Here is a 72,089-nt window from a genome sequence, read left to right on the forward strand (position 1 = left end):
GCAGGAACGAAAAGGGCTAGAGACTTCCCCTTTGGTGGACGGATCCATCTTACCTTGGAGAGTCGTGCAGAAGTGTTTTCTCGTGGAAAGGACGCCAACAAGCCTTGCTAGTCACAAATCGTACGTTTGGCATTTTTGGACGCTGCTGGGGCCCAGGAGGGACCAGGAGGTCGCAAATTGGACCTGAAGAGAGAGGGGACGTCGAGCAAGACAAAGAGCCCTCACTGAAGCAGGTAGCACCCGGAGAAGTGCCAGAAACAGGCACTACGAGGATGCGTGAAATGGTGCTCGCCGAAGTTGCACAAAGGAGTCCCACGTCGCCGGAGACCAACTTTGAAAGTCGTGCAATGCAGGTTAGAGTGCCGTGGACCCAGGCTTGGCTGTGCACGAAGGATTTCCGCCGGAAGTGCACAGGGGCCGGAGTAGCTGCAAAGTCGCGGTTCCCAGCAATGCAGCCCAGCGAGGTGAGGCAAGGACTTACCTCCACCAAACTTGGGCTGAAGAGTCACTGGACTGTGGGGGTCACTTGGACAGAGTCGCTGGATTCAAGGGACCTCGCTCGTCGTGCTGAGAGGAGACCCAAGGGACCGGTAATGCAGCTTTTTGGTGCCTGCGGTTGCAGGGGGAAGATTCCATTGACCCACGGGAGATTTCTTCGGAGCTTCTGGTGCAGAGAGGAGGCAGGCTACCCCCACAGCATGCACAAGCAGGAAAACAGTCGAGAAGGCGGCAGGATCAGCGTTACAGAGTTGCAGTAGTCGTCTTTGCTACTATGTTGCAGGTTTGCAGGCTTCCAGCGCGGTCAGCGGTCGATTCCTTATCAGAAGGTGAATAGAGAGATGCAGAGGAACTCGGCTGAGCTCATGCATTCGTTATCTAAAGTTTCCCCAGAGACAGAGACCCTAAATAGCCAGAAAAGAGGGTTTGGCTACTTAGGAGAGAGGATAGGCTACTAACACCTGAAGGAGCCTATCAGCAGGAGTCTCTGACGTCACCTGGTGGCACTGGCCACTCAGAGCAGTCCAGTGTGCCAGCAGCACCTCTGTTTCCAAGATGGCAGAGGTCTGGAGCACACTGGAGGAGCTCTGGACACCTCCCAGGGGAGGTGCAGGTCAGGGGAGTGGTCACTCCCCTTTCCTTTGTCCAGTTTCGCGCCAGAGCAGGGGCTAAGGGGTCCCTGAACCGGTGTAGACTGGCTTATGCAGAATTGGGCACCTCTGTGCCCAACAAAGCATTTCCAGAGGCTGGGGGAGGCTACTCCTCCCCTGCCTTCACACCATTTTCCAAAGGGAGAGGGTGTCACACCCTCTCTCAGAGGAAGTTCTTTGTTCTGCCATCCTGGGCCAGGCCTGACTGGACCCCAGGAGGGCAGCTGCCTGTCTGAGGGGTTGGCAGCAGCAGCAGCTGCAGTGAAACCCCAGGAAGGGCAGTTTGGCAGTACCAGGGTCTGTGCTACAGACCACTGGGATCATGGGATTGTGCCAACTATGCCAGGATGGTATAGAGGGGGCAATTCCATGATCATAGACATGTTACATGGCCATATTCGGAGTTACCATGGTGAAGCTACATATAGGTAGTGACCTATATGTAGTGCACGTGTGTAATGGTGTCCCCACACTCACAAAGTTCAGGGAATTGGCTCTGAACAATGTGGGGGCACCTTGGCTAGTGCCAGGGTGCCCTCACACTAAGTAACTTTGCACCTAACCTTTACCAGGTAAAGGTTAGACATATAGGTGACTTATAAGTTACTTAAGTGCAGTGTAAAATGGCTGTGAAATAACGTGGACGTTATTTCACTCAGGCTGCAGTGGCAGGCCTGTGTAAGAATTGTCAGAGCTCCCTATGGGTGGCAAAAGAAATGCTGCAGCCCATAGGGATCTCCTGGAACCCCAATACCCTGGGTACCTCAGTACCATATACTAGGGAATTATAAGGGTGTTCCAGTAAGCCAATGTAAATTGGTAAAATTGGTCACTAGCCTGTTAGTGACAATTTGAAAGTAATGAGAGAGCATAACCACTGAGGTTCTGGTTAGCAGAGCCTCAGTGAGACAGTTAGGCACCACACAGGGAACATATACATGCACACCTATGAGCACTGGGGCCCTGTGTGACAGGGTCCCAGTGACACATACATATAGGCCACAAACCTATGAGCACTGGGGTCCTGACCAGCAGGATCCCAGTGACACATAACAAACATACTGAAAACATAGTGTTTTCACTATGAGCACTGAGGCCTGGCTATCAGGATCCCAGTGAGACAGTGAAAACAGTGACAAACACCCTGACATACACTCACAAACAGGCCAAAAGTGGGGGTAACAAGGCTAGAAAGAGGCTACCTTCTCACACATATGGGCCATCCCTAATTGTCAGGGGGAGCTGTTAGAACATACCTTATTCACTTGGTAAAGGGATAGGCAGGAATATGTTGTGTACTCACCCCCTTGTGGCTGCTGTGCTGCCCTCAAATGCCCATGTAGCTCTGGATAGGCCACTGCCAGAATGCAGGCCATCAGGGCGGTCATGGTCCGATAGGCACTCTACCCACATTGGGAGGACATCCTCACCTGGCCCTCAAAAGGTAAATCAAGAGATCATAATCATAAGATTCATCACAAAAGGTTGAGTCACATGCATGTCAGTAACATCAAGCTAGAACTATTTGTCAATACTCCAGAAGTGTGACACATACAAGCGAATTAATAGAGGGACATGATCACAAACATAAATGTATCCATAACCCACTACCCAGCTCAGGCCCTACTATGACTTACAAGCTTACTGACATCATTCAGGCCATACTCTAGCAACCTGTCTGAGATGTGAGTCACTATGAGACACATCACACCTATGTGGCTTCTGAAGGGTAAAACCCTTACGCATTAATAACCCTCTGTAAGAATGACTCTCTGCATACAGTCCCTACAGGCGGCTGATAGAGTACAAACTCAATCATTACACATGGGTAGCAATGAAGGGACTGCATAATGGATACAGAAAGTCTTCCCTGTCCATGTGAGGACATGTGGAATAACAAATGCAGACTCATGCCATTTCAGGAGGTAGGGTTCTGTGTCATGTACTTGTACCACAGAACACTCCTCTGGACATATGTGTCTATCCTCCAGTGATGGCACCCAACAAACAAAGGCATGCGTTGTACAGTTTCTGCTATGTGACCAAGCTATGGTGTCCCATAATATGGCCTCGCAGGAATCAACACACTGTCTGCATTGTGGGACTGTCAGTTATGCAATAAGTATTTACAAGACAAACATAACCTGTGGGAAGGTGACAAAAGGTCTGTGAGAGTAAGGGAGCTGTAATGAGTCAAAGACACACATTGACAATGATGTGAAGTGCATATATGGGTTAACTTACCTTTGTACCCATTCATAATCCAATCAAAGGAATAAGGCATTCCGGGCAGAATTTTACATGTGAGCATCATATTGGCTACATGATAGGATCTGCTGGGGTACAGGGAATGGGCACAGTCCCACAGCTGCATAACCACAGTGACTCCACCCCAGCCCAGGCTAGGCCCCACTCCATTCGCATCACTTCCATGCATGACAGTACATGATGTAGCCAACAGCAATTTTGCACGTGGGGTACCCCCGAAGGGAAGAATGAGTTAGTACATGCCTTTCAAACAATGGTTTAGCAAGGGCAGATGTCTTTAGAAATCTCTGTGGTGTATGGACACATTGCTTACATTTCTCTCAACTGACTCATACAACATGCATAATCATCTCATACTGTCATGCATATACATGTCGTCTGACATTTACACCAACCATAAAGAAGGAAATTGCAGTGAATGGCAGTAATGTCTCCACACCTACTTATGTGCATCCAACACAAGGAGGATCTTTGAATACAAAAACCTCACACAACACAATGTGACCAAACTTTACATATGGCACAGGCCACCAATACCTGCACAGTATACATCCCATTGATGCCACACAGACTGCAACAACAGGCAGATGGGTAGTCAACCTGGCACACATGTCTGTGAGGAGGGAAAGAATGATGAAGTACAGAGAAAACTGTGCATGTGAGCTACTTACCTGGTCCTCTGGTGCACCATTAAGCTGTCCATACAGCGGTAGGGCCTCATCTACTAGCCTCTCCAGCTCCTCTGGAGAGAAGGCATGAGCCCTATCACCTGCTGTATGTAGCATGATTGTTCCCAGAGGCGGTACAGAGCAGCTCATGTAGTGGAGGTCTTGCTGGCAGCAGTGTCAGGAGTCACATGAGTGAATCAGCAGAACATGGCAGCCATATCCACCACGTATGCGGTTGTCACTGCCAGCGAACACAGCAGTTGGTGTGCAACTGCCACTGGTAACAACCTTAGCCTATAGTCTACACTTGCCATGATGACTTCTGCTGGCGGTCACAGGTGGTTTTGTAATGTCCATTGGATTAGGTCAGGCAGCCACCATTTTAGAGGCCTCACATGCAGTATTGGGCTTCACAAACTGTGTCACACCTTCAAAAATGTTCCTACTACTCAAACAACAATGTAGTATGTTGAAGGGCACAGATAGCATTTAACAGTGGGGCACAGTCCTCCCCGCTGATGGTTATTTTGGTGGTTGGGATATCCAGTCATCTTTTGAGGGGCAATTGTGATGCACCTCTTCGAGTTTGGTCCAGATTCATGTTGTGGGCACATGTGGAAAACCATCGGTGTCACATGTGACCTTTGTGTTCTTTGCAGCTGTGATCTGTCCTGGTTACTCTGTCTATCCCTTCTGAAATGCCTTTTCACATGATATCATTGACATGCATCAAGTATGTTTCTGTGGACACAATGACTAACGTTAGAAATCATGTGATGTCATACATAGGTACCCAGGGAGAGGGAAAATACAACAACCACCTATCTACCGCTAACTGCTGGACCTTTAGACCATGGAAGGACACCACATAATCCTCCTTTACCTTCTGAATAGGCAAACCTTAGTGGACTTATGTCATCAGTTGAACCCAGACTTGATGCCAGCTATTAGTTATCCAGCAGCGTACCACCCATTGTACAAGTCATGTCAGTATTGCACTTCCTAGCCACAGGGTCCTTCCAACATGCAGTGGCCCTGTCAGCTGGCATGTCCCAACCTATGTTCAGTCTGGTGTTGAAGGATGTCGTCTCAACAATGTTCAAACACCTTGACAGCTGCATTCAGTTTCCCTGACATCAAGATTCAGCCCATGTGAAGGCTGATTTTGATGGTTTTGCATACGTCCCAGATATGGTGGGGGCCATTGATGGCACACATGTTGACTTGCCAATGCTGAAGTCGACCGCAATAGAAAGGACTTCCATTCCATCAATGTGCAAGTTGTCTGTTTGGAGAATCTCTACATTTCTCACGTCTGTGCCCAATATCCAGGATCAGCCCATGATTCCTTCATAATGCAAAACAGCACCATACCCCAACTGATGTCACTATTGTACCCCGAGAGGGCCTGGCTGGTTGGCAAGTGTTGTTTGTGCATGCCCATTGTCAGGTGCTACAATCATGAAAAGAGGGACTCATTGTTTCACATATGTTCCAGTCCTTAACAAGAGACACTGCACATCCAAACGTCCTTGGTTGGTGACGCCAATAAGGAACCCAACTACTCCAGGGGAAGTTTGCTTCAATGAGGCCCATGGAAGAACATGGCGGGAAGTGGAGCAGGCTTTTGGGCTCATGAAAGCTAGATTTAGGTGACTGGACCCGACTGGTGGAGTCCTCCTCTGTTCACTGGGGAAACAGTGGCATGCTGCATGCTCCACAACATTGCCCTGTGGAGGAATATCTTATACATTCCAGAGGAGGGGGAGTCTGCAGTGTCACCGGATGAGGCTCATGAAATGCCAAGTAAAGATGACAGTGGTGAAGAGGAAGAAGCTGATGTGCAGGAAGATCTCATCAATGGCTACTTTTTCATGAGTGTAAGTATGTTATGTGATATAACGACTGTGACTGTACGAAGAACAGTAGATATTAGAATGTGTGGAGTGGAGTATTTTGCCAACAGCTAGGGAGCTGATACTCTGCAATATTCAGCCAAAGGGTGCTTGAAGTGTTTGCCACTGACATATCCCCACCTTGATGTAGCTAGATTGTTTATGTCAGTTTCATTGTAATGTAATTTCCTTTCCAGATGTTTGCTATAGCATTTTTGCAATAGGTATGTTTTCAAGCCTATACTCCTTGTTTTTATCTTGTACAGGTACCTTCACCATGACATTCTCATGAGGGCATTTCAGAGTTCTGACATTGACAGGTATCTGATGCAGTTCTGACATACAAAGTGGACATGGATTGTTTCAGATAATCTAGGTCACAGATTTGGGATGTATGAGACCTGTGCCAAAGCTGTTTGAACAGTGTTTGGGTGAAAGGTCAGAGGTGCACATTGGACTTGTTTAGTGTACTGTGTTGTGAAGATTGCATCATGTGTGTGATTGTGTGGACATGAAATATGTTGTCATTGAGTGCAAGCAAGGCATTCACCCTTCACATAGGCTAAACACTATTCTTGTATGACCTGTGTGTAGCTGTAGATGTGTTTCATCAGTGCAGGCCTTGGTACCTGTGGCACAACACTGACATGTTTGTGTCATGTCACCAGATACATGGTCATTGGATTATGATGAGCCTGTGATCTGGGACTGTTGTACTGCCCTCTGTCTGTACCTTGGTTTATGTTATGTTGGGTTTCTTTGGTGTGGTATGTAATAAGGCTCAAATTGGTGACACCATCCACTTTTCTGTTTGACTATCCCACAGGACAATGGGGGTCATTAGTGGAGAAGTGTGGCTCAATGGTTAGAGCGGCAGACCCTGAAGCAGAGATCTGGCTCAAGACCAGGGTTCAAGTCCCGCTTCGTCAGGTCTTGGGCTCAATTCCCCTTGACCAGATAATTCTCGCCTCGGTGCCTAATCTAATTCATGGGTCCCACTCTGCAACTCTGGGCAATAGCTTGCTTAATCTCCACAACGGCCCCAACAGCGCTTTGATGCCTGGCTTCACACTGGGGGTGCTCAGGAGTGGGCACCTCACATGGAAAAGCCAGGAGGGGTTCCATAGCGGTATGAGTACAGCGCCTTGAGACCCTAACGGGTGAGTAGTGCGCTATACAAGTGCTAATTTACATTTACATTACAACATTGGCGGTATAAGGCGCTTACCGGCGTGCAGAAGACCGCCAACACACGGCCGCGGCCGCGGAATTCCGCCACAGCTATTATGACACACATCACGGAATCCGCCGAAATTCAGACACCCACACAATACCGCCACACCAAAGGTCAGCGATAAACATGAGGAAACAAATCCTCCACCTCCACACCAACAGAAACACGCCCATGCTATTACGACCCACGAATCCACGCGGCGGTCTTTCAACCGCGGTATTCCATTGGCGGTACACACAGCCGCACTCAAAATACACTCACATCTACAAAACACCGCCACATTGGACAATTACAAATACACACACCTGATACACATACAAACACCACTCCCACACACCCAACGCAATATAAAACACCCACCCACATCACACACAAACCCCTACAACCAGAATTTCTGAGAGAAGGCCAGAGAGAGACAGCACAGAATAGAGAACCCCATCACACAGAGGCACACTACACCATCACCCACACAACACCCACGCACAAAACACCACATACCACTACACTCACCACACTCATCAACACATACACCACCCAACACCTCACACACACCACCCCATGTCACGCCAAAGACACCCCTGCTTCTCCGAGGAGGAGCTCAGGGTCATGGTGGAGGAAATCATCCGGGTAGAGCCACAGCTATTTGGCTCACAGGTACAGCACACATCAATAGCCAGGAAGATGGAGCTATGGCAAAGAATAGTGGACAGGGTCAAAGCTGTGGACAGCACCCAAGAAATAGGGAGGACATCAGGAAGAGGTGGAACGACCTACGGGGGAAGGTGTGTTCCACGGTCTCCAGGCACCACATCGCGGTACAGCGGACTGGCGGCGGACCCCCACCTCCTCCCCCACAACTAACAACATGGGAGGAGCAAGTCTTGTCCATCTTGCATCCTGAGGGCTTCGCAGGAGTAGTTGGAGGAACGGACACTGGTAAGTCAAATCTTAACTATCATATCCCCCACCCTACCTGCATGCTATCACACACCCACACCCTCACACCCTCCCCTATCACCCCAAATCCTCAATAATTTACCCATGACACCAACCACCCATCCCAACCCCAAGACCTGCATGACATAACTAAGCATGGATACCCATCACTAAAGCATGCCCACTGCACAGACCCACAACACCCCCCAACCATCAACACACAAGCCCCCACACAGGAATGCCTGCACTGGTGTACACGCACACCCAACCATTGCACACCATGAAACACACACATGCAATAATCATGTACTCATACCCCCGCAGGAACCCGAAGGAACGTCACCACACCAGAGGGTCCAGACAACACCACTCCACCCCCAGAAGAGGCCCACAGTGACGACAGCAGCCCTTCCCTACTGGATCTTGATGACCAGCCCGGACCATTGTGGGCCTCAGGACAGTCGGTTCCCCTTGCCCAGCCACAGCCCAACACTGAGCTTACACCCTCTGGTAACACCAGCACAGCACCCACCCAGCGGGCCCAAACCTCCCTACCCAGGACAGGTCAATCAGTGGTGTGTCCACCACTACAGGGCACCCAGGCTAACCCACCACCCCAACAACAACAGGGACCTGGGGGCAGTGGTAGTGGGCACACGGTCCAGGGGATGGAGGCACAGGAACACAGGGGAACTGGGAGGGCTGCTGTGCGACAGAGGGAGGACAGGCCAAGGGAACCTACTCTCAACGAGGCCCTCTCCTCCATCATGGGAGCATACCACCACTCCCAGAGACGATGGCAACGGTACTGGGCAAGTTGCAGGAGACCCTGCTTCTGCAGGAGGAGCAGTATTTGGGGTTCAGGGAGGAACTCAGGACCATAGGCTCCGCCCTGGGCACCATTGTAGGGGTGCTGATGGACATTCAAAAGACCTTGAGGGACACCGTGGCACTCCAAGGGGCCCCTGACACTAGCCACGACGATGAAATGCCCACCACCTCCGCCGGCGCTAGTGGACAGGACGCCCTGCCACAGGACCAACACACCAGCACCCCACCCCCTGCAGACGGACAACCACCACGAAAGCGGTCCCTGAGATCCAGGAACAGGACAGAGTGAGTTGTAAATACAATTAAGATAGGGAATGCAGGTGGGCCTCGACGTGGTATGGACATAATGTGGGCCAGCGAGTACGTGTCAATATGTCCGGCCTGAGAGGTGCGTGATCACTGCGAGTGCTGTATGTGCATTGTCCTGATTGGCTGAGTGTACCTAATTACATGTGTTATCTAACTTTATGGTGTTTTAGGAATGCATGCGTCCCTCTGGCTATGTGTGCTTTATTGGGGCCAATCTGCCGGGAAAACTGTAGTGTTGCTGCCTATATGTAGGATGTGATCTAAGTTTCCCTGTTTGTGCATTTGGCTGTCAGATAAGTGTTACCCCACCTGTGACCTAAAACTCATTAACCTGCAGGCCTGGGTCACAGAGTCTGCCTGACCATGAACCTACATGCTCAGGTTGATGGAGAGTTAATGAAGGGGAAATCCAACAGAGGGAATGTGACTATGTTTGTGGATGAAAATGTATAATTTGTATCTAAAGGTGTCTTGTTGTCATGTACTTCATGTTTGATTAATCCAATATCAGCATTCCCCCCACTCGTTTAATTTTCAGCTACACCATTAAACTTATAAGTCATAATAGTCCAGCATTTACACTTTGTTATCCCACCTCCATCGCTGCTTATACCCTACTCAAGTTGGGGACCTCTTGAGTTGGTGCAATGTTTGAATGCCAAGTGAAAAAGTTCCACTGTCCACGTCATTGCCATGTCTGAAAGTAGGGCATGATGCATTGATCTTGGTGCACACCCCACCCTTCATTGCAGTTATTAAGTGCAAGACATTCCGATGTGGCATCACCATGAGGCAGATGGCTCTCAACTGTTCCTTGATTGCTTTAGGACCAACCTCAGACTGTTCATCATTTTGTGTATGCCACTCTGTAATTTGCAACCAGCAGGCATTTGCTTTTGTCTGCAAGGTAAAGAACGCTATGGACCCTCCCGCTGATACTTGGGCATCAGTGAACAGTCTAAACTCCTCAAAAACTTCTTTATATTGAGCCCAATGAAATAATCAGCATTTTTGTTCCCTCAAGCCTGATGTAACAGTGTTGTTTTCTTCCTCAGCGGTTGCTGGTACAGTTCAGAAAGATTTTCTCCAGGGATGACCAGGGTTGTGGGGAGTATGGTGACAAGGGAGCAGAGGCCACGCCATCCAGGGATGAGTTGGGTGTAAGCAAACTCATTACACTGCCAGTAGGTGTCCATCAGCATGGAGGTGCCTCATGTCTAGAATGTGCAATATTTTGCCACAACATTCGTTCATGTTACTTTCCTATAAAACATAAAAAATAGAATGTGAGTTTCCATCCAATTAGGGGTTGCCCCTGCCCAGTGTCTCAGAGATCTGCACTATTGTTTAACCCTTCCGTACAAGACCCATTTCCCTTCATGTTTCTAGGGTGGATGGCCCTGCACTGAATTTCCATGTCTGGGATCCATTCGTTGTTAATGTAGACACCATGCAAACATGTGTGCAAAGGGGCCACCCTGAGACACCCTGGGACTGCAGATGGAAACAGGAGCAGACGAGTTTGTGAACTGGTTAGGTGGATTAGCAGTCTCCAAGAATCTCTTCTCATGAAAATCTTGGGGCCAAACAGTATCCTCCCCTATAACTCCCTTCAGGCGCATTCTCTCTAGCTCAGATTGGATGTTGCTAGTCCTGATAAGGAGGTACAGTGCTGTAGAATTAGTCTCTTAGCTGGTCAGATTTACTACTACCCTTGGGGTTCCCCTCTATTTAGCTGTATTTTTACCCTAATTTTACACAGGTACAGATGGAGAAGGCATTTCACTTTTTCAGGGGACTACCTCTTGGGTTAAGTACAATCTATCTGTGTCTACTGTGTGTGCTATCAGCAAGAAGACATAACATGACTAGGCTGATGTCTTACAGCCCATGGTGGTCATGTGATGATACCACATTTTGTGTGAAATAGGGCTGTGTTATTCATGTAGAATGCTATTTTTGGGTGCAGTGTAATTAAAAGTGATTTAGGAACAGGTCCATGCCTGTCCCCCCTGCTGCCAGGCTTGAACTAGGCCTCTGCCTCTCCAGTGCCCCTCCCAGGACCTTTTCAATAGAGGCCTCAGTAAGTAAGTCAGCCCCTGCTCTCCCCTGCTGCCAGGCTCAAACTAGGCCTCTGCAAGCCCCTTTACCCAGCTTTTTCCTGAGCTCCTTCCAGATACCCAGACAGCGCCAAGGTCTCCTGCACAGGAGCCTTGACTGCTGGCCTGCCCTCACTGGTCCCCTGCCCCTGCACTGCACTCCCCTTTTGTTGCTCTTTTCTCCTGCTCCCACCTCCACAATGCACCTTGAGGTTGCAGTGAAGCACCAGTGAGTAGGTCCACCCCTGTGCTAGGCTGCCAGACTCAAATTAGGCCTCTGCCAGGCCATTTGCCCATCTTTTGCCCAGCTTCACCCAAATAGCCAGAAAGTGTCAGCACAGGACCATTGACTGCTGGTCTGCCCTCCCTGGTCCGACACACCCTGCACTGCGCTCCCCTCTTCCCACACTTTCTTCTGCCTGCGCAGTGCCTATCCCAGGACCTATTTAATAGAGGTCCCAGCGTGGCCACGTAGCAGCCGCGAAAAGTTGGTGCGCAATAGGTGCACCAAATGTAAGTCCATCTCCACCTGTTCATGCCTTGTCCCCGCCCAGTACCAGTAACCCTGGATCCACAGAACCCCTCAGATACTTTGCCACTCATCTCCACTCCCTGAACCCCGGATGCAACAAAAACTGTTGCCCCGCAACCCAACAGGACCTTTCATCTGTCGTCACTGCCGTCTCACCACCACACCAGCTCTGAACACCCCTGCAGTACCCCTTTCCCTGACATCACCAGCAACGAAAGTGAGAAAACTCAGCTGCATCCATCTCAACACCAAATTCCTCTGCATTCACGCTACAAGAATCTAGGACATCATCTACTCCCTGGTAATATTCAACACCGAAACCTGTATCACCCCAGCAACTGCTCTGGACATTGCCACTGCAACACCCTCAGGATACAAGGTGATACACCGTGACTGTCCCAAAAAACATGGAAGTGGCATTGCCATCACACACAAGGAGTCGATCCACTGCACCATAACCAATGATCACACCACGACAATCATGGAACACATGAATTTCCAGCTCTACATTGACAATTACACCACCATCAAAAGCACCTTGACCTTCAGACCACCTGGCACATGGACTGGAATCAGCAACATCATAGCAGATTTGATCACTCTTCTCACTCTAGAATCTGAACACTGCATCTCCCTGGGAGACCTCAAACTCCACCTGGAAGAAGCCACCAATACCATCTCCACCAACCTTTTGGAAAGACTGGGCAACATTGCCTCAAGCAGCTAGTCACCGACCCCAAGCACATAGCAGGACATACATTGGACCTAATTTTTTCACCCAGCAACAGAATCAGATACACCCATTCCTCGGACCTCACCTGGATGGACCACTCCATTGTACACTTCACCATCACTGGACATCACCGCTCCATCCCCAAACACCACAGTGCAACCTCCTGCAGCCGGAACAGGGTCACACAACAACAATGGACTGGCACCCTCAATACCACTTAGCACAACCACCCCCCCACCCTGGACCAAGCAGTCAGAATTTCAACAACTGGATCACCAATGCCACCGACCGAGTTGTTCCCACAAAATGGCAAAATGCACAGAAGATGGTGCTCCAGCAGGAACAAAATGGACAGAGTTGAATTTAAGCCAGCCCTCAACAACTACCACCAACAGATCAAAAAAGCAAAAAGGGAGGCCCTGACCATCAGAATCGAAACCAGCACCAACCAATCCAAGGAACTCTTCATCATTCTCAGACAATTCACCGACCCCACAGCCTCCTCGCCGACCATTTCCACAACAAAATTGAAACCATATAGAACTTTGACTCCCAGCCCTCCAGCACGTCCAGCCTCCAATCAACCACCACTACTGATCACCTGCTAAACACCTGGAAACATCTCAACAAAGATGACACAACAGCCCTTATGAGCACCATCCAATCTGGAGCCCCCACCGACCCCTGCCACCACCATCTCTTCAACCTTGGAAGAGACAAGGTCAGTCGGCAGCTCTCCGCCATCATCACTGCTTGGCTAACCACAGCCACCTTTCCCAATGCCTGGAAACTTGCCGAGGTCAGACCACTCCTCAAGAAATGCTCAGCAGACTCCAACAAAACTAAAAAACTACTGCCCAACTCCCTGCTCCCATTTCCCGCTAAAGCCCTTGAAGGCCGTCAACCTCAAACTCATCTAACTCACCGAATACCTAAAAGACGCAACATACTAGACTCCTCCCAGTCAGATTTCAGAACCAACCACAGCAGCGAGACAGCACTAATCACTGCTTCAGCTGACATTCACACCCTGCTCGACAGAGGAGAAACCACTGCCTTCATCCTCCAGGACCTGTCTGTTGCCTTCAACATGGTTTCCCACCACATGCTCATCCACCACCTGCACAAGATAGGAATAACCAGAGACATGCTTCGATGGATGGCATCCTTTGTCACAGGACTCACCCAGAAAGTTTGCCTCCCCTTTCACATCACACACTAAGCATAAAATCTGTCCCCCAGGGCTCATCGCTCAGCCCCACATACTTCAACATCTTCATGATGCCTCTAACCAACATTGTACGATCGCGCAGCATCAACATCATCTCCTACGCCGATAACACCCAACTCATCCTATCACTTTCCGTGAACCGAACAGAAACAGTTGAAGAATTTGACCAACTGCATGAAAAGCATCACAGCATTGATGAAGGACAACTGCCTGAAGTTGACCACAGACAAGACAGAAGTTCTCATCTTTGGCAAACACTCCTCCCCATAGAATGATTCCGAGTGGCCATCGGATTTCAGCCCTACCCTCACACTGAAAGACCATGCCCGCCACCTTAGCAATATCTTAGACAGCGAGTTTTCCATGAGAAATCAGGTCAACTCCTTTGCCTCAGCCGGCTTTCACACACTCCTCATGCTCAGAATTATTTTTAAGAGGCTTCCCATCAACACAAGAAAGAAAGTTACCTACGCTCTCATCACCAGCCGGATTGGCAATGGCCTCTATGCAGCCACTGTAGGAGGCTGGACTGGCTTGTAGTGAGTATCAAGGGGTACTTGCACCTTGCACCAGGCCCAGTTATCCCTTATTAGTGTATAGGGTGTCTAGCAGCTTAGGCTGATAGATAATGGTAGCTTAGCAGAGCAGCTTAGGCTGAACTAGGAGACGTGTGAAGCTACTACAGTACCACTTAGTGTCATATGCACAATATCATAAGAAAACACAATACACGGTTATACTAAAAATAAAGGTACTTTATTTTTATGACAATATGCCAAAGTATCTTAGAGTGTGCCCTCAGTGAGAGGATAGGAAATATACACAAGATATATATACACAATAGCAAAAATATGCAGTATAGTCTTAGAAAACAGTGCAAACAATGTATAGTTACAATAGGATGCAATGGGGAAACATAGGGATAGGGGCAACACAAACCATATACTCCAAAAGTGGAATGCGAACCACGAATGGACCCCAAACCTATGTGACCTTGTAGAGGGTCGCTGGGACTATTAGAAAATAGTGAGAGTTAGAAAAATAACCCTCCCCAAGACCCTGAAAAGTGAGTGCAAAGTGCACTAAAGTTCCCCTAAGGACAAAATAGTTGTGTTAGAGGAATAATGCAGGAAAGACACAAACCAGCAATGCAACAACTGTGGATTTCCAATCTAGGGTACCTGTGGAACAAGGGGACCAAGTCCAAAAGTCACAAGCAAGTCGGAGATGGGCAGATGCCCAGGAAATGCCAGCTGCGGGTGCAAAGAAGCTTTGACTGGACAGAAGAAGCTGAGGTTTCTGCAAGAACGAAAAAGGCTAGAGACTTCCCCTTTTGTGGACGGATCCCTCTCGTCGTGGAGAGTCGTGCAGAAGTGTTTTCCCGCTGAAGGAATGCCAACAAGCCTTTCTAGCTGCAAATCGTGCGTTTGGCGTTTTTGGACGCTGCTGGGGCCCAGGAGGGACCAGGAGGTCGCAAATTGAACCTGAAGAGAGAGGGGACGTCGAGCAAGACAAAGAGCCCTCACTGAAGCAGGTAGCACCCAGAGAAGTGCCAGAAACAGGCACTACAAGGATGCGTGAAACAGTGCTCGCCGAAGTTGCACAAAGGAGTCCCACGTCGCCGGAGACCAACTTAGAAAGTCGTGCAATGCAGGTTAGAGTGCCGTGGAATCAGGCTTGGCTGTGTACAAAGGATTTCCGCCGGAAGTGCACAGGGGCCGGAGTAGCTGCAAAGTCGCAGTTCCCAGCAATGCAGTCCAGCGAGGTGAGGCAAGGACTTACCTCCACCAAACTTGGGCTGAAGAGTCACTGGACTGTGGGGGTCACTTGGACAGAGTCGCTGGATTCGAGGGACCTCGCTCGTCGTGCTGAGAGGAGACCCAAGGGACCGGTAATGCAGCTTTTTGGTGCCTGCGGTTGCAGGGGGAAGATTCCGTCGACCCACGGGAGATTTCTTCAGAGTTTCTGGTGCAGAGAGGAGGCAGGCTACCCCCACAGCATGCACAAGCAGGAAAACAGTTGAGAAGGCGGCAGGATCAGCGTTACAGAGTTGCAGTAGTCGTCTTTGCTACTATGTTGCAGGGTTGCAGGCTTCCAGCGCGGTCAGCGGTCGATTCCTTATCAGAAGGTGAAGAGAGAGATGCAGAGGAACTCGGCTGAGCTCATGCATTCGTTATCTGAAGTTTCCCCAGAGACAGAGACCCTAAATAGCCAGAAAAGAGGGTTTGGCTACCTAGGAGAGAGGATAGGCTAGCAACACCTGAAGGAGCCTATCACAAGGAGTCTCTGACGTCACCTGGTGGCACTGGCCACTCAGAGCAGTCCAGTGTGCTAGCAGCACCTCTGTTTCCAAGATGGCAGAGGTCTGGAGCATACTGGAGGAGCTCTGGACACCTCCCAGGGGAGGTGCAGGTCAGGGGAGTGGTCACTCCCCTTTCCTTTGTCCAGTTTCGCGCCAGAGCAGGGGCTAAGGGGTCCCTGAACCGGTGTAGACTGGCTTATGCAGAATTGGGCACATCTGTGCCCAACAAAGCATTTCCAGAGGCTGGGGGAGGCTACTCCTCCCCTGCCTTCACACCATTTTCCAAAGGGAGAGGGTGTCACACCCTCTCTCAGAGGAAGTTCTTTGTTCTGCCATCCTGGGTCAGGCCTGGCTGGAACCCAGGAGGGCAGCTGCCTGTCTGAGGGGTTGGCAGTAGCAGCAGCTGCAGTGAAACCCCAGGAAGGGCAGTTTGGCAGTACCAGGGTCTGTGCTACAGACCACTGGGATCATGGGATTGTGCCAACTATGCCAGGATGGCATAGAGGGGGCAATTCCATGATCATAGACATGTTACATGGCCATATTCGGAGTTACCATTGTGAAGCTACATATAGGTAGTGACCTATATGTAGTGCACGCGTGTAATGGTGTCCCCGCACTCACAAAGTTCAGGGAATTGGCTCTGAACAATGTGGGGGCACCTTGGCTAGTGCCAGGGTGCCCTCACACTAAGTAACTTTGCACCTAACCTTTACCAGGTAAAGGTTAGACATATAGGTGACTTATAAGTTACTTAAGTGCAGTGAAAAATGGCTGTGAAATAACGTGGACGTTATTTCACTCAGGCTGCAGTGGCAGGCCTGTGTAAGATTTGTCAGAGCTCCCTATGGGTGGCAAAAGAAATGCTGCAGCCCATAGGGATCTCCTGGAACCCCAATACCCTGGGTACCTCAGTACCATATACTAGGGAATTATAAGGGTGTTCCAGTAAGCCAATGTAAATTGGTAAAAATGGTCACTAGCCTGTTAGTGACAATTTGGAAAGAAATGAGAGAGCATAACCACTGAGGTTCTGATTAGCAGAGCCTCAGTGAGACAGTTAGTCACTACACAGGTAACACATTCAGGCACACTTATGAGCACTGGGGCCCTGGGTTACCAGGGTCCCAGTGACACATACAACTAAAACAATATATATACAGTGAAAAATGGGGGTAACATGCCAGGCAAGATGGTACTTTCCTACACAACCCCCCCCCCAAACGAAGGACAATAAGACTAGCCATGACCTGATGAGTCTTCATTGTCTAAGTGGAAATATCTGGAGAGTCCATCTGCATTGGAGTGGCTACTCCCAGGTCTATGTTCCACTGTATAGTCCATTCCCTGTAGGGATATGGACCACCTCAACAATTTAGGATTTTCACCTTTCATTTGTTTTAGCCAAAGTAGAGGTTTGTGGTCTGTCTGAACAATGAAGTGAGTGCCAAACAGGTATGGCCTCAACTTCTTCAGAGCCCAGACCACAGCAAAGGCCTCCCTCTCAATGGCAGACCAACGCTTTTCTCTAGGGGTCAACCTCCTACTAATAAAAGCAACAGGTTGATCCTGGCCCTCAGAATTAAGTTGTGATAGGACTGCCCCTACTCCTAATTCAGATGCATCAGTTTGGACATAGAATTTTTTAGAGTAACAAGGGCTTTTCAGGACAGGTGCAGAGCACATGGCCTGCTTCAGCTCCTCAAAAGCTTTCTGACTGTTTGCTGTCCATAATACCTTTTTAGGCATTTTCTTGGATGTGAGGTCATTAAGAGGGGCTGCAATGGAGCCATAGTTCTTAATGAACCTCCTGTAGTACCCAGTGAGGCCTAGGAAGGCTCTCACCTGAGTCTGAGTGGTAGGGGGAACCCAATCAATAATTGTTTGGATTTTCCCCTGAAGTGGTGCAATCTGTTCCCCACCAACAAGGTGTCCCAGATAAACCACCTTACCCTGCCCTATCTGGCACTTTGAAGCCTTGATAGTGAGACCTGCCTTTTGCAGGGCCTCCAAAACTTTCCATAGGTGGACCAGGTGATCATCCCAGCTGGAGCTAAAGACAGCTATATCGTCCAAATATGCTGCACTGAAAGCTTCCAGCCCTTGCAGGACTGTGTTCACCAACCTCTGAAAAGTGGCAGGTGCATTTTTCAAACCAAAAGGCATTACAGTAAACTGGTAATGTCCTCCAATGGTAGAAAATGCAGTCTTAGATTTAGCATCTTCTGATAATTTGATCTGCCAATACCCTGCAGTCAAATCAAAAGTGCTTAGATACTTGGCAGATGCCAGTGTATCTATAAGCTCATCTGCCCTGGGTATAGGGTGAGCATCAGTTTTGGTTACCAAGTTGAGACCTCTATAGTCTACACAAAACCGCATTTCCTTCTTTCCATCTTTAGAATTGGGTTTTGGTACCAGTACCACAGGGGAAGCCCATGGACTGTCAGAGTGCTCAACCACTCCTAGTTCCAACATTTTCTGAACTTCTTGCTTTATGCAGTCCCTGACATGGTCAGGCTGCCTATAGATCTTACTTTTGACAGGTAAACTGTCTCCAGTATCTATAGTGTGCTCACACCAAGAAGTGGTACCTGGCACAGTAGAGAAGAGTTCTGAAAATTGTCCTAGGAGATTTATGCAATGGTCTTTCTGCTCAGCAGTAAGACAATCTGCCAAAACTACACCTTCCACAAGAGCATCTTGTTCTGTGGAAGAGAAGAGATCAGGTAGAGGATCACTGTCTTCTTCCTGTCCCTCGTCAGTTGCCATGAGCAGGGTGAGATCAGCCCTGTCATAGTAGGGTTTCAGGCGGTTGACATGGAGCACCCTAAGGGGACTCCTGGTAGTGCCTAAGTCAACCAAGTAGGTGACTTCACCCTTCTTTTCAACAATTGTGTGGGGTCCACTCCATTTATCTTGGAGTGCTCTTGGGGCCACAGGCTCCAAGACCCACACTTTCTGCCCTGGTTGGTACTGAACCAAAACAGCCTTCTGATCATGCCATTGCTTCTGGAGCTCTTGGCTGGCCTGAAGGTTTTTACTGGCCTTTTTCATGTACTCAGCCATCCTTGATCTGAGGCCAAGTACATAATCCACAATATCCTGCTTAGGAGCTTTTAAAGGTTGTTCCCAACCCTCCTTTACAAGTGTGAGTGTACCCCTAACAGGGTGTCCAAAAAGAAGTTCAAAGGGGCTGAAGCCCACTCCTTTCTGGGGTACCTCCCTGTAGGCAAAAAGGAGGCATGGTAGAAGGATATCCCATCTCCTGCGGAGTTTTTCAGGGAGTCCCATAATCATGCCTTTGAGAGTTTTATTAAATCTCTCCACCAGTCCATTTGTTTGTGGATGATAGGGTGTTGTGAACTTGTACGTTACACCACACTCCTTCCACATGGCCTTTAAGTATGCAGACATGAAATTGCTTCCTCTGTCTGATACTACTTCCTTTGGGAAGCCCACCCTGGAAAATATTCCCAGGAGGGCCTTTGCCACTGCAGGAGCTGTAGTGGTCCTTAAAGGAATTGCTTCAGGGTATCTTGTGGCATGGTCCACTACCACCAAGATAAACCTATTGCCTGAAGCAGTAGGAGGGTCAAGGGGGCCAACTATGTCAACCCCTACCCTTTCAAAGGGAACCCCAACCACAGGCAGTGGGATAAGGGGTGCCTTTGGAGTGCCACCTGTCTTGCCACTGGCTTGACAGGTTTCACAGGACTTACAAAATTCCTTTGTGTCCTCAGACATCCTAGGCCAATGAAACAATGGAACCAATCTGTCCCAAGTTTTCATTTGACCCAGGTGCCCAGTTAGGGGAATGTCATGTGCCAGTGTTAGGAGGAACTTTCTGTACTCCTGAGGAATCACTAATCTCCTGGCAGCTCCAGGTTTAGGATCCCTATGCTCAGTGTACAAGAGGTTGTCCTCCCAGTAAACTCTGTGAGAGTCACTGACATCCCCATTAGCCTGTTTGACAGCTTGCTGTCTGAGACCCTCTAATGTGGGACAGGTTTGCTGTGCCACACTCAGCTCCTCTCTGGCAGGCCCCCCTTCACCCAAAAGCTCAGCAGTGTCTGCTTCCAGCTCCTCTGGTGTAGGTTCTGCACAGGGAGGGAATTCTTCTTCCTCAGAAGTAGAATCCACTGTAGAGGGAGGGATAGTAGGAAGTGGTTTGCTTCTACTAGCCCTAGCTTTAGGGAGCACTTGGTCCATTGTTCCAGGATCCAAGCTTCCCTGTCCTTTTTGCTTTTTGGCCTGAGCCCTTGTCAAAGCAAAAATATGCCCTGGGATGCCCAGCATTGCTGCATGGGCCTCCAACTCCACATCTGACCAAGCTGATGTCTCCAAATCATTCCCTAATAGACAGTCTACAGGTAAATCTGAAGCTACCACAACTTTCTTTGGACCAGTTACCCCCCCCCAGTTGAGATTTACAACAGCCATGGGGTGGCTTTGTGTTATGTTGTGAGCATTGGTTACTTGGTACTGGTGTCCAAGTATGTGTTGTTCAGGGTGCACCAGTTTCTCAATCACCATTGTGACACTGGCACCTGTGTCCCTGTAGGCCTGGACCTCAACACCATTTATTAGGGTTAGTTGCTTGTACTTCTCCAAGTTATGGGGGCAAGCAACCAAAGTGGCTAAATCAATAGCCCCTTCGGAGACTAAAGTAGCCTCTGTGGTCTCCCTAATCAGACCAACCCCAACTAAGTTACCAAAAGTGAGCCCAGCTACTCCCTTGGATTGGCTATTAGTAGGTTTGCTCCCACCACCACTGCTATTAGTAGGGACACTAGGTGTAGCAGTAGGGGTTGTAGTGGTAGGAGCAGTGGTGCCTTTCTTTGGACAACTGGGATCTGTTGTCCAATGGCCTTTTATTTTACATAAATAGCACCATGGTTTCTTTTCCTTGTTCTGATTAAAGGAGGATTTGGACCCACCACCCCCACCAGAGTGTTTTTGTGGGCCTGATGAAGACTAATTTTTAGATTTGTCCCCACCCTTGTCAGAAGACTTACCATCCTTCTTTTTGTTGCCATCTTTGTCACCCCCTGTATGAACTTTTCTGTTCACTCTTGTTCTGACCCATTTGTCTGCCTTCTTTCCCAATTCTTGGGGAGAGGTCAGATCAGAGTCCACCAAGTACTGGTGCAACAAATCAGACACACAATTATTAAGAATATGCTCTCTCAGGATCAAGTTATACAGGCTGTCATAATCAGTAACTTTACTGCCATGTAACCACCCCTCCAAGGCCTTCACTGCCTGGTCAATGAAATCAACCCAGTCTTGTGAAGACTCCTTTTTGGTCTCTCTGAACTTTATCCTGTACTGTTCAGTGGTTAAGCCATAACCATCCAGGAGTGCATTCTTAAGAACTTGGAAATTATTAGCATCATTTTCTTTCACAGTAAGGAGCCTATCCCTACCTTTTCCACTAAATGATAGCCATAGGATAGCAGCCCACTGCCTTTGAGGGACATCCTGTACAACACAGGCCCTCTCAAGTGCAGCAAACCACTTGTTAATGTCATCCCCCTCCTTATAAGGGGGAACTATCTTGTGCAGATTCCTGGAATCATGCTCTTTTGCAGGATGACTATGGGGAATACTGCTGCTGCCACCATGGGTATCTAAACCCAACTTCTGTCTTTCCTTCTCTAATTCAAAAGACTGTCTATCCAAATCCAGCTGTTGCTTTTTAAGCTTCAGTCTGGTTTGTTCCACCCTCAACTTATTGAGTTCCCTCTCTAACATTCTGTCATCAGGGTTGGTGGGAGGTACATTTCTAGAAACAGAGCTATGATGGGAATGAACAGAAGGAGACCTGTCCCTTACAGAAGCCACCCTAACAGCTTGGTTTACAGAAACATTACTACCAGTATGGTGAGAATAAATGCTTTTGCTATGATGTGAGACAACACTATTTATTTGGTGTGGCTCATCATCATTACCATCTATGCTAGATTGTCTAGTAATGGGCAGGCTAGGAAGTTTATTTCCTGAATCTTTTCCTGGGGGAGTCCCTGAATCAGATTGGGAACTATTAGGTACTTTTTCAACAGATGGGGCACCTATGGCCTTATCCTGTTCTCTAAGCATGTTAAGTAACAGTTCCAAGGAAGGATTTTTCCCTACACTCAAACCTCTCTCTATACAGAGACTCCTTGCTCTTTTCCAGCTAAGGTTGTCATATGCAAGTTTGGACAGATCAACACTTTGGCCTGTGCCAGACATTTTTTAGAGAGAGTTAAAGTGATAGAAAAAGAGAAAAAAGTTTTCAGAACTTTTTGGAAAGACAGAAAAAAACTTTTTAAACTTTTAAGAACTTTTTGAAAGTTTAGAAGTACTTTTCAGCACTTAGAAAAGAGTGAAAAGAGGAAATGCAAAACTTTTTGGCTATGTGTATATACACTGACCTTGTTTTGTATATTTTTCTCTTATGAAAAGTACAATGACAAGAGTGGTAAGTAGTCTCAAGCACTTATCCCACCACTGCACAACCAATGTAGGAGGCTGGACTGGCTTGTAGTGAGTATCAAGGGGTACTTGCACCTTGCACCAGGCCCAGTTATCCCTTATTAGTGTATAGGGTGTCTAGCAGCTTAGGCTGATAGATAATGGTAGCTTAGCAGAGCAGCTTAGGCTGAACTAGGAGACGTGTGAAGCTACTACAGTACCACTTAGTGTCATATGCACAATATCATAAGAAAACACAATACACGGTTATACTAAAAATAAAGGTACTTTATTTTTATGACAATATGCCAAAGTATCTTAGAGTGTACCCTCAGTGAGAGGATAGGAAATATACACAAGATATATATACACAATAGCAAAAATATGCAGTATAGTCTTAGAAAACAGTGCAAACAATGTATAGTTACAATAGGATGCAATGGGGAAACTTAGGGAGGGGGGCAACACAAACCATATACTCCAAAAGTGGAATGCGAACCACGAATAGAGCCCAAACCTATGTGACCTTGTAGAGGGTCGCTGGGACTATTAGAAAATAGTGAGAGTTAGAAAAATAACCCTCCCCAAGACCCTGAAAAGTGAGTGCAAAGTGCACTAAAGTTCCCCTAAGGACAAAATAGTTGTGTTAGAGGAATAATGCAGGAAAGACACAAACCAGCAATGCAACAACTGTGGATTTCCAATCTAGGGTACCTGTGGAACAAGGGGACCAAGTCCAAAAGTCACAAGCAAGTCGGAGATGGGCAGATGCCCAGGAAATGCCAGCTGCGGGTGCAAAGAAGCTTCGACTGGACAGAAGAAGCTGAGGTTTCTGCAGGAACGAAAAGGGCTAGAGACTTCCCCTTTTGAGGACGGATCCCTCTCGTCGTGGAGAGTCGTGCAGAAGTGTTTTCCCGCTGAAAGAACGCCAACAAGCCTTGCTAGCTGCAAATCGTGCGTTTGTGGACGCTGCTGGGGCCCAGGAGGGACCAGGAGGTCGCAAATTGGACCTGAAGAGAGAGGGAACGTCGAGCAAGACAAAGAGCCCTCACTGAAGCAGGTAGCACCCAGAGAAGTGCCAGAAACAGGCACTACGAGGATGCGTGAAACGGTGCTCGCCGAAGTTGCACAAAGGAGTCCCACGTCGCCGGAGACCAACTTAGAAAGTCGTGCAATGCAGGTTAGAGTGCCGTGGACCCAGGCTTGGCTGTGCACAAAGGATTTCCGCCGGAAGTGCACAGGGGCCGGAGTAGCTGCAAAGTCGCGGTTCCCAGCAATGCAGCCCAGCGAGGTGAGGCAAGGACTTACCTCCACCAAACTTGGGCTGAAGAGTCACTGGACTGTGGGGGTCACTTGGACAGAGTCGCTGGATTCGAGGGACCTCGCTCGTTGTGCTGAGAGGAGACCCAAGGGACCGGTAATGCAGCTTTTTGGTGCCTGCGGTTGCAGGGGGAAGATTCCGTCGACCCACGGGAGATTTCTTCGGAGCTTCTGGTGCAGAGAGGAGGCAGGCTACCCCCACAGCATGCACAAGCAGGAAAACAGTCGAGAAGGCGGCAGGATCAGCGTTACAGAGTTGCAGTAGTCGTCTTTGCTACTATGTTGCAGGGTTGCAGGCTTCCAGCGCGGTCAGCGGTCGATTCCTTATCAGAAGGTGAAGAGAGAGATGCAGAGGAACTCGGCTGAGCTCATGCATTCGTTATCTGAAGTTTCCCCAGAGACAGAGACCCTAAATAGCCAGAAAAGAGGGTTTGGCTACCTAGGAGAGAGGATAGGCTAGCAACACCTGAAGGAGCCTATCACAAGGAGTCTCTGACGTCACCTGGTGGCACTGGCCACTCAGAGCAGTCCAGTGTGCTAGCAGCACCTCTGTTTCCAAGATGGCAGAGGTCTGGAGCATACTGGAGGAGCTCTGGACACCTCCCAGGGGAGGTGCAGGTCAGGGGAGTGGTCACTCCCCTTTCCTTTGTCCAGTTTCGCGCCAGAGCAGGGGTTAAGGGGTCCCTGAACCGGTGTAGACTGGCTTATGCAGAATTGGGCACATCTGTGCCCAACAAAGCATTTCCAGAGGCTGGGGGAGGCTACTCCTCCCCTGTCTTCACACCATTTTCCAAAGGGAGAGGGTGTCACACCCTCTCTCAGAGGAAGTTCTTTGTTCTGCCATCCTGGGTCAGGCCTGGCTGGACCCCAGGAGGGCAGCTGCCTGTCTGAGGGGTTGGCAGCAGCAGCAGCTGCAGTGAAACCCCAGGAAGGGCAGTTTGGCAGTACCAGGGTCTGTGCTACAGACCACTGGGATCATGGGATTGTGCCAACTATGCCAGGATGGCATAGAGGGGGCAATTCCATGATCATAGACATGTTACATGGCCATATTCGGAGTTACCATTGTGAAGCTACATATAGGTAGTGACCTATATGTAGTGCACGCGTGTAATGGTGATCCCGCACTCACAAAGTTCAGGGAATTGGCTCTGAACAATGTGGGGGCACCTTGGCTAGTGCCAGGGTGCCCTCACACTAAGTAACTTTGCACCTAACCTTTACCAGGTAAAGGTTAGACATATAGGTGACTTATAAGTTACTTAAGTGCAGTGAAAAATGGCTGTGAAATAACGTGGACGTTATTTCACTCAGGCTGCAGTGGCAGGCCTGTGTAAGATTTGTCAGAGCTCCCTATGGGTGGCAAAAGAAATGCTGCAGCCCATAGGGATCTCCTGGAACCCCAATACCCTGGGTACCTCAGTACCATATACTAGGGAATTATAAGGGTGTTCCAGTAAGCCAATGTAAATTGGTAAATATGGTCACTAGCCTGTTAGTGACAATTTGGAAAGAAATGAGAGAGCATAACCACTGAGGTTCTGATTAGCAGAGCCTCAGTGAGACAGTTAGTCACTACACAGGTAACACATTCAGGCACACTTATGAGCACTGGGGCCCTGGGTTACCAGGGTCCCAGTGACACATACAACTAAAACAACATATATACAGTGAAAAATGGGGGTAACATGCCAGGCAAGATGGTACTTTCCTACAGCCACCTCCACCAAACTCATGCCCCGGCTCCAAACAATACAGAACGCTTCTGCAAGTCTGATTCTCAAAGCTTGGAATGCCCTCCACCTCCGCATCACCCCTTCATTCAGAGATTTCAAGAAAGGGCTCAAAACCTGGCTTTTCAAATGAGACCATCCTCAGCACCTGGATACCCTTGCGGGTGACAAGTGGTGCTTCACAAATGATTGATTGATTGACATTTGTGAAGTCCCTATGAAAACGTGGTGACATTTTTCGAACAGACTCCAATAGATCAGACTGTTCTTTGGAAATACATGGATGCGGTAGCATCGCTAGCAACCAGAGAAAGTATAAATGCATGAAAACACATAACTTAAGTATCATTGTTGATCTTGAGGAGATTCAGGCTGAGGTGTTAACCATTTTCTAAGTGAAAGGAGTTTCTGAGTCAAGAAAGACAATTCAGAAAGTGTTTGTGGCAAGGTGTCACACCAGATCCCATTGAGGGTATGTGTTGTGGCTGCTGAGAAGGTGATGGTCCATTGTACAGGTGGGGTAGCTAACAGCTCGACTGCAGACCTGTTGGGCAAGAGCTAGGTTTGGTCATTATAAAAGAAAAAAAAAACATTGCATCTCTGTATGGCACTAATTAATCCTTAAGAATTTCTATGCTTTCCATTAATTTAGTGAGGCACACCAGAGGGTGCCTCCTGATCGGGATGCCTGGTTCTGGAATAAATAGGGTGTTTTTGTAAACATTTCATTTTTATAAGTCATCGGGTCTGCCCCCTCTCCGCGCTTGACCAAGTATACTTTTGAATGGTATGCTTTATGGGGTTTATTCTCGTGTATAAAGTATTTTTTAACTTTTAGTCGGTGCTATGTTGGCGTTGCCTGCCCATCGGCGTGTTGCCAGGGGTGGTGTTACCAGCATAGTACGGGTTTCTAGCCTACACATGTGAGAGGGATGTAAAAGAGAAGGAGTGTCGCACTGAAAGTTGGGCGGCGATTACAAGGTGCCCCCAAGGTTATATGTGCACCCCTCTGGTCTCTGCATGTGGTGCACAAGGTGACTCTCCCAAGTGGCGCCATGTGTCCTAACGACACCCTTTTTTTCAAGGCTTCCTTTGGGCTAGCTTTGGGCTTCTTTGTTTGGCTCTTCGGCCTTTTCCCAGATCTTTAATCTGTATTGTAGTGTATTGGTGGGGGTCGGGTCAGCGACTTGTTTCATGTCCCTGTCAGAACTAGTGGACAGTCAAGGGCCCACCCCAACCTGCTCTGTAGGAATCCTACTATTACTGAAGCCCACATGCGCTGACTTGGAGTGGCAAAGCACATGAAGCTGCACCTGCAGCACATGGCTGGTTACATTGTTGTTATATGTGCTAAAGCACATGAATCTGCGCCTGCAGCGTGATGGTAGATACATAGGGGGTCATTCTGACCCCGGCTGGCGGCGGGAGCCGCCTGCCTGGAGGGAACCGCCAGAATACCGCTGCGCGGTCAAAAGACCGCCGCGGGTATTCTGGGTTTCCCACTGGGCTGGCGGGCGACCGCCAAAAGGCCGCCCGCCAGCCCAGTGGGAAACACCCCTCCATGAGGATGCCGGCTCCGAATGGAGCCGGCGGAGTGGAGGATGTGCGACGGGTGCAGTAGCACCCGTCGCAAATTTCAGTGTCTGCTGAGCAGACACTGAAATTCAAAGTGGGGCCCTCTTACGGGGGCCCCTGCAGTGCCCATGCCATTGGCATGGGCACTGCAGGGGCCCCCAGGGGCCCCACGACACCCCTCACCGCCATCCTGTTCCTGGCGGGCGGAACCGCCAGGAACAGGATGGCGGTGAGGGGGTCGGAATCCCCATGGCGGCGCAGCAAGCTGCGCCGCCATGGCGGATTCCCATGGGCAGCGGAAAGTCGGCGGTACACCGCCGACTTTCCGCTTCTGGCCGCGGCTGTACCGCTGCAGTCAGAATGTCTGGCGGAGCACCGCCAGCCTGTTGGCGGTGCTACCGCCGACCCTGGCGGTCCTTGACCGCCGGGGTCAGAATGACCCCCATTGTTTTTATATGCCTTATATTGTCAGTAGATGTACAACTGTAATTACTTTTATAGCTGTATGTGCTAACCATGGTGACAGTAGTAGCACTTGTAAGACAGGGCATTTTGCTGTCTATTTATTTATGAAAAGCATGCTTGGCATGCTTACAAGTGTCTTTTTTCCTTTATCAGGCTCTTCTAGTTAAGTTGGACTATATTTCCTAGGTGTCCATATGGCAGCCATTTTGGATGGCTAGGTCTTAAAAAGCCTGCCAGGCCCTCCACTTGGTGCTCACTATTCTCCCATAAGCTTCCTGAGTTGGATCTGCTTTCAGTTTCCGCTCAGTGGATTTCCAGGGCAGCTTCTTCTGAGTTTCAGAACTCTCCCACTGATGAAGACAGATTCTTTGCATCTTACTCTAAGTGCTTTCCTGATCATATGAGCAGGTACAGAGCAGGTCGTGCTCTGCATCCTAGGAGGAAGATAGCCTGTGTTTACTTTAGAGAGAGAGCGAGAGTGCACAGCATATGGCGGTATGTGTGCAGTTTGCTGAAGTTGAAAAAGTGTGAAGGAATTCTTCATCTAAAGCACATTTGATGTTCAATTATGAACGCTGTGTTTTACGTTGGTGAATACCTTGTTTTATGTTTGAACTATGTTTCTTGTTTAATACTCATCAAGTGTCATGATTTGCCTTCGGCTTACCATCCAGGACAGAGGGAAATGTCTTGCGGCCTTCGTTCTTGCAAGTCCGGCTCTTGCCGAGGTAGGGGCGACCCCTTCCGGTAGCCACGGTGCTGCTGACAGTAATAAACGACCACAGTCCATGCCCTACTGAAGGAGTCCCAGAGAAAAAACCCCATGGGGAAAAAACCTCCAGGCAGGAACTCCCTGGAATAAAAGTAGGACACAAGAAAAATCAGAACTTCAATGCCAAGAATAACACAGGAAGGACAGAGGAAAAACAGGAGCAAACAACTGGATTCCAAATAGACCACCACAGGAGAAGTGTTGCAACGTAAAGAGAAGAAAAATCAATACCCTTTTATGCCCCTTGACAGGAAGTGACAAACAAGAAGATGAAAAACTGCCATCTTGGATTGGAAAAGGGCTATAGAACCAGATAGGAAAGACACCATAGTAAGAAGGGAATCAGATGCATGCAGGGAAGAAGAAAAGAGAAAGGTATGCTGGGAGAGAGAGAAATATGGCTTCACCAGAAAGAAAGAGGAGAAAGGAGAAGGCCCAGAAACGGGCACCAGATAAGCGGAAGGGCCGAGAGGGTGTCGCGGGCGCCCCACAACAACACCCACCCCACATCCAACGCGCAGCGAGGACCGAAACCCAATCCTGGGATCCTGACCCCGCCGCGGCAGAGAGGACAGCGCACGTTCGGAAAAAAACGTGGCTCGAGTGGGAGGTACCGAAGGCCCCAGCGGCATGACATCAAGACATTGAGCATATCGTTTGGGGGCACATCTTTGCTTCATTGCCATTTACTCTTACAGTGACTTGCATACGGAGCTCATGAAAGGAATGATCTCACTGCTATAAGATTGGGTTCCCCTAAAAGCTAGGTCTGAATCTAACGAAAAAGCCATTCATTCACTGGTATAAGACTAGCTATTTGAGATAATATGCTGATAAAAGCTAGATGCAATGTGGTTTTATTTGTTATCTTAATCTGTTGTTTTACAGGTCTCCTTCCCCACAATCCCCTTCCCACTCCCTGCCTCTTGCCTGATCACTGTAAGACTCTGCGCTGTTAAAGCATTCAGAGTCAGAGATGCCTGGTGGTTGGCATTGTTTGACATCTAATGCAGATACTAAGGAAAAGTAGCTCCACTGTGACAGGCCCCCATGTCTCTGATTGTGTGGAGCTTGATGATGGAAATGCAGCTCCCTCCAAATGATGTGTGTGAGTCCTTGCATGCTGCTTGATTGCTCGGCCTGCTGAGGGGGTGAGCATGTTCCTGCACTCTACCCTGCTCAGAACTACAATGGGTGCTTTGCGTTCCTCTCCCTGGTACCCCCCTTTTTTTCAGAGCTTATCTTTTTGGGCTTATGGTTTCCACTTGCTGTTGGGAAGCCCTGAGGATACGGAGGAGGAGGAGGCAAAAGACATTGCAGTGCGAAGAGTTTATAGCAAGGGCAGGAGCTTGTCAGAGTTTGCCCAGATTATAGGAGAGGTCTGGGTGGTTGGATATCCTGGTGAACCCCCTTTCCTACTACTCAATGTTGTGCGGTACCCTATTGGAGGCTCATGTGTGTGCTGTGAGCGTTAAGTGGTCTTTGCTATCCCGAGCGCACGGGAGGGCTGGCTCCTGACAATGGAGGACAGCTCCATTTTGGTACAAACTCTTGCTGTTGGGACAAAAAAATACTTCAGTCTCGGCTAGGGGCCTGAGAATGGGGACCTTTTAATTTGGTTATAGGAACTCATCCTATTCGTTTATGGGTTTGAGGTCCTAGTGTGCCTGCCTTTTAAGCAGGAATTGGGAAGCCACTCTAACCCTCTCTATCAGACAGCCCTCCCACTAGGGTGTGGCCACCTAGCCCCACCCTGGGGGGCCAGCAGCAGGGGTTGAGGCACCTTAAATGGCGTACTTTGGTGAGGATACCCAATCCGCAACCACATGGCAGTCCAAGATGGTGGACTCTAGCGCGGGCACCCGCTTGACAGCCACGCCATAATCATGAGTTTTACCTGAATGTAGGTAAAGATTTTCAATCCCTGATTTTCCTCATTTTTCTTTGAGTTTTACTGCAGTGAATTTGAAGGTATGTGTGAAATGTGTGTTTTGCATTGGGGTACTTAAGGCTTACTGCACACTTGGGCTCTGCGTCTGCTTGAAGGCATTGGTTTCCCTAAACTGCTACCCCTCCCTGCTGTGTCTGTGGCCTCAGCTCATGTTGGGCTGAGTTCCCTGGCTGAGGCTGCTGATGTCACGTGATGGTCCACCTATCTGACCCCTGCTGCTGTGGTGCAACAGTGGACTGATTTCCATGCGGCTGAATATAAGGTGCTGTTACGTTTCCCTGGGTCTGATTCTGCGGATGGGAGTTCTGCGGCCCTGACTTTGGCTCATTGACTTTTGTGTGTGGTGTGCCTTTAATCAGCACCTGTCAGCTATGTTGCCCATTCTGTGGCAATAGAAGCTTGGTATGGGGTTTGGCTGCTGTCAGATACCCTGTTTTCTGACACTGTATTCATTTTGATAGCCTCAGGGGTTCTGCAGTAGTTTTCCCTTCATAACTGGTGCAATGTGCATATTTTTGGCCAATGTAGCCCCCTCAAGGGCAGTCTTCCTTAGCATATGTTGGATCAACTTAGCAATGTCCCTCTGGGCCTGCTCCTATTTCTCCTTATAATTTTTCGGTTTCCTTTTGTGGAACTGCCATGTTTACACCTGTATCTCTCACCAGAGTTCAGTGACTAGCCCTATTACACTGTCCAATCAACTCTGTATGTTGGTGGTCAGCCCCTTCTTGAGGATGTTGTAAAAGAAGATGACTTGTGGGCCCATATCTGTCCATAGTTGTCCTGTCTCCTGTCCCCACCACTCTCTCATCCTGTCTAGTAAGTCTGCTATGGTCTCCCCAGGTTTCATGATTTCTGTCATCAACCACCTACATCTGGGCAGTCAGGAATCACTTCCCTCAGGGCCTGTCCAGATCTGGCGCCTGTAGGAATTAAATGAGGCTCCGTTGTGCTCTATGTTGGTCAATGTTACCGTTGGGATGCAGGGCGCGGTGAACACTGTATTGGTCTGCTCACCGATAAAACTAGAAGACTCTTGATGTTGTCAGTTGCTAGAGAGGTTCCCATGGTATTCTTCTCAAAGCATGAGATCCATTTCCCCGCCCCATCCAACAACAGCAGCAGCTTGGCTCTGAGCCCCTCTTTGACCATCTGAGCCCATGGCACATAGATAGTCCCTGATGTGCCCTTCTGTAACAACTGGTATATCCTTGTTTTGGACATCTTCACTGGTGTTCCCTCTACAGAGTGCTCCCATCTCCTCAAACACTCCTGCAATAGGGGAAGGACCACTTGGGATTCCCCCTTCTGTGCTGGATGCAGTCCGCTGCAGTTGCTATGTCCTCTGTTTTGAAGGATTCCTCCTCTGGCCACGGCCTCCCATACTGATCACTTCTCTCCGTCCAGTGGGCTAGCAGGTGGCAAAAAGGTTGGGAAAAGATTTTGCCTTCCTCCTGATCTGTTACACCCCTTGGGGTTGGTTTATCTGTCGTGTGAGTTCAGGGAAAGCAGCGAATGCCTTTTACGCTACTCTCCTCATTCACACGCAGAGCTGCCATCTTGGTCCTCTTGTATCTAAGCTGAGTTTTCACCAGGCTGCCTTGACCCCCAATTTCCTGGTCAGCCCCATCTCCTTCACTGGTGCTCGGGCGACGCACGGGCCTTAGTGAAAAGTTTCCCTATCTCAGATTCATCAGTGACTGGGGCTCTGTACCTACCGTTGCTCTCCTCAGGTGAAGGGCTTGCTACTCTACTTTCTCGTTGGGCATCCAAGACGTGAGCTCTGTCTCTCTCTCTCTCCTTAGTGGACAGCTTTCCTCCGACTCCCATCTAGATTGCCTCCTTCACTCGGATCTATGCGCTGTCCTTCCATGCTCATGCTCGCTCTCTGTGGTCTCCTCGACTACATGGGTGTACCCTGTGGCTCCCCCCTCACCATCAGATCCCAGAGATCTGGGACCTCTTTCCTCGCTACCTGCTCTTGCTGTCTAAGAGCACTATAAATATCCCTTCCATCCACGTTCACTCCTTGGGACCAGGAGGACTGGGTGTGCTCCGAGGCCCTGAGGCCAGGTCCAATGACCGCGACAGATTGGGGGGGTCGACCTTCAGGGCATTCTAGTCTGCTGAGCTGTCTGTCCGCCATGCCTGCACGTAACAGCCTACTGTTCGGTAGGGACCCCTTGAGCTCCCTGAACTGGTGGATTTGTGTTTCCTAACAGGGGGATTGCAGGCATCGGGGCGACCGCTTCCATTCCTACATGTAGTGGGGGAGGTACGAAGGCCTTGCTTGCTGACAGTGGGTTAAGGTTATCTGCCTCAATTTCCTCAGAAATGGCCCAGAGCTCTAATAATGCATCCTTTTTGTCCTTCCTTGCCCTGTATATTTTATTTGCACGTATGTTCTTGTGTGTGCAATTATATTAGTGTCAAAAGTTCCTTTTTCTGACCAAGGGAACCTGTGTGCTTTGGTGTGTGTCTGTAACTCCTGGAGCTTGCTAAGCTTTTTGGTGTGAATGGGGAACTTACTTTGCATGTGCTCTAAAGGAGATTCCCATAGTGATATTCGGGTAGCATTTTAAGGGGATAGTTACTCCTGTAGGTTTACATTTTTTAGGGGATTTTTAATTTAAACACGTTCTAACTCTCAATTTTTATAGGGTTTTCTTTTTCTAAGTTTCTACAAATTTCTTTTTATAGGTTTCTAAATTTTACTCTGGGGATGGGAAGTTTGTACAAGGCTATTACTGGATCTACTCAGGAAGTGGGAGTATATATTTATATACACACAGAGACTAATGAATCTAACCTGGTGGAGGAGGATATATACATGGGGATTCCTAGATCTAATGAGCTCAGTGTTATTCACAGATGCATCAAAATAAACATTCAACAAATAAATGCATGAAGAATCACAATTCTGGGAAATAGTGCAATTGTTAGTTCACGGAAGCTTGTACTTTGGCGACAAACAACAATTTGTGCGAATCAACAATATCTTCATTTACACTTTGAACATTGACAAAAACACAGCATTCAACACTTAAGACAAACACAGTCACATTGGTCTACCAACATCATAATATCAAGATGACACCATTCCAACTGGCAGGGGAGATGCTGACTAGGTCCCAAAAATCAGGGGAACGGCCCGCTCGCAATACGTTAACGCTGCCCACTCCCAGCACACATTATCCTGTGGCCAAGAGAAACTGTACGATGTGTGGGACTAGGGGAGCCTAATAATCTTGTTAAAGCTAGCTCTGGAGAAAAGATTGCAACAATTTATGTGGTGAAATAAAGGACTTACTTCAATGACTATAGACCCTTCTTGACAAAACACAAGCTATGGCTACTCTCCTGAATCCTAATTGTTCTAGTACCCTAATGCCTGAATCCCCCCTATGATACACCCAGTTGTCCTGCGTACCATCAGTGGCACGCCCAGCAGTCCAAGCACAGCACACCTCTCACTCCTTTCAATACCACCAGTGTTGAGAAACTGGTTCCACTGAGCAAACCCGGTTAGCCTAATATGATCGAGATGAGGGACCGATGTCACACCCAGAGCCTATGTGTACCTACTGCATCACGTCCCAGCGGTCCAACCAAAGGCACTTCTCAAAACAGAAGCTGGCATTATGTCACGCCAAAATCCTTATGCGTACCATCTGTGCCGCACCCAGGGGTCAAGCTTACCCTTTGAGTTATGCCCAGCGGCTTAAGCGATCACCCTTTCAGACGCTGACAATCAAGAAAGTAACTTCCACGAATTATGCTTTTTCCTAGTTTGCCACACACCAAACTCTAGGACTAAGGCTCTGATGTAGTCTCTTACCCCTTTGATGGCAGCTTAAGGACAGGCCACCACCCGAGGACTTAGCAGAACTTTCTGTCAATTGTGATGTCTCTTCACCTTTCTTGTTCGTGCAAATGTGAATCCGTCAGGGTGGGGTTCTCTTCCTTTGGTTCCAGTTGAGTTTGAAGAACCAATTAACTCTTGGCTGGCTTGGCAAAATGTTGCTCAAATGAGAATTTACCTTAAAAAATCAAGAGACAAAAGGAGTCTGGCAGAACAGGAAATGGTTTGTTTAATTAAACGTTACGGCTGGGAGAGCAGTTACAGCATTGGGATCTCTGGGAGAGCAGTTCCAGCACCGGGGTATTGGGACTGTCTCTCACTGTACACTGAGTTGAGGCGCATTTTACACATTTCTCCAGGTGCATAAAAACATTCCAACCTTGGTGGAAAATACAAACATTTGTCAAGGAGTCATAAATACAATTTCAGAGAGGGATAGCAGGTGGGCCTCGACCTGGCTTGGACACAATGTGGGCCAGCAAGCATGTGTTTAGATGTCCGGCCTGACGGGTGCATGGACACTGTTTGTGCGTTGTCCTGATTGGCTAAGTGTCCTTAGATACATGTGGCATCTAAATTTAAGGTGTTTTGGGAATGTACTCGTCCCTCTGACCATGTGTGCTTTTTTGGGGCAATCTCATTGTAGTGTTGCTGACTGTCTGTGGGATCTGATCTAAATTTCCCTGTTTATGCATTTGGTTGTCATTCAGTGTTACCCCACCTGTGAACTGTCAGTCCTTAACCTTCAGGCCTGGGTCGCAGAGCCTGCCTGACCATGTGCCTAAGTGCTGGGCTTGATGGAGAGTTCTTGATGGGGAAATCTAACAGAAGCGATGCAGCTTCATTTGGGTATAAAAATGTATTGTTTGTGTATAAAGGTGTATTGTTGCCATGCGCATCATCATTGATTAATCCAATATCGACATTATACTTTTTAAAAGAGACCAGAAGAAAGACAAGTCGAAGTTCTTTATGGTCCTGCCTTCTTAGCTGGCAAACAGTCTCATCTTTTCACTCATAATATCCAAAGGTGTGCATGTCCTTTTGGAAAGGTGTGACAGCATTTTCTGGTAGCAGTACCGAACAGGATCCAAAGTCCTAACCCTAAATTCTCTTCTCATTTATTACCATCTGTAGGAGGCTGGACTGGCTTGTAGTGAGTACCTAGGGGTACTTGCACCTTGCACCAGGCCCAGTTATCCCTTATTAGTGTATAGGGTGTCTAGCAGCATAGGCTGATAGATAATGGTAGCTTAGCAGAGCAGCTTAGGCTGAACTAGGAGACGAGTGAAGCTCCTACAGTACCACTTAGTGTCATATGCACAATATCATAAGAAAACACAATACACAGATATACTAAAAATAAAGGTACTTTATTTTTATGACAATATGCCAAAAGTATCTCAGTGAGTACCCTCAGTATGAGGATAGCAAATATACACAAGATATATGTACACAATACCAAAATATGCAGTAATAGTATTAGAAAACAGTGCAAACAATGTATAGTTACAATAGGATGCAATGGAGACACATAGGGAAAGGGGCAACACAAACCATATACTCCAAAAGTGGAATGCGAACCACGAATGGACCCCAAACCTATGTGACCTTGTAGAGGGTCGCTGGGACTATTAGAAAATAGTAAGGGTTAGAAAAATAGCCCACCCCAAGACCCTGAAAAGTGAGTGCAAAGTGCACTAAAGTTCCCCAAAGGACATAGAAGTCGTGATAGGGGAATTCTGCAGGAAAGACACAAACCAACAATGCAACAACAATGGATTTCCAGTCGAGGGTACCTGTGGAACAAGGGGACCAAGTCCAAAAGTCACAAGCAAGTCGGAGATGGGCAAATGCCCAGGAAATGCCAGCTGTGGGTGCAAAGATGCTGCTACTGGACAGTAGAAGCGTAGGTTTCTGCAAGAACAACAAGGGCTAGAGACTTCCCCTTTGGAGGACAGATCCCTCACGCCGTGGAGAGTCGTGCAAAAGTGTTTTCCCGCCGAATGACCGCCAACAAGCCTTGCTAGCTGCAAATCATGCGGTAAGGGTTTTTGGATGCTGCTGTGGCCCAGGAGGGACCAGGATGTCGTCTGCGGACAGAGGGGGCATCGAGCAAGACAAGGAGCCCTCTCAGCACCAGGCAGCACCCGCAGAAGTGCCAGAAACAGGCACTACAAGGATGCGTGAAACGGTGCTCACCGGAAGTCGCACAAAGGAGTCCCACGTCGCCGGAGAACAACTTAGGAGGTCGTGCAATGCAGGTTAGAGTGCCGTGGACCCAGGCTGGAGTGTGCACAAAGGATTTCGCCGGAAGTGCACGGAGGCCGGAGTAGCTGCAAAAGTCATGGTTCCAAGCAATGCAGTCTGGCGTGGGGAGGCAAGGACTTACCTCCACCAAACTTGGACTGAAGAGTCACTGGACTGTGGGAGTCAATTGGACAGAGTTGCTGGATTCAAGGGACCTCGCTCGTCGTGCTGAGAGGAGACCCAAGGTACCGGTGATGCAGTTCTTTGGTGCCTGCGGTTGCAGGGGGACGATTCCGTCGACCCACGGGAGATTTCTTCGGAGCTTCTAGTGCAGAGAGGAGGCAGACTACCCCCACAGCATGCACCACCAGGAAAGCAGTCGAGAAGGCGGCTGGATCAGCGTTACAGAGTTGCAGTAGTCGTCTTTGCTACTATGTTGCAGTTTTGCAGGCTTCCAGCACGGTCAGCAGTCGATTCCTTGGCAGAAGGTGAAGAGAGAGATGCAGAGGAACTTGGATGAGCTCTTGCATTCGTTATCTAAGGAATCCCAAGAGACAGAGACCCTAAATAGCCAGAAAAGAGGGTTTGGCTACCTAGGAGAGAGGATAGGCTAGAAACACCTGAAGGAGCCTATCAGGAGGAGTCTCTGACGTCGCCTGATGGCACTGTCCACTCAGAGCAGTCCAGTGTGCCAGCAGCACCTCTGTTTCCAAGATGGCAGAGGTCTGGAGCACACTGGAGGAGCTCTGGGCACCTCCCAGGTGAGGTACAGGTCAGGGGAGTGGTCACTCCCCTTTCCTTTGTCCAGTTTCGCGCCAGAGCAGGGCTAAGGGGTCCCTGAACCGGTGTAGACTGGCTTATGCAGAAATGGGCACCAAATGTGCCCATGAAAGCATTTCCAGAGGCTGGGGGAGGCTACTCCTCCCCTGCCTTCACACCATTTTCCAAAGGGAGAGGGTGTAACACCCTCTCTCAGAGGAAGTCCTTTGTTCTGCCATCCTGGGCCAGGCCTGGCTGGACCCCAGGAGGGCAGATGCCTGTCTGAGGGGTTGGCAGCAGCAGCAGCTGCAGTGAAAACCCGGGAAAGGCAGTTTGGCAGTACCAGGGTCTGTGCTACAGACCACTGGGATCATGGGATTGTGCCAACTATGCCAGGATGGTATAGAGGGGGCAATTCCATGATCCTAGACATATTACATGGCCATATTCAGAGTTACCATTGTGAAGCTACATATAGGTAGTGACCTATATGTAGTGCACGCTTGTAATGGTGTCCCCGCACTCACAAAGTCCTGGGAATTGGCCCTGAACAATGTGGGGGCACCTTGGCTAGTGCCAGGGTGCCCACACACTAAGTAACTTAGCACCCAACCTTTACCAGGTAAAGGTTAGACATATAGGTGACTTATAAGTTACTTAAGTGCAGTGTAAAATGGCTGTGAAATAACGTGGACGTTATTTCACTCAGGCTGCAGTGGCAGGCCTTTGTAAGAATTGTCAGAGCTCCCTATGGGTGGCAAAAGAAATGCTGCAGCCCATAGGGATCTCCTGGAACCCCAATACCCTGGGTACCTCAGTACCATATACTAGGGAATTATAAGGGTGTTCCAGTAAGCCAATGTAAATTGGTAAAATTGGTCACTAGCCTGTTAGTGACAATTTGAAAGAAATGAGAGAGCATAACCACTGAGGTTCTGATTAGCAGAGCCTCAGTGAGACAGTTAGTCATAACACAGGTAACACATTCAGGCACACTTATGAGCACTGGGGCCCTGACTAGCAGGGTCCCAGTGACTCATACAGCTAAAACAACATATATACAGTGAAAAATGGGGGTAACATGCCAGGCAAGATGGTACTTTCCTACACAACCCCCTCCAAACGAAGGACAATAAGACTAGCCATGACCTGATGAGTCTTCATTGTCTAAGTGGAAATATCTGGAGAGTCCATCTGCATTGGAGTGGCTACTCCCAGGTCTATGTTCCACTGTATAGTCCATTCCCTGTAGGGATATGGACCACCTCAACAATTTAGGATTTTCACCTTTCATTTGTTTTAGCCAAAGTAGAGGTTTGTGGTCTGTCTGAACAATGAAGTGAGTGCCAAACAGGTATGGCCTCAACTTCTTCAGTGCCCAGACCACAGCAAAGGCCTCCCTCTCAATGGCAGACCAACGCTTTTCTCTAGGGGTCAACCTCCTACTAATAAAAGCAACAGGTTGATCCTGGCCCTCAGAATTAAGTTGTGATAGGACTGCCCCTACTCCTAATTCAGATGCATCAGTTTGGACATAGAATTTTTTAGAGTAACAAGGGCTTTTCAGGACAGGTGCAGAGCACATGGCCTGCTTCAGCTCCTCAAAAGCTTTCTGACAGCTAGCTGTCCACAATACCTTTTTAGGCATCTTTTTGGATGTGAGGTCATTAAGAGGGGCTGCAATGGAGCCATAGTTCTTAATGAACCTCCTGTAGTACCCAGTGAGGCCTAGGAAGGCTCTCACCTGAGTCTGAGTAGTAGGGGGAACCCAATCTATAATAGTTTGGATTTTCCCCTGAAGTGGTGCAATCTGTTCCCCACCAACAAGGTGTCCCAGATAAACCACCTTTCCCTGCCCTATCTGGCACTTTGAAGCCTTGATAGTGAGGCCTACCTTTTGCAGGGCCTCTAAAACTTTCCATAGGTGGACCAGGTGATCATCCCAACTGGAGCTAAAGACAGCTATATCGTCCAAATATGCTGCACTAAAAGCTTCCAGCCCTTGCAGGACTGTGTTCACCAACCTCTGAAAAGTGGCAGGTGCATTTTTCAATCCAAAAGGCATTACTGTGAATTGGTAATGGCCTCCAATGGTTGAAAATGCAGTTTTAGGTTTAGCATCTTCTGATAATTTGATCTGCCAATACCCTGCAGTCAAATCAAAAGTGCTTAGATACTTGGCAGATGCCAGTGTATCTATGAGCTCATCTGCCCTGGGTATAGGGTGAGCATCAGTTTTGGTTACCTGGTTGAGACCTCTATAATCTACACAAAACCGCATTTCCTTCTTTCCATCCTTGGAATGAGGTTTTGGTACAAGTACCACAGGAGAAGCCCATGGACTTTCAGAGTGCTCAACCACTCCCAGTTCTAACATTTTCTGCACCTCTTGCTTTATGCAGTGTCTGACATGGTCAGGCTGCCTATAGATCTTACTTTTGACAGGCAAGCTGTCTCCAGTATCTATAGTTTGCTCACACCAAGAAGTGGTACCTGGCACAGTAGAGAAGAGTTCAGAAAACTGACCCAGGAGAGTTATGCAATGGTCTTTCTGCTCAGCAGTAAGACAATCAGCCAAAACTACACCTTCCACTAGAGCATCTTGTTCTGTGGAAGAGAAGAGATCAGGTAGAGGATCACTGTCTTCTTCCTGTCCCTCATCAGTTGCCATGAGCAGGGTGAGATCAGCCCTGTCATAGTAGGGTTTCAGGCGATTGACATGGAGCACCCTAAGGGGACTCCTGGCAGTGCCTAAGTCAACTAAGTAGGTGACTTCCCCCTTCTTTTCAACAATTATCTGGGGTCCACTCCATTTATCTTGGAGTGCTCTTGGGGCCACAGGCTCCAAGACCCACACTTTCTGCCCTGGTTGGTACTGAACCAAAACAGCCTTCTGATCATGCCATTGCTTCTGGAGCTCTTGGCTGGCCTGAAGGTTTTTACTGGCCTTTTTCATATACTCAGCCATCCTTGATCTGAGGCCAAGTACATAGTCCACAATATCTTGTTTTGGAGCTTTTAAAGGTTGTTCCCAACCCTCCTTGACAAGTGTTAGTGGACCCCTAACAGGGTGTCCAAAGAGGAGTTCAAAGGGGCTGAAGCCCACTCCTTTCTGGGGTACCTCCCTGTAGGCAAAAAGGAGGCATGGTAAAAGGTTATCCCATCTCCTGCGGAGTTTTTCTGGGAGTCCCATAATCATGCCTTTGAGAGTTTTGTTAAATCTCTCCACCAGTCCATTTGTTTGTTGATGATAGGGTGTAGTGAACTTGTAAGTCACACCACACTCCTTCCACATGGCCTTTAAGTAAGCAGACATGAAATTGCTTCCTCTGTCTGATACTACTTCCTTTGGGAAGCCCACCCTAGAAAATATTCCTAGGAGGGCCTTTGCCACTGCAGGTGCTGTAGTGGTCCTTAAAGGAATTGCTTCAGGATATCTTGTGGCATGGTCCACTACCACCAAGATAAACCAATTGCCTGAAGCAGTAGGAGGGTCAAGGGGGCCAACTATGTCAACCCCTACCCTTTCAAAGGGAACCCCAACCACAGGCAGTGGAATAAGGGGTGCCTTTGGAGTGCCACCTGTCTTGCCACTGGCTTGACAGGTTTCACAGGACTTACAAAACTCTTTTGTGTCCTCAGACATTCTAGGCCAATGAAACAAGGGAACAAGCCTGTCCCAAGTTTTCATTTGTCCTAGATGCCCAGCTAGGGGAATGTCGTGGGCTAGAGTTAGGAGGAACTTTCTGTACTGCTGAGGAATCACTAACCTCCTGGCAGTTCCAGGTTTAGGATCCCTTGCTTCAGTGTACAAGAGGTTGTCCTCCCAGTAAACTCTGTGAGAGTCACTGACATCCCCATTAGCCTGTTTGACAGCTTGCTGTCTTAGACCCTCTAGTGTGGGACAGGTATGCTGTGCCACACTCAGCTCCTCCCTGGCAGGCCCCCCTTCACCCAAAAGCTCAGCAGTGTCTGCTTCCAGCTCCTCTGGTGTAGGTTCTGCACAGGGTGGAAATTCTTCTTCCTCAGAAGTAGAATCCACTGTAGAGGGAGGGATAGTAGGAAGTGTTTTACTTCTACTAGCCCTAGCTTTAGGGAGCACTTGGTCCATTGTTCCAGGATCCAAGCTTCCCTGTCCTTCTTGCTTTTTGGCCTTAGCCCTTGTTAAAGCAATAAATATGCCCTGGGATGCCCAGCATTGCTGCATGGGCCTCCAACTCCACATCTGACCAAGCTGATGTCTCCAAATCATTCCCTAATAGACAGTCTACAGGTAAATCTGAAGCTACCACAACTTTCTTTGGACCAGTAACCCCCCCCAGTTGAGATTTACAACAGCCATGAGGTGGCTAAGTGTGTTGTTGTGAGCATCGGTTACTTGGTACTGGTGACCAAGTAGGTGTTGTTCAGGGTGGACCAGTTTCTCTATGACCATAGTCACACTGGCTCCAGTGTCCCTGTAGGCCTGAACCTCAACACCATTCATCAGGGGTAGTTGCTTGTACTTATCCATGTTAAGGGGACAAGCAACCAAGGTGGCTAAATCAATAGCCCCCTCAGAGACTAACGCAGCCTCTGTGGTCTCCTTAATCAGACCAACCCCCACTAAGTTACCAAAAGTGAGCCCAGCTACTCCCTTTGATTGGCTATTAGTAGGTTTGCTCCCACCACCACTGCCATTAGTAGGGACACTAGGTGTAGCAGTAGGGGTTGTAGTGGTAGGAGGCTTGGTGCTTTTCTTTGGACAACTGGGATCTGTTGTCCAATGGCCTTTTATTTTACATAAATAACACCATGGTTTATTTTCTTTGTTTTGATTTGAAGAGGATTTGGGCCCACCACCCCCACCAGAGTGTTTTTGTGGACCTGATGAAGACTCATTTTTAGACTTGTCCCCACCCTTGTCAGAAGACTTACCATCCTTCTTCTTGTTGCCATCTTTGTTACCTCCTGTATGAACTTTTCTGTTCACCCTTGTTCTGACCCATTTGTCTGCCTTCTTTCCCAATTCTTGGGGAGAGGTCAGATCAGAGTCCACCAAGTACTGGTGCAACAAATCAGACACACAATTATTAAGAATATGCTCTCTCAGGATCAAGTTATACAGGCTGTCATAATCAGTAACTTTACTGCCATGTAACCACCTCTCCAAGGCCTTCACTGAATGGTCAATGAAATCAACCCAGTCTTGTGAAGACTCCTTTTTGGTCTCTCTGAACTTTATCCTGTATTGTTCAGTGGTTAAGCCATAACCATCCAGGAGTAAATTCTTAAGAATTGTAAAATGATTGGCATCACTTTCTTTCACAGTAAGGAGCCTATCCCTACCCTTTCCACTAAATGATAGCCATAGGATAGCAGCCCACTGCCTTTGAGGGACATCCTGTACAACACAGGCCCTCTCAAGTGCAGCAAACCACTTGTTAATGTCATCCCCCTCCTTATAAGGGGGAACTATCTTGTGCAGATTCCTAGAATCATGCTCTTTTGCAGGATGACTATTGGAAATACTGCTGCTGCCACCATGGGTTTCTAAACCCAGTTTCTGTCTCTCCTTCTCTACTTCTAAGGACTGTCTATCCAAATCCAGCTGTTGCTTTTTGAGCTTCAGTCTGGTTTGTTCCACTCTCAATCTATTGAGCTCCCTTTTTAACAATCTGTCATCAGGGTGGGTGGGAGGGACATGTCTTGAAACAGAAGTATGGTGAGAATGGACATAAGGAGACCTGTCCCTTACAGAGGGCACCCTAACAGCTTGGTTAACAGAAACATCAGTTCTACTGTGGTGAGAATGAATGCTCTTGCTATGATGTGAGACAACACTATCTGTATGGTGTGACTCAACATCAGTACCAACTATGCTAGACTGTCTAGTAATGGGCAGGCTAGGAATTTTCTTTCCTGAATCTTTTTCTAGGGGAGTCCCTGGATCAGATTGGGAACCATTAGCTACTTTTTCAACAGATGGGGCCCTTGTGGCCTTATCTTGTTCTCTAAGCATGTTAAGCAATAATTCCAAGGAAGGATTCTTCCCTACACTCAAACCTCTTTCTATACAGAGACTCCTTGCTCCTTTCCAGCTAAGGTGGTCATATGCAAGTTTGGACAGATCAACATTTTGGCCTGTGCCAGACATTTTAGAAAGAGTTTAAGTGACAGAAAAAGTGATAAAAAAGTTTTTAGAGCTTTTAGAAAGACAGAATATTTTTTTTTTTAACTTTTAAGAACTTTTTAGAAAGTTTAGAAGTACTTTTCAGCACTTTACAAAAGAGTGAAAAGAGGAAATGCAAAACTTTTTAGTTATGTGTACATACACTGAACTTGTTTTGTATATTTTTCTCTTATCAAAAGTACAATGACAAGAGTGGTAAGTAGTCTCAAAGCACTTATCCCACCGCTGCACAACCAACGTAGGAGGCTGGACTGGCTTGTAGTGAGTACCTAGGGGTACTTGCACCTTGCACCAGGCCAAGTTATCCCTTATTAGTGTATAGGGTGTCTAGCAGCATAGGCTGATAGATAATGGTAGCTTAGCAGAGCAGCTTAGGCTGAACTAGGAGACGAGTGAAGCTCCTACAGTACCACTTAGTGTCATATGCACAATATCATAAGAAAACACAATACACAGATATACTAAAAATAAAGGTACTTTATTTTTATGACAATATGCCAAAAGTATCTCAGTGAGTACCCTCAGTATGAGGATAGCAAATATACACAAGATATATGTACACAATACCAAAATATGCAGTAATAGTATTAGAAAACAGTGCAAACAATGTATAGTTACAATAGGATGCAATGGAGACACATAGGGATAGGGGCAACACAAACCATATACTCCAAAAGTGGAATGCGAACCACGAATGGACCCCAAACCTATGTGACCTTGTAGAGGGTCGCTGGGACTATTAGAAAATAGTAAGGGTTAGAAAAATAGCCCACCCCAAGACCCTGAAAAGTGAGTGCAAAGTGCACTAAAGTTCCCCAAAGGACATAGAAGTCGTGATAGGGGAATTCTGCAGGAAAGACACAAACCAACAATGCAACAACGATGGATTTCCAGTCGAGGGTACCTGTGGAACAAGGGGACCAAGTCCAAAAGTCACAAGCAAGTCGGAGATGGGCAAATGCCCAGGAAATGCCAGCTGTGGGTGCAAAGATGCTGCTACTGGACAGTAGAAGCGTAGGTTTCTGCAAGAACGACAAGGGCTAGAGACTTCCCCTTTGGAGGACGGATCCCTCACGCTGTGGAGAGTTGTGCAGAAGTGTTTTCCCGCCAAAAGACCGCCAACAAGCCTTGCTAGATGCAAATCGTGCTGTAAGGGTTTTTGGATGCTGCTGTGGCCCAGGAGGGACCAGGATGTCGTCAATTGCGTCTGGTGACAGAGGGGGCGTCGAGCAAGACAAGGAGCCCTCTCAGCAGCAGGCAGCACCCGCAGAAGTGCCAGAAACAGGCACTACGAGGATGCGTGAAACAGTGCTCACCCGAAGTCGCACAAAGGAGTCCCACGTCGCTGGAGAACAACTTAGGAGGTCGTGCAATGCAGGTTAGAGTGCCGTGGACCCAGGCTGGAGTGTGCACAAAGGATTTCCGCCGGAAGTGCACGGAGGCCGGAGTAGCTGCAAAAGTCGCGGTTCCCAGCAATGCAGTCTGGCATGGGGAGGCAAGGACTTACCTCCACCAAACTTGGACTGAAGAGTCACTGGACTGTGGGAGTCACTTGGACAGAGTTGCCTGATTCAAGGGACCTCGCTCGTCGTGCTGAGAGGAGACCAAAGGTACCGGTGATTCAGTTCTTTGGTGCCTGCGGTTGCAGGGGGACGATTCCGTCGACCCACAGGAGATTTCTTCGGAGCTTCTAGTGCAGAGAGGAGGCAGACTACCCCCACAGCATGCACCACCAGGAAAGCAGTTGAGAAGGCGGCTGGATCAGCATTACAGAGTTGCAGTAGTCGTCTTTGCTACTATGTTGCAGTTTTGCAGGCTTCCAGCGCGGTCAGCAGTCGATTCCTTGGCAGAAGGTGAAGAGAGAGATGCAGAGGAACTCGGATGAGCTCTTGCATTCGTTATTTAAGGAATCCCAAGAGACAGAGACCCTAAATAGCCAGAAAAGAGGGTTTGGCTACCTAGGAGAGAGGATAGGCTAGCAACACCTGAAGGAGCCTATCAGGAGGAGTCTCTGACGTCGCCTGATGGCACTGGCCACTCAGAGCAGTCCAGTGTGCCAGCAGCACCTCTGTTTCCAAGATGGCAGAGGTCTGGAGCACACTGGAGGAGCTCTGGGCTCCTCCCAGGAGAGGTACAGGTCAGGGGAGTGGTCACTCCCCTTTCCTTTGTCCAGGTTCGTGCCAGAGCAGGGCTAAGGGGTCCCTGAACCGGTGTAGACTGGCTTATGCAGAAATGGGCACCAAATGTGCCCATGAAAGCATTTCCAGAGGCTGGGGGAGGCTACTCCTCCCCTGCCTTCACACCATTTTCCAAAGGGAGAGGGTGTAACACCCTCTCTCAGAGGAAGTCCTTTGTTCTGCCATCCTGGGCCAGGCCTGGCTGGACCCCAGGAGGGCAGATGCCTGTCTGAGGGGTTGGCAGCAGCAGCAGCTGCAGTGAAACTCCGGGAAAAGCAGTTTGGCAGTACCAGGGTCTGTGCTACAGACCACTGGGATCATGGGATTGTGCCAACTATGCCAGGATGGTATAGAGGGGGCAATTCCATGATCATAGACATATTACATGGCCATATTCAGAGTTACCATTGTGAAGCTACATATAGGTAGTGACCTATATGTAGTGCACGCGTGTAATGGTGTCCCCGCACTCACAAAGTCCTGGGAATTGGCCCTGAACAATGTGGGGGCACCTTGGCTAGTGCCAGGGTGCCCACACACTAAGTAACTTAGCACCCAACCTTTACCAGGTAAAGGTTAGACATATAGGTGACTTATAAGTTACTTAAGTGCAGTGTAAAATGGCTGTGAAATAACGTGGACGTTATTTCACTCAGGCTGCAGTGGCAGGCCTGTGTAAGAATTGTCAGAGCTCCCTATGGGTGGCAAAAGAAATGCTGCAGCCCATAGGGATCTCCTGGAACCCCAATACCCTGGGTACCTCAGTACCATATACTAGGGAATTATAAGGGTGTTCCAGTAAGCCAATGTAAATTGGTAAAATTGGTCACTAGCCTGTTAGTGACAATTTGAAAGAAATGAGAGAGCATAACCACTGAGGTTCTGATTAGCAGAGCCTCAGTGAGACAGTTAGTCATAACACAGGTAACACATTCAGGCACACTTATGAGCACTGGGGCCCTGACTAGCAGGGTCCCAGTGACACATACAACTAAAACAACATATATACAGTGAAAAATGGGGGTAACATGCCAGGCAAGATGGTACTTTCCTACACCATCTGTCTTTGTATATGCCTATATTTCTTCTCATGAAACACATCGTTTGGAGTTCACGTCCTACTTTATGGTATTATGCTAAGGTTTTGCTACATTAATATTCAGTCGTCACACACAGCTCTCTCACTTTTATGTAATCTGTAAGACTCAAGTTTCAATGGCCCAAAGGGCATTAAAGTAATGCAAGTTAAGTGATCCATATCAGAACGTTTAGTATTCCAATGAGAATGACACGCATGTAATATATTATTTCGCCACACATTATGTGGACAGATTTCCAAAGGCTTTTTCTAAGCCTCTATAACTTAGATTCACAGTGTGGTAAGCCAGGGTTAATAGAGCATAAAACACTTTGGCAGACTGATTCAGTGCAATTACTACTGAAATAATGGATGAAAGGGGTTTCCCAAACCCGGTATCTTTATTTAATCCAGTATAGCAGACAAAGAAAGGCGTCTACTAGCTAACAAGACTCCTCATACTCACATTAATTTTTATGTTAGAACCTTAATGCATTCGATTCTGTGAAGTATATGTGAGTGCCCATTTTCATTTCTGTATCATGGTGGTAAATGCAGTAAAACGTGTGGGTGAAGTAAGTCTGAAATCGTATTATCTAATATTACAAACAAGTAAATAACAGTTTTCAAATTTACCAAAACCACAATCCAATTTACGTATGTCAAGACAGAATTTTTTTCCCTATGTTCCCAGTACAAGATTGTTGTGTAGTCATTTAAAAAATGACAACAACGAAACGTGTGCTACACTCTCAGCCTCTCTTGTGGTGAATTTATTTTGCACAGAACTGCGCGCCAGATTTGCTGCCCATGTTCAGAACAGAGAACAACGGTTTGTTTCTGAATTGTGTCAGATAATACTCAGTCGTGGCTGCATGAGTTTAGTCCCTGGTCTCAGAAGAATGGACACTCAGAATGCACCCGATTTACAAACGCTTTTGCATTGTTTATTCACTTAGCTACACACAAAAACTATTTGTGAGGAAAGTTCCACAACTTGATTCGCCGAATTAGATTTAGTGGAATTTTGCTATCATAAATTGGATTTACAAAGCATGTAAAATGATGAATTGATCTAATTTATTGATTTGTTTTGTGGGGTGAGACGGTTTTTGTTCTATTCCGAGAGAAAGATGAAGTCAGTGAACACAACCAAACTTCCGTTTGTGGAGTACCCGTGTATATTTTGCAAAAAGTTTACCACTCCGAAAACTCACATAGAACTATTTTGCTGAAAGGCCGAAATAACTGCGTTCCCATGATATCAGAGATGAGCGAATACTATAATATTTATTGTCGTGTAGCAATAGAGATTTCCTTAACGGAAAAGTCACTTACCCTGTGGGGGAAAAAACTAAATATGCCAAGATAAATATTTCTCCATAGTTTGCTCATGATCAAATTCTATGACCCAATTTACAAAAATAAGCGTAAAACTACAAATGGAGTTTAACTCTTACAAAGGAACATAGGTTTTACAAGTTTTAGGAATTCAAAAAACTTTCCAAGGATAAAACTGAATTGTTGCACCCGCCGCTGCTATGGAAGAGTAGTCCTTTAAAAGCTTTGCGGATTGCATTTTTTTTGCACATGTGCTGCTATTTGAAAGTGCCTCCGTGCAAATGCAAATTTTCTGATTCTTTTTCCGTCAACGGGCCTAAGAGTGTTCCATTTCCCTTCTCGTCTGGCAAATGGATTTACTCCTGTCTTTAGTAGAAGATACTCTCCAGCCATTTCCAAGGTAGGAAGAAATGGTACTAAGGAAGTTAATGAATGGTAAAAAAATACGTTAGTGGGTGTTCTCAAACGTTCAATGTGGAACCTGCCTTGACATGCCCAATCCCCTTTTCGTGCTTAGAATTTACTCCTGCATAATGTTAGTGTTGTGGTGATAATGTAAGGCAGGAGTTTCGGGATTTACTGTACATTCTGAAAATCTGAGAACTTCAGGGAATCTACACTATTTGACATTTCCAGTAGTGCTTCAGGGGCTCTTTGTGAATCTCTAGAAAGTTGCAGATCTACTGAACCTGTAACCAGCACCCTTGAGGAAAAGGATTTTGACGTTTACAATCTGGTTTTGTTGATCTGGTTCAGAACGAGTCGCTCTTCAGTTCTCAAGAGGCACAATGAAAAAAATCATGGTATTGGGGTCTTTTCACAAAACATTTTTTACTGCTAATATTTGTTCTTGGTGTAAATTAGACTGTGCTCGAGCAAATACAGCTTATGAAAACAGATGGCGGGGATGTTAATATGTGACCCGCATATTTGTGCATATTTGAAGTGTTGCATTTTCTAGTGGTGGTGTTGTGTTGTTTTTTGCACTGCCATGTTTTTGTGCTAAATTACTAAATTATGTTGTTGAGTTGTACTGTGGTTGTTTTGTATTCTATTTTCTTTTGTTGTACTTTGGTATCTGATGTGTTGTTATTTTACTGTATCTCATGCTATTGTGTTGTGCATTACTTTAGAGATGTCAACAAAGTCTGCTACATTTTAATGCAAAAGCAACACATTGCTGATGTCTAAGATAGTACAATACAACTGCTCAAGCTTGTCAACTATTTAAGACTGCTGTCTTTTCTCCCTGTGGTGGTGCACTTTAGCCTGCCTTGTGCCAAAGCACAAACCCTTAGACCAAAGTGAAAGGGAGTGTGCGTGATGTCAAGCACAGATTTTCTCCTAGAAAGATATTCTTTCAGTACAAAATACTATGCCTTGACACAATTTAACACTTTAAAACTGCACATGCAGGCTCTGCAATGGCAAGCCTGAGTCATGTTTAAAGGACTACTCAAGTGGGTGGCACAAACAGTGCTGCAGGGCCAAAAGTAACATTTAATTGACAGGCCCTGGGCACAGTTAGTGCACTTTACTAGGGACTTATAAGTAAATTAAATATGCCAATTGTGGATAAGCCAATTGTAACATGTTTTAGGGAAAGAGCACATGCATTTTAGCAGTGGTCAGCAGTGCTAAAATGCCCAGAGTCCTAAAGCCAGTGAAAACAAAATCAACAAACAAGAGGTCAGAAGACAACAACAACTTTAGGGGAAACAACGTCAAGGATGCCAGGTTTAACACCCACTTTTCTAAAGGCTTATCATATAATTTAATATTGTTTGGTATCACGAGGAATTGGATACACTGAAAAGAAGAAGAAAAGTCAAAGTTGTTCCAAACAGGTAGTCTGAAATATATCCTGCCCCGGGATCCCCCAATTCATAAGATAAGAGAAAGTAATACCGGTTTCTTTAAGTTTTAAGTGTCAACTCAGTGAACCAGACACTCCACATGCAAGACTGACTTGCGGGAGATGATATTCCGTACTTTATTCATTTATGGCTTAGTGGTTAATGTCCCTTCAAATTGAGGCCAAAAAGCTGTTTGGTAGCATATGCTGTGTCATGTATGACTATGCATGGCTGAGAATGGGCTGCTTGCCTCTCAATATTGGCTTCAAAGCATGTGCAAAATGTAGGTGGAATGAGATGGGATGGCATAGCTAAGGACTGCTGAGTACAACATCTTTTTGGTTTAGCCTACTGACAGCTTTAACTAAGGCTATTTATTGTTGGAGGCCTAATTTCTCCAATTAATTGCAGTATATAAACATACCAGAGTTTGTGTGAACCCCTTGTTCTTGATTGAAAGGCTTTGTTGTCTATCTCAGTTCCTTGCTTCTTGTTTGATGACTTTTCTTCCTCATTGTTTGTTTGTCCCACCTCTGAGGCCTTTTTATGTAATATATTCTGATTGGTTGACTTATATCCTTCCACCGCTTGTATTTGGAAAACTACTTTTTTATTTTTTATTTTAGCACCCCCTTAGGGTGCATGTGTTTTCTCACTCTCCCGCTTAAACCCGTGCTCTTGATGCTACTCCCACCTTCCCCTGAAGCAATTCCAGTGCTTCCATGTCACTTCCCATCAGGCTATTTTTTTAAAAATGTTCACCCTGCCGTTCCTCATTGCTCCTCCACTCACCCCAGCTGCTCCTATTGTTCAGCGATATTGAATTTCTCTCTCCCTGCACTCTTCCTTTGATTCCCCACTCTTCCTTGTCTCCACATTTTGGAGGTGTGCATTTAGGTACCATTCTTAATAAAGCAAACACTAAAAGAAGATTTAAGGAAATTCAAAGTCCACACAAATTATGGAAAAATATAGAATTTGCATAAGAAATTGAAGAACTAATTAAAAAAAAATTATTAAAGGGTTAAACTATTATGGGACACGTTATAGCAGGGTGTCAGGGACTATCTGGGTCTGAATTAGACTAACTAACAGGAAGCACTTGCTTTTCCAGGGAATATGTAATTTTGGATCATGATATAGTGTAATCAATGGAGTACCTGGATGTCTGAGAGGAGAAGAAAGAAGCTGAGAACTTAAACATGTTGGAACAGACTGGGAGTGGAATGCTGGAACTGGACCGGGTGATGCTTACAAACACACAACAAGAGACTAGGTAAATGCTGTAGAAGAAGCAATGGGAAGGCAGCAGAATTTACAAAGTGAAGAAACAATAGACCAACTATCATAAATGATAGCTTTCATGCTCATTGGAAAGTGATCTCTCTGAGGGGTAAAAATCTTGCAATAAGGCATGGAGCAGTTAATCTCAAAGTGACTTTGGAGGTACCCAGCATCTCCTATGGAAGTTCAGCACTGGGAAAGATTCTGTTCAAGAGGCACCAAGGGGCAGATTTATATGTTGGTAGCATGTATACTCTTTCACAACAGAGTATATACACAGTTAACATTAAGGTCTGCCCGGCCAAATTAGATGCATGCTAACCTTTGGTTTGGCTGTAGCAGTGGCTACTCTATCACTGCTATAACCCACCCTCTCTGATGGCCCTACGGAGTGAGGGCTGTCATAGACAAAGCTACATGTCCGCCCGCCCCTATTTAGAAGGTTGAACATGTAGTTATTTTTTCACTGTCCTTCCCTCCAGGCAAACCCTAGCAGTGAAGGACAGTAAAATGTGAATAATGACTCCCGTAGCAAGGGGAGCATTTTTCTATTTAAAAAAAACATCCTGTTATGGGGTTTTCTTTTTAAAAATAAACCTGTTTGTTGCAGAATTGTGTTATGTTGATGCAACCCTGCACCATACATGCATTGACAGAAACCGCTGTGACGGCAGTTCCTGCCACTAATTTATAAATGACTGCCATCTTGGTGGGCATCCCTCCACGGGGGGACTGAGTGATCTATTCTGCCCCTCTAGCAGAACAACCAGCAGTCCAGTGGTTGCCTCTGGCTCATTTGGCAGACGTCCTTGAAAACGTTTGTAAGCCACATCTTTTAGTGTTAGACAAGAGGAGTACACTTTGACACTTATCCAAGGGCCCCACACTTACCCTTAGGACACCACTTGAGGGTCAGGACTCACTTCAGGGGATGCCACCAGAAGGGTGTAGAGCTCTCAAAACACTCCTGGGGTGTGTCTAGGAAAGGAAGTAACTACCCTCAAACCAGTTTTGGAACAGGTTTTCTCTCCACTGTGATTGGTACCAATCTAGATACTTGGAATAGGGCAGGGGTAGATCTAGGTATGAGTAGCATCTGCCTGTGACAGTGAATGCCCATTTGAAGCTATTTTAGTTGATGGCCCGCCTGGTTCAGCTGAATATTGTTTATAATGCTGTCTGCAACAGACAGCATGAACTGTGCATAGCAAGACTACAAAAAGGGGAGTTTGATAGTATGTGCAAGGGTTGATTCTCTACAGAGTAATGGGTGCAAGGCCAGTGGGCAACAGCAGCTGCACATGGCTTAAGGCCTTATGCAGGGGGGCCTGAGACATGTTTAAAGGGCTTCTTAAATGGATGGCACAATAAGGGCTGCGGGCCCACTAGTAGCATTTAATTTACAGGCCCTGGGTATCTATTGTTTTTACTATTGTCCTACAAAGAAATTAAATGGGAAAATTGTACCATGTTAAAAGTAGAAAGCACACACATTTTAGTACTGGGTACCAGGGGTAAAGTGTGCAGAATCCTAAGAACCAACAAAAATGGGTTAGGAAAATAGGAGGGTGAAGGCAAAACGTTTGGGGATGACTGTACAGAAAGGACCAAGTCCAATAGCAACTCAAGATGATATTTGCATGGACTTGCATCACTTTTCATCTGCAATCTATGCAAGCTAATGCTTTGCACTACCTAGTGTTACCCTGCGCTGAGGAGGCATTACAGGTGTTGAGCATGAGCACTCCTGTCCATCCACATATGTATTGTGATGCAAATCAAGATTCACAAATGGCAGTGAACCCGGGTTTTCCCCAAAATGCAGAGTCAAGCCGACCTTGGCGTAACAAGAAGAAATATCTTTATTTTTTCTCATTACTTCCTCTTTGTTGCTTGCTCTATTCTGAAGCACACATACAAAGAGGAATAAGCCTCTAAGGTTTGTTTTTGTTCAGGAAGGTATCCCTCCTTGCACAAACACAATCTTGCCCACAATGCATGCACCCTTGCACCATGGCACAAGGGTGCCGGTAATGGCACTAGGTAGCCACAAGTGCACCAGCACAGGGAAAGAGCTGAATGGGGCCATGGGCTGAGTTGCTGCACTTCATTGTGTGAACTGTTAATGCATTTGTGTCCAAATGCATGCTATTAAGGCTCTCCTCCTTGCCCCCCTGCAGCCTGTTTCCCGAGTAGGGCCCAGGCCATGACACCTACCATTCATTCAACAGCAAGATAGCCACTGGAAGCAGACTATGACTAAGTATGGGGGGCAATATACACATTACATTCTTCTGTTTTAGCCCAATTCATAGGACAAATATCCTCACCATTGTTATGGATTATATGTATGACATGCCCTGAATTCCCCAAAAAACAGCATGTTAGTGTTCTACAAAATAATGATAGACATAAACAGAATTACACGAATGCAGCATCCTGTCTCTAGTTTCTCCTCACCCATTGTTGCTCATCTTTTCTATATATAACCACCCATTCACTCAATAACACCGTGCTCTGACATGTAGCAATGAACAGCATTTCTGCACCAAACGCCTCGGTAGAACTAAACCTTAAACAATTAATTAAAGCATCTCTATCATGTCTTCAGAATAAAAAACAATCGACCACAGTTTGACACAGGCTTTTTTCTGACAAGCTAATTTTTCTCAGGAGAAGTTCATCTCCCCCCCACATATATATAAGACTGCAGAGTATCCATTCGCTGCAACAAAGTGCCTTTAAGCATGCCAGATAGTTCCAGCCCATTAACACTAATAAACGCAGGTTTAAATATTTTGCAAGCTTAGGTCTGCTGGAAGAAAACAAGCATTGGCAAGATCAATCTGTTGCGCTGATTTTTATATACAAGCGTGATGACTTGAAATTGCTAATTCTGATTATTATTTTCTGGTTTTTTTTTACAGATCATACTATAGTGTCAACACCAGCACTATCAGTAATTGTGAAATTTGAGATATCCTCATGGATGTCATCAATAATGTCATTTGAGGTGTCATGTGAGATCTTATCAGCCATATTATCAATGATGTCATTTAGTAAGTCATTTGGTGTGTCATACATAAGCTTTCAGGTGGTGCATTATAAAGCATGATATATTGCTGTGTTTTTTAGGTTTTGTTTGTTAATCAGAATTTTATTAGGGTACATATAGTAATATGAACAGCAGTGCCATGGATGCACAACTTATTACGTAACATAAATATTTAAATACATCACAAAAACAGTTGAAAACATTCTTATGGATACATAATGAATGACGTAATATAGAGGTCATAGGCACTGCATGATGATACACATTATGGTTAGTTTAGTAATCAATAACTACTTACTTTCATTGAATTGTGGTTTGTTCTGTAAGTGCACTTTAACTGTGCTTTGTTAATGTATTTGTATTTGCATTTTGAATTTGTACAGCACATTAAACCACCAAGGCATCAATGCACTAATACAAATAAAGCAGAAGAGGCAAGCAATCCAAAAATTGCAAGAAGACCAAGAAAAGAAACCAAGGCAAACCACTATGTCACCGCAAAAAGCCAGGTTTTAACTTGCCAATGAAAAATCAGAAAGGAATTTAATCCACTGATGGAATCTGTCAGCTTATTTCACAGCCTAGTAGTGGCCATTGTGAAAGCTTTCCACCATCTCACTTCCCGAAGTCTGGGGACATTCACCTTTCTCTGACTTGTTGATCTAAACAATCTACTGGGAGCATACCATGTAAGACTGGACCTAAAGTAGTGTGAGTCCTGCTGACGGAAGGTCTGGAACACAAAGCATAAAGCCTTAAAGGTGATCTGCTTCGTCACTGGCAACCAGTGCCCAGTCCTTAAACCCTCCCTTACTGAATACAATTTTGGTAAGCCTAGGCCCAGCCAGGCCGCAGCATTCTGGATAACTTACAACTTGTTTAGAGGAAACTAATTGACATTTAAGTAAAGGTGTTACAATTGTCCAGGTGGGATGTAATAAGCACAATGACCACTGACACCCTTAACTCTTCCGGTATAAAAGGTTTACTTCTGAGACGTAATCATCCAAAAACATAAACTTGCTGTTCTGTCCACCTGGCTTTCAAAGGTCAATGAATTGTTAAACATTATTCACAGATAATTAACTGCATTTACTGGAGTGGAAGGTGGGCCACCAACAACCGTTCCAAATCGAGTTCTCAGCTCTGAAGATCACAATTTCCTTCTCTCCATTCATTTTCAACAAATTTACCTTCATCCAAGCACTAAACTCTAGTCGGAAGCCCCAGGAGTGTACCCATTGCCCCAGGGGAGCGACAAATAAGTCAAATAAAGTAGGGTTGAGGGAGGAACCCTGCAGAACTCCGCAGGGAAGTTGAAATAGGTTAGCTCCATAGTCTCCAGAAGTAACTATTCACTATGAAAGACCACAGTAGGTTAAGAGCCTCATCCCTGATACCAGCCTGTTGCAGCCCCTGAACCAAACGAGATAGAGAAATGGTATCAAAGGCTGCTGACAGGTCAAGCATGACCAGAATAGCAGCTCCATCTTGGTCTACTTGCTGGCGTATGTCATCAGCTGCCATAAGCAGAGCATATTTGGTACTATGGTTAGTCCTAAATCCATCTTGAGAGGGGCCCAGAAGGTAATGCTCACTAAAGAAAAGTGTGCTAATTCCTGGTTAATGTGCTTCTTCAGGATTTTAGATGGGGCAGGTAGCAAAGAGATTGGACAAGGATGTTTTAGGTACCCTGAGTCTCCATTAGGCTTTTTCTTCAAAAGAATGACTATTTCCTTCTTCCAGCACTGAGGGTATGCTCCAGACTCCAGAACATGAGAATATACTTTTTCCAGAGATCTATAATAACATCAAGATCCAGTTGTAGCATCCTCGGTGGGCAGGGATCATCTGGCCATCCCAAAGTGGTTTGCTCGAGCAGGCATTGGATCTCATTGGATCTCAGTCCATGATAGAGGGGCAAACCTAGCTAAAGACGCACTGGAGGACTGGCTGTGAAAGCTCCCTTTCCAGGCCTAGCAGTTCACAGATCCTCAACTCCTTGAAATTCTGGAAATAATTTCAAGATCTCGTCTCTGAAATACAGAGCTACCTTTTCACATAATTCCTGGGAATTTGCCAGTGCCTGTACCTGTAGTGCCTGTAGTGTCGGAGGAGACAGAAGATGATTAATCATTATAAATAATTATTTTGGAGCATTAATGGCAGGTCTAATCTTCATATAGAAAAAAAATATGTCTTAGCCTCGCTAATGATGCTTTTATAATTTCTTATTAGCCCTTTATGATTTCAGAGGTTTTTAAATAAATATTATGGTTAGTGGTTAGGCAAGCGTAACCATAACTACATTTCAACCTTTGCTTTTTTCAGTGACTTTCTATGATTTCTTACCTTTTTTGCACCGCAATCTCTGTTTGTGGCCAACCATTACTGCTCCCTTATTTGGGCATTGCATAATAGCAATGTCTGCAGTCACTGAACAAGACGTGCAGTAGATCTTTACAGAGCATGGCTTTTAGGTATGTGAAGCAGGTGTTAACTGATTATTAGGATTTATGATAAGACCCTGTTCTCTAACTATACTGGGGATATTGTGTATGCAGACCACTTTCCAAACCTACATCAGTGGCCAAACTGTACAGAGCTGTATGCTGCAGGGGTTGACCAAAAGACATTACAGGGCAGGACTTGATTCCTGACAAGTACAAGGCATTCTTTGACTGAGTGCAGGGTAAGATGGGGAGTCCAACTTAGATAGTGCATGGCCTTTGATTTTGAACAGTGGAGTTTGGAATAAGGGGCTGAAGGTTGTACAAAGCAGGGGGGGTGCAGGGCCTGGCCTCTGATCAGGCACTCTGTGCTAACCTCAACAGGCATTCAATCCCTATTGTACACAACCTCTGGCTGTGCACAGTGAGGGTGGGTCCTATGACATTGCTACTGGTCAAATATTGCACCACACCCTTCATAGTTGTTTGAACTCAGTTGTGCACAGTCTTGAACCCTATAGAGCAGGGGTTAGTCTTAGGGCCTAACCTGCACATCACCTAACATGGGTAGAACATTTTTTATGTTTGTTCTTTTGCTTGATTTTCTAAGGATTTTATGCTAGGTTATACGGTACATAAGGAGGCAAGGAGGCAAGACAGAACCGAAACCATTTTTAACCATGTCAAAAAATATCTTTACTAATTGCCACTCACTTTGAGTAAAAATTACTTGAGGAAGAGAAGGAGGATTATAGTAATAGGATTAACATCTTTTGTATGTCCAGGAAAGCAGTAAAGGCTAAATACTTGATGCTTGATGTGATTCTTGACATGGTTGTAAACTGCAAGCTGGAGCTTGATTTACCCATAGCCTGCTCGCATGTCATCCCTGCTCAAGTCATAATAGTGGCTGCACTCCATTTCTTGAACACTGGATCTTTCCACAAGGTCCATGGGAACATTATGGGTATCTCACAGGGAAGACAATTATGCTACATGCAACAGGTACTGAGATGCAATACCAACAAAGTGCACCAATTTATATTCAGTCACTAGTGGAAAGGTAATTGGTGGCAAAAACATTTCATTCCATTGTCTAGTTTCCTTGGGTATTAGGTGCCATCATTTGTACCCATGGGGCCTATCACCCCTTATTATAGGGAAATCAGGTGGCACTCTTTCAAAGTGCAGGTGTCTGGGAATTCAGGGTCTGCTTCACTGATGCACACTTTGCTGGTTGTATACACAAAATATACACTTTTGGACAGCCAACTCCTGCATGTCAGCTGGTGGTTTGGGATTTCAGTATCTAATAGATATGTTTAACTAGCTTACACTAGGATTGCATGTATATATTGGGAATTACAACACAAAACAGTAATAAAATTATCCCATCATACTATCCAGACATGAAACTAACACCAAGGCCTTCATTATGATCTTGGCGCTAAATCCCACTTACCGCCATGCTGACTGCCACCAACATACCTCTGCCACAGCGGATTACCGCCACCCATATTATGACCACACATAGCAATTCATCACTATACAGCCACACACACAAGTCCACCAGCCCAGAGGTCAGTGATAAACTGACGGTACCAAAACCCACACCGTTACGCCAACAGAACTACACCCACAGCATTATGACCCACGAATCAACACTCTCAAAATACACACACTGAAACAAAACTACACCATATTGGACAATTTAAATAACACACACCTCTATAACACACACACACACACATTACCCACAACCATTTACCATTACAAACAAGTGCCACAATAGAGATAGCAAGACCACAGACAAGACCACAGACACACACCACCATCACCTATACACCATCCACGCACCCCACATTACACACCCCAACACAGCACCCCACACACCCTCACCCACACCACTCACACTACACCCATGGCACCGCAACAACACCCCAGGTTTTCTGAGGAGGACCTAAGGGTAATGGTGGAGGAAATCATCTGGATAGAGCCACAGCTATTCGGATCACAGGTGCAGCAGACGTCCATTGCAAGGAAGATGGAGCTATGGAGGAGAATAGTCCACAGGGTCAATGCTGTGGGACAGCACCCCAGAACAAGGGATGACATCAGGAAGAGGTGGAATGACCTACGGTGAAGGTGCGTTCCACAGCAGCAAGACACCAAATAGCTGTACAGAGGACTGGCGGTGGACCCCCACCTTCTCCCCCACAACTAACTACATGGGAGGAGCTAGTCTTGGCGATCATGCATCCTGAGGGCCTGGCGGGAGTAGGAGGAGGACTGGACTCTGGTAAGTCAAATCTCTGTTACTATCATCCCCCACCTGCATGCCATCACAAACCCCCACCTCTACCCTCACTCCCATCACTTCACCACCTCCCACATACCCCACCATCACAACATACTCATCCCAATACCAAGCCCTGTATACAACACCAAAGCATGGACACCCCTCAGAGACCTGCATGGACACCCATCACTAATGCATGCACACTACAGACAATCACCTACCCACAAAATCACTACTCACACAAGGCAACTCTGCCAGGGCAATAGCAACCATACAGGGCAACACACCCATGCACAAGATGAAACACACAGAAACGATAACACTGCATTTACATCCCCACAGGTCCCCCACCAAAAGTCACCGGAGAGGAGGTGCTAGCAACTTCCAGTCCACCCCCAGAAGAGGCCCACAGTGATGACAGCAGCTCTGGATGCCTGGATCTGGATGACCAACCTGGCCCATCAGGGATCTTTGGACAGTCAGTTACCCAGGCACAGTCCCATACCACCACAGAGCCTCCCCTTCAGGAAACACCAGCACAGTACCCACCCAGCGGGCCCATACCTCTGTCCCCATGACACGTCAATCAGCAGTATGTCCACCACTACAGGGACCCCAGTGGCAGTGGGCACACAGTTCAGGGGACAGAGCCACAGGATAACAGGGAAGCTGGGAGGACTGCTGTGTGACAGGGGGAGGACAGGCCTAGGGAACCGACTCTCCAAGAGGCACTTAACAACATCCTGGGAGCATACCACCATTCCCAGGAGATGATGGGCCAGATACTGGACAAGTTGCAGGAGACCCAGCGGCTGCAGGAGGGACAGTACCTGGGGATCAGGGAGGACTTGAAGTCCATAAACACCACCCGGTCACCATTGCAGGGGTGCTGGCTGACATGGCCAACACCATGAGGTAGGCAGTGGCACACCACCAGGCCCCTGACACTAGCCAAACCGATGAACAGCCTTCCACCTCCGCTGCCGCTAGTGGACAGGAGGCCCCAGCACAGGACCAACCGGCCACCAGCACCCCACCCCCTGCAGAAGGGGAACCACCCCTCAAACGATCCCTGCGATCCAGGCAGAAGCCAGAGAGCATTGCCAAGACTCCCGCCAGGAAATAAGACTCTCTTGAATGTCACCTTTGTGTCCCACTCTGTCACCCTGTCCACCTTGACCTGCCATTTCTCCCCTCCCTATGCCCCCTTGGACAATGCACCTGTGATATAAATAGACTGGACTACAACCTGGACTTTCCTCCATCATCACCCCAGCCCTTTGCACACACCCCTCTAATCATTAGCACTTAAAGAAACACCATTTGATAAAATACAAGTATGGAGTCTGTCAAATCATTTAACCATGTATTAATTTAACTAGCTTTAAACACTGCAATATAACTGTACAGTACTGTGTATATATAGGAATGACCTGTAGTTGGCTGCAGTCAACATACCAGGAGCGATAGTGGGACACCAATATCTGAAAATAGAGATGCCAAAGGGTATAGTAAGTGGGCATAGAATTAGGAAAATCAGCCTGCCAGTGACAATGTCAAATACAAAACTGTCAATGAAAAGTGTAATTACAGTGTCTTACCTGTGTGTCATTGGAAGTACTGTCTTATAATAGCACTTCTGTTGTCCTCATCCTCTGCCTCCTCATCTTCACCGTCCACAGGCTCCACTGTGCCGTACGCCCATGTCCAGGCTCATCCTCCTGCAGAAAAGGCACCTGGCGACGTAAGGCAAGGTTGTGCAACATACAGCATGCCACGATGATCTGGCACACCTTCTTGGGTGAGTAGTACAGGGATCCACCTGTTAGATGGAGGCAACGAAACCTGGCATTCAGGAGGCCGAATGTCCTTTCTATTATTCTTCTTGTTCACCCATGTACTTCATTGTAACGTTCCTCTGCCCTTGTCCTGGGATTCTTCACAGGGGTCAGTAGCCATGAGAGGTTGGCGTAACCATAGTCACCTTCAAATATTGAGGGACAATTGTTAGACACACGCTAACCCTTATGGCCCACACCATACCCATGCACCAACATCCACTGCGTGGGAACCAGGTCTCACCTGTTAGCCACACTCGGTGCCTCTGGAGTTGAGCCATAACATATGAGATGCTGCTATTCCTCAGGATAAAGGCATCATGTACAGACCCAGGATACTTTGCACTGACATTGGAGATATACTGGTCCACCAGGCACACTATCTGCACATTCATGGAGTAAAAGCTCTTTTGATTTCTGAACACCTGTTTATTTCTCTGGGAGGGGACAAATGCAATATGTGTACCATCAATAACCCCAATAATGTTGGGGATATGTCCCATTGCATATAAATCTGCTTTCACTGTGGCCAAATCCTCCACCTGGCGGAAAACGATATAGCTGCACATGTGTTTAATCAGGGCAGACAACACTCTGGTCAGCACTATTGAGAACATTGGCTGAGACATTCCTGCTGCAAAGCCCACTGTCACTTGGAAGGAGCCGCATGCAAGGAAATGGAGCACAGATAGGACTTGCACAAGAGGGGGGATCCCGGTGGGCTGACGGATAGCAGATATCAGGTCAGGTTCCAATTGGGCACACAGCTCTGTGATTGTGACCATGTCTAGTTTATAGGTTAGGATAATGTGCCTGTCCTCCAATGTTGCCAAGTCCACCAGGGGCCTGTACACGGGGGGATGTCTCCATCTCCGATTCATCCGCAGCGGTGGCAATCTAGGGGGCAAACGGTAAGTAGATGGTCAGTATCCCATATTTCAATACACTACACGGCATTGCATGTTGTGACTGTAACACAAGATTGTTGTATAGGCCCAAAAAGTGCATAAGTGTACTGTGACACAATAAGGTGCCATGGCCTGCCCTCCCCTCTGAAATGGCGTCCGCCTGTCCTGTATGGAGTGACATTTGGAAATGAGGTAATTCCGCTGACGTTGAGCGCCGTTGCGGGAGGCGGTCGAAAACCGCTGTGCAACTCCTCATTGGATCCCATTGGGCTCCATGGGTCACAGTGACCAATGGTGATGTACGCCGGTGGTGACGGTACGCACCGCTGCAGACGTGACTGCCATTTTCTATCTGTGCACCCACTTGCACCCTGACCTTCAACAGGAGAGGACTTACACTGCAAGCGCTGCTGTGACCTATGTCTGGAACCGACAATGGCTCGTGTGACTGGGGAAAAGGCCCCTGCCTTTACTGCTGCAGAGCTGGAGAGACTGGTGGATGGGGTTCTACCCCACTACCGAATGCTGTATGGGCCTCCAGACCAACAGGTGAGTACACTGTGAGCACAATTCATGGGGCATGAATGCATGGAGTGCTGTGTGTGAGGGCCTCGTGTAAAGGGGGGTTGGTGTAAGAGTCCTGGGCAGCGTGCTGCATGTATGGTGGGTAATGTCTGTGTGTAAGGGGATGGGAGGACATGAGTGTAACAGGCCGAACGGTCTGACTGATACCTTTTTTTTATGTGTATTTTTCTGCAGGTCAGCGCCCATCAGAAAAAGGGTATATAGCGTGCCATCGCCAAGGACGTGCAGACCCTGGGGGTCTATGGCAGGCAGAGCACCCACTGTCAGAAACGGTGGGAAGACCTGAGACACTGGACGACTCTCGAACCCCTATCCACTTTTTTGTGACCATTTTCTACAACCCCTTGTACAAGAGTCAACTACTTACCTGAGGGATACTAAAGATGTCCTTAATCTTATAGAGTCTATTAATTCTACAGACGACGTTGATGCTCTTATCACCTTAGACGTTGAAGCACTATATACCAACATTCCACAAGAAGCCACATTAAAGGTGGTCGAGACAGCCCTTCTATCTGCCCGACTAGATTTAGCAACAACAGTCCATTTGATAATGCATTGTGCCCATTTAGCTATGATCGAAAATTTCTTTCAGTTCGAAGACCAGCTCTTCAACCGGATACGGGGCATGTCAATGGGTAGTACTTTTGCTCCTAGTTTGGCTTGCCTCTACATGTATGACTTCGAAAAACGTTTCATATTACCAGATTCCAATCCTTTTTTTGACCATATCAAATTATGGCGTTGGTATATAGACGACATTTTGGTGGTCTGGCATGGCTCCATTAACGAGGTAGACACATTCACAACATGGGTCAACGGTTTGGATCCTTATTTGAAATTCACTTCTTCGGTCTCTACCACCAATATCCCATTCTTGGATTTGGAGATCAACATTGAGGAAGGCAAACTAACTACATGCACATATCAGAAAACGACAGACCGCAATAGTTTGTTACAGTATGAGAGCCATCACCCCAAAGCACTTAGAGATAATTTGCCTTATGGCCAGTTTCTGCGGCTCTGCGGTAATTGCAGTAACATACATTCATTTGACACGCAAGCATCTGACTTGCGGAGTAAATTAGGTGATCGGCACTATCCCTACAGAGTGGTCAATACTGCCTATAAACGAGCAAGGTATAGCGATAGGGACGCATTGCTTCAGATGACCTCTAGACTGTCAGAAATTAAATTGACATGTGTGTCTACATTTACACCGCTGTCCAATACCATTAGGAAAGTAATCAACAAGAGATGGGATATCATCTGCAGTGGTGGAAAGGCTATCCCTAAACCTTTGTTTGCTTTTAAAAGGACCACTAATCTTAAGGATATGTTGGTCCACACTTGGCCCAGACCCCCTAATGTCTCGACTAGACAATGGTCCCTTTGGGATCTCTCACCAGTTATAGGTCATTTCCCTTGTGGCAACTGCAACGTGTGTTCACTCACTAAACATGTAGAGGCCCTTGAATTAGAACCAATAGGGAAGTGGCGGTTATTAAAACATACCAATTGCAATACCTCCAACTGTGTTTATTTGATCACCTGCCCTTGTAATCTATGTTAAGTAGCAATGACCACAAGAGCAGTAAAAGTGAGGATTAATGAACACCGTAGCAATATTCGTTGCGGTCGAACCACAACTAAATTGAATGTCCACTACATAGATACAAATCATAGTTCGGACGACATGTGGTGGGTCATACTGCAAACTTGCGCTCAGAAGGGGACGAAAGGCCTCTTCGAATTGGAACAGCGTTGGGTGTACAAACTTAACACACATTGCCAAGGGCTAAATGATGATATTCCTTGGACTCATTTTTCATATTGAAGCACTAGTATCTTGTAGGAACATTAATCTAGATTTATCTATACTGTTCACTACACAACTGTTGGAATTTACCTAAATTTAGAGTATGGCCTTGACTCAATTTGAGCCTGCTCCCCTTACATACACCATTGAAAGGCACCTTGTCAGTTAACTATTTTGTTCTAAATTCCTACTGACAGCATATGGGACAATAGTCATTCATTAATTTTTTGGTATGGGTTTGTGCTCCTTCTTCTTATTTGAATCAGCAACTCAGCGCAGTCCCTTTAATGTTAATTATGCCTGCATCATGTTGTAAAACATCAGTTTCATAATGGCCGCTACCTGGAGGCTCTTAGCATTTTTTAACCAGGACCGCTGCCCTTCTTCTATTTTTACCGTTTGTAATCACGAACTACCAGAATGCGCGAATGCGCGTTGCCGGGCAACGAGTACATCAGCTCGACGCTCGTGTTTCCGGGTTAGACACTATTTCTGCCCCTCGGCCTGCGGCTCTCACTAACATTCGGGAGCGCGGCCAGGGGTAGGTGACCCTCTTCAGCCCAGGACTATTAAAGTAAGTGCCCTGGACATCGGTTAATTTTTTTCTTTGAATCCCTACTGGTAACGATGTGGCGAGTTCCCCCAGGACGGGGATCGCCACTCGAGCATGCTGCCTCCTAAGCGTGCGCTTTCCCTTACAGAAAGGAGTACTTCAATGGACCTGATTTTGAGTCCCTGTTCCCTTTCGGGCTTATTCCTGGGTCTGGCTACTAAATTAGAGGACCTTCTACCGGCTTTTTACATATCACTTTTGTCCTTGGCATAATGTTCGCATTTCGAACATTTCACTTATATTGATCTTTTTTTCTTTTTTTTGAGCGTTCTTTTCAATGAGACCTGCTCAAGTAACAGCATACGAGTGGGTGTTATTTTGCATATTATGAATGCACAAGTCAAACACACTATGTTATGCATATAATTCAGTCTCCATTTGTACTGTAATTGAGGTGTTTGTTTTTTGTTTCCCGTTTTTGGTCTCTTGTTGCACCGACGATTAGAGTGTTTGCAAGCCTGGCTATAGGTCGACTTGGTCCCATGAAGCCCTGTCCCTATTTGGGAGGGTAAGCCCATCTTTATTCAATTTGCATGGGTTTGCCATCTTTTACACTATCACTTTGTGGTGCACGGTTTGTCACGTGTTTCTTGTTTTATTGACGTCATTTTGCACCCATTTTGATAACTATTATCTGCTGACTAAGTCATATGTTGCTCACTGTTATTTTATATCCTCAGGGTGACTTATAGGAACAGCAAGATCGGGTCAGATTGGACTCGTGTAAGTGACTGGTATCCTTTCTTTTTTCTTTTTTCTAACAGTTACAGACTGCAGGAGTCTAGTTAGTGTATTGTAGGAGAGATTTAAGATACATTAGGTCCTGAAGAAGCGTCACAGGATCCTTTGTGGACCATTGAGACGTGAAACATGTCGACCTCATTTTGAGGTACGTCAGGTAGTTCCTGGCCTCCTCCGTTTCTTAACAAGCTGATACAGAGTGGTTGAGCATTATCTCTATTCCACTCCTGAGTTATGTTTTTAATCTTGGCCATTACCCTACACAGATTAATAAATTTAAATACTCAGAGGGTCTTGAGCCAATTTTAGTTTTTCTGTTGTTCTCCCCACTTTTTTTCCTTCCTCACATTTGGGTTTGTGGCACCATCGAGAAAAGATCTCTGGCAAAGAGCCCCCCTACAGGGGGTGCCCGTCAGACATTGCAGCGCCGGTCTGACGAGGAGCACGTCCGATGATGAAGAATGACACCCAATAGGGTGTGTGAGGACTCTTGCTCCTAATCATTAGGACTATATTTTCACCCTTTTGTTGCACTTTTTGGAACAGTGTATTTCATTATATAAGAGTATCCTCAGGAGGGCATACACTGGACCATCAATCCTCCATATCCCCCTTCTCCATTTAAGTCTTGAGTACAGCATTTTAGCTGCAGGATTATATATTGTGTTCTTTTAAGACCCCTGATATGGATAGTTTCCAGGGTCTTAGTTTCGATGATGACATCGTTTCTGCAATTTTACAGACTCCATCTATTTTGGCTAATGATGGTGCAGGACCTTCGGGTCCCACTAAGGAAGAATGGGATAAACTGTCCCCACTAAAACGAGATCTGGTTAAAACCGTTCTACACGGGACCATTATGACAGAATACCTTAGAGCAAACATAGACCCTAACGGATTACTTGTGTCCAATATGCCAAGGATCTTCCTACATGACTTGGTCTTTAGGAAAGACTGGGCACAGATTGCCTGGAAATGCACTCATGACTGGCTGGTGTTGATCATCAACACGTCCAGACGATTAGCAGAATCCATGGCCATACAGATCACTTTTATGGAAAATACATTGAAGACCACAGTCTCCATTGCGGCATTTAAAAACCGAATGGCGGAAATTAATTCCGACCTCAACGAGACTAAAGAGTTTCTGACCCAACAAAAAATTACCAAATTACAGAAAGATATTAGCAAGATCAACAGAGAGAAGGTCTATCCTTACATCAAGGAAGACTATACTGTTGATGCGCATTCTGTTTCGTCAGATGATTCTTCGACTTCTAGTAGGAAACCCCGGAAGTTTAGTCATAGTTCCTCTTCTGATGGATGGAGTACGGATGACGAGAGACCGCAACCGTACTTCAACTATCCCCAATTTCACCCAGGCCAGCCCCTTGCATGTCAACAGCCCTTCCCCTTCTACCAACCCAGTCCCATGTTACCATACATGCCTATTTTAGGCCACGGCAGGGGCAGAGGAAGAGGCAGAGGAGAGGAAGAGGCAGGAGAGTACATTGGGCCCAGGAGGAACCACAGATGGTCACACGAAGCCAGGGCAAAGTACAACAAACAAAGACTTAGTGGTCAATTTGTCATGAAGACCACTTACCCCTGACGAGACCAAGGTCCTTAACAGAGGTATGGGCTTTGTACCCACTCCAAAAGAAGATTTTTTCCGCCTCCAGTGTGAACTTTCCAAATTTTTTAGAAAAATCAGACTGCAGGTCTTCTTTAAAGATAAACCCAATGATAACTTGCCTTCAGACTCAGGTCTTAAAAAACCGTCCACATTCACGCCTCCTTCATCTTCAATGCCTTACGAGGTCTTGGCATTTGAACAAGCAGTTACGACTGATGTAACCAAACTACGACCAAAATATAGCTTTGTCAATCTATCCAAAGCTGAGAGCAAGACTCTCAAAGGACTGGCAGCTGATACCAGTATCACCATAAAATCAGCGGATAAGAGTGGTGCTATAGTCATAATGAATACAGAGGACTATAGACAAGAGTGCTTACGCCTCCTCAGTGACTCGACTTACTATGCTCAGATTGACCGTGATCCCACAGACAGAATACAAACTGAAATACGAGGAATGATAGAGGAGGCAGTTGGAAATTCATGGATATCATAGAGAGAAGCTGAATTTTTGGACACTGTGAATCCTCGCACACCCTACTTCTACTGTCTCCCGAAGATCCACAAAGGTAGAACACCCACCTCCGGGTCGCCCTATAGTTTCTGGGATAGGCTCGATTCTCGAACCCCTATCCACTTTTTGTGACCATTTTCTACAACCCCTTGTACAAGAGTCAACTACTTACCTGAGGGATACTAAAGATGTCCTTAATCTTATAGAGTCTATTAATTCCACAGACGACGTTGATGCTCTTATCACCTTAGACGTTGAAGCACTATATACCAACATTCCACAAGAAGCCACATTAAAGGTGATCGAGACAGCCCTTCTATTGCCCGAATAGATTTTACAACACAAGTCCATTTGATAATGCATTGTGCCAGTTTAGCTATGATCGAAAATTTCTTCCAATTCGAAGACCAGCTCATCCACCAGATATGGGGCATGTCAATGGGTAGTACTTTTGCTCCTAGTTTGGCTTGCCTCTACACGTATGACTTCGAAAAACGTTTCATGTTACCAGATTCCAATTCTTTTTTTGACCATATCAAATTATGGCGTCGGTATATAGACGACATTTTGGTGGTCTGGCATGGCTCAATTAACGAGGTAGACACATTCACAACATGGGTCAACGGTTTGGATCCTTATTTGAAATTCACTTCTTCGGTCTCTACCACCAATATCCCATTCTTGGATTTGGAGATCAACATTGAGGAAGGCAAACTAACTACATGCACATATCAGCAAACGAAAGACCGCAATAGTTTGTTACAGTATGAGAGCCATCACCCCAAAGCAATTAGAGATAATTTGCCTTATGGCCAGTTTCTGCTGCTCCGCGGTAATTGCAGTAACATACATTAATTTGACATGCAAGCATCTGACTTGCAGAGTAAATTAGGTGATCGGCACTATCCCTACAGAGTGGTCAATACTGCCTATAAACGAGCAAGGTATAGCGATAGGAACGCATTGCTTCAGATGACCTCTAGACTGTCAGAAATTAAATTGACATGTGTGTCTACATTTACACCTCTGTCCAATACCATTAAGAAAGTAATCAACAAGAGATGGGATATCCTCTGCAGTGGTGGAAAGGCTATCCCTAAACCTTTGTTTGCTTTTAAAAGGACCACCAATCTAAAGGATATGTTGGTCCACACTCGGCCCAGACCCCGTATTGTCTCGACTAGACAAAGGTCCATTTGGGATCTCCCACCAGTTATAGGTAATTTCCTTTGTGGCAACTGCAACGTGTGTTCACTCACTAAACACGTAGAGTCCCTTGAATTAGAACTAATAGGGAAGTGGCGGTTATTAAAACATACCAATTGCAATACCTCCAACTGTGTTTATTTGATCACCTGCCCTTGTAATCTACGTTATGTAGGAATGACCACAAGAGCAGTAAAAGTGAGGATTAATGAACACCATAGCAATATTCGTTGCGGTTGAACCAAGTCTAAATTGAATGTCCACTACATAGATACAAATCATAGTACTGACGACATGTGGTGGGTCATACTGCAAACTTGCGCTAAGAAGGGGACGAAAGGCCTCTTAGAATTGGAACAGCGTTGGGTGTACAAACCTAACACACATCGCCAAGGGCTAAATGATGATGTTCCTTGGATTAATTTTTCATATTGAAGCTCTAGTATCTTGTAGGAACATTAATCTAGATTTACCTATACTGTTCACTACACAACTGTTGGAATTTATCTAAATTTAAAGTATGGCCTCCACTCAATTTCAGCCTGCTCCCCTTACATACACCATTGAAAGGTGTAACTATTTTGTTCTAAATTCCTACTGACAGCATATGGGACAATAGTCATTCATTAATTTTTTGGTATGTGTTTGTGCTCCTTCTTCTTATTTAAATCAGCAACTCAGCGCAGTCCCTTTAATGTTAATTATGCCTGCATCATGTTGTAAAACATCAGTTTCATAATGGCCGCCACCTGGAGGCTCTTAGCATTTTTTAACCAGGACCGCTGCCCTTCTTCTATTTTTACCTTTTGTAATCACGAATTACCAGAATGCGTGAATGCGCGTTGCCGGGCAACGAGTACGTCAGCTCGACGCTCCTGTTTCCGGGTATAGACACTATTTCTGCCCCTCGTCCTGCGGCTCTCACTAACATTCGGGAGCGCGGCCAGGGGTAGGTGACCCTCTTCAGCCCAGGACTATTAAAGTAAGTGCCCTGGACATCGGTTCATTTTTTTCTTTGAATCCCTACTGGTAACGATGTGGCGAGTTCCCCCAGGAAGGGGATCGCCACTCGAGCATGCTGCCTCTTAAGCGTGCGCTTTCCCTTATGGAAAGGAGTACTTCAATGGACCTGATTTTGAGTCCCTGTTCCCTTTCGGGCTTATTCCTGGGTCTGGCTACTAAATTAGAGGACCTTCTACCGACTTTTTACATATCGCTTTTGTCCTTGGCATAATGTTCGCATTTCGAACATTTCACTTATATTGATCTTTTTTTCATTTTTTTCGAGCGTTCTTTTCAATGAGACCTGCTTAAGTAACAGCATACGAGTGGGAGTTATTCTGCATATTATGAATACACAAGTCAAACACACTATGTTATGCATATAATTCAGTCTCCATTTGTACTGTAATTGAGGTGTTTGTTTTTTGTTTCCCGTTTTTGGTCTCTTGTTGCACCTACGATTAGAGTGTTTGCAAGCCTGGCTATAGGCCGACGTGGTCCCATGAAGCCCTGTCCCTATTTGGGAGGGTAAGCCCATCTTTATTCAGTTTGCATGGGTTTGCCATCTATTACACTATCACTTTGTGGTTCACGGTTTGTCACCTGTTTCTTGTTTTATTGACGTCATTTTGATAACTATTATCTGCTGACTAAGTCATATGTTGCTCACTGTTATTTTATTTCCTCAGGGTGACTTATAGGAACAGCAAGTTCGGGTCATATTGGACTCGTGTAAGTGACTGGTATCCTTTCTTTTTTCTTTTTTCTGACAGTTACAGACCGCAGGAGTCTATTTAGTTTATCGTAGGAGAGATTTAAGATACATTAGGTCCTAAAGAAGCGTCACAGGATCCTTTGTGGACCATTGAGACGTGAAACATGTCGACCTCATTTTGAGGTGCGTCAGGTAGTTCCTGGCCTCCTCCCTTTCTTAACAAGCTGATACAGATTGGTTGAGCATTATCTCTATTCCACTCCTGAGTTATGTTTTTAATCTTGGCCATTACCCTACACAGATAATTAAATTTAAATACTCAGAGGGTTTTGAGCCAATTTTAGTTTTTCTGTTGTTCTCCCCACTTTTTTTCCTTACTCACATTTGGGTTTGTGGCATCATCGAGAAAATATCTCCGGCAAAGAGCCCCCCTACAGGGGGTGCCCGTCTGACATTGCAGCGCCGGTCTGTCAAGGAGCACGTCCGATGATGAAGCATGACACCCAATAGGGTGTGTGAGGACTCTTGCTCTTAATCATTAGGACCCTATTTTCACCCTTTCTTGCACTTTTTGGAACAGTGTATTTCATTATATAAGAGTATCCTCAGGAGGGCATACACTGGACCATCAATCCTCCATATCCCCCTTCTCCATTTAAGTCTTGAGTACAGCAGTTTAGCTGCAGGATTATATATTTTGTTCTTTTAAGACCCCCGATATGGTGAGTTTCCAGGGTCTTAGTTTCGATGATGACATCGTTTCTGCAATTTTACAGACTCCATCTATTTTGGCTAATGATGGTGCAGGACCTTCGGGTCCCACTAAAGAAGAATGGGATAAACTGTCCTCACTAAAACGAGATCTGGTTAAAACCGTTCTACACAGGGCCCTTATGACAGAATACCTTAGAGCAAACATAGCCCCTAACGGATTACTTGTGTCCAATATGCTAAGAATCTTCCTACATGACTTGGTCTTTAGGAAAGACTGGGCACAGATTGCCTGGAAATGCACTTATGACTGGCTGGTGTTGATCATCAACACGTCCAGACGATTAGCAGAATCCATGGCCATACAGATCACTTTTATGGAAAATACATTGAAAACCACAGTCTCCATTGCGGCATTTAAAAACCAACTGGCAGAAATTAATTCGACCTCAACGAGACTAAAGAGTTTCTGACTCAACAAAAAATTACCAAATTACAGAAAGATATTAGCAAGTTCAACAGAGAGAAGGTCTATCCTTACATCAAGGAAGACTATACTGTTGATGCGCATTCTGTTTCGTCAGATGATTCTTCGACTTCTAGTATGAAACCCCGGAAGTTTAGTCATAGATCCTCTTCTGATGGGTGGAGTACGGATGACGAGAGACCGCAACCGTACTTCAACTATTCCCAATTTCACCCAGGCCAGCCCCTTGCATGGCAACAGCCCTTCCCCTTTTACCAACCCCGTCCCATG

This window comes from Pleurodeles waltl, chromosome 1_1 (assembly GCF_031143425.1).
Source record: "Pleurodeles waltl isolate 20211129_DDA chromosome 1_1, aPleWal1.hap1.20221129, whole genome shotgun sequence".
Taxonomy (NCBI): domain Eukaryota; kingdom Metazoa; phylum Chordata; class Amphibia; order Caudata; family Salamandridae; genus Pleurodeles; species Pleurodeles waltl.